The sequence below is a fragment of the Leptodactylus fuscus genome, chromosome 5, assembly GCF_031893055.1.
Source record: "Leptodactylus fuscus isolate aLepFus1 chromosome 5, aLepFus1.hap2, whole genome shotgun sequence".
Classification (NCBI taxonomy): Eukaryota; Metazoa; Chordata; class Amphibia; order Anura; family Leptodactylidae; genus Leptodactylus; species Leptodactylus fuscus.
This window is the reverse complement of record NC_134269.1, coordinates 95,513,610-95,573,743: the sequence shown is the minus strand read 5'-3', so window position 1 is coordinate 95,573,743 and position 60,134 is coordinate 95,513,610. Positions and strand designations below refer to the sequence as shown.

The 60,134-nt window shown below is 40.9% G+C and overlaps 2 protein-coding genes across 3 annotated transcripts in view; both read right to left on the bottom strand.

Annotated features, from left to right (window-relative positions):
* Window positions 1-22,917, bottom strand: part of SEC11A (SEC11 homolog A, signal peptidase complex subunit) — a 24,051-nt gene extending 1,134 nt beyond the window's left edge. Inside the window, exons 1-6 of the mRNA XM_075273760.1 lie at window positions 22,809-22,917; window positions 14,133-14,242; window positions 10,646-10,795; window positions 8,492-8,611; window positions 1,270-1,327; window positions 1-998 (exon numbers count right to left, since the gene is read on the bottom strand). The exon at window positions 1-998 is cut by the window's left edge and continues 1,134 nt beyond it. Coding sequence (XP_075129861.1) covers window positions 948-998; window positions 1,270-1,327; window positions 8,492-8,611; window positions 10,646-10,795; window positions 14,133-14,242; window positions 22,809-22,859 — 540 coding nt within the window. The 5' untranslated portion in view covers window positions 22,860-22,917 and the 3' untranslated portion in view covers window positions 1-947. The remainder of the gene's footprint in view (window positions 999-1,269; window positions 1,328-8,491; window positions 8,612-10,645; window positions 10,796-14,132; window positions 14,243-22,808) is intronic.
* Window positions 22,918-37,180: 14,263 nt separating this feature from the next.
* On the bottom strand, window positions 37,181-59,705 carry ZNF592 (zinc finger protein 592). Of its 2 annotated transcripts, none has more exons than XM_075273758.1 (10): window positions 59,572-59,705; window positions 53,462-53,512; window positions 49,676-51,993; window positions 47,241-47,419; window positions 44,724-44,900; window positions 44,206-44,365; window positions 41,006-41,269; window positions 39,427-39,536; window positions 38,212-38,359; window positions 37,181-37,718 (listed from the first exon to the last, which is right to left on the bottom strand). In XM_075273758.1, exons 3-10 carry the CDS (start codon window positions 51,971-51,973, stop codon window positions 37,269-37,271), a joined length of 3,786 nt encoding a protein of 1,261 aa, XP_075129859.1. In that variant the 5' UTR covers window positions 51,974-51,993; window positions 53,462-53,512; window positions 59,572-59,705; the 3' UTR covers window positions 37,181-37,268. The 2 variants fall into 2 exon arrangements, with proteins under 2 accessions (XP_075129859.1, XP_075129860.1); XM_075273759.1 differs by lacking the exon at window positions 59,572-59,705 and adding an exon at window positions 55,811-55,845.
* Window positions 59,706-60,134: the final 429 nt, after the last annotated feature.

Below are 60,134 nucleotides of genomic sequence, written 5' to 3'. Positions count from 1 at the left end.
GCGCTACTTTTGCTGATGGTCAGTCTGGTATTGTAGATCAGATCCACTCTTGACTGAAGTGTAACATCACATACTGCCTGTGGACACTTGTGGTAACATTTCAGGAGAGGGAAATAAAACAGGCTGACCTTTTCAATTCTACGTACGATGTGGGTGCATTTTCTCACTGGCTTAACCTGGCTCCCATGTGCACCAAATTGCTAACTTTTTTGCGCCATTCTCACACAAGGCCAGTGACAACTACGGGGGATGAATTTTCACACTCCATTTATATGCTATTTTTTTATGTTGTATTTTACCACAACAACTCTCAAGTAGAAGAAAACTAAAAAGGTCAACTTACACCAATTGTATAACAGATTTTACAGACTGAAACAATACATCAAGAAGATTCTATGCAGAGAAAAATAGCATATAATTCGTCATTTTCCTGACTGTAAGACAATAAGCAAAAATTAAAGTGCGATCTTACAGTCAGTAAAATTAGCTGTATTATTTTATGATGATCAGACTATTCAGGGCTGAGTACTGCACATACACAGATTCATAGGCACTTCTGATTAAAAGTGAGAGGCTTCACAAGTTAAACAATAAAAGGACTTTGGTTTGAAATAGTACACAAAATAAAAAAAAATAAAAAAACAAAAACAAAAAAAAAGGTAACCAGTGCAGCAGAATCTCATGACATGAGAGGCCCACAAAAGAGATCACGGAGGTAGAGAAGCCGTGGCAGAGGTTGGGCCCAAACTTACATGCTCCATTGCATCCCTGCATTAACAAAGAGTGAGCACATAGACACATGTAAAAAAAAAAGAAATACTGGTTTCAAATGTAAAACTTTACACTGCTAGATGAGGTCTGTCCTTTCATAACTCTTGCTCAAATAGGTTACAGCTGGTTAACCATACTGAATCTGTAACAGTAGATTATTCCCAAAGTCAACTGTGTTACTCTCGATGGACGAGGACAAACAGTCCTAGCAGGAACAAGACGGCATACTAGAAAAAAACAAAACAAAAGGAAATCAATGAATTAAAATGAATAAGAGGAAACTCATCTATGGAATTACAAAAAGCCCATTCATGTGTATTAAAGTGCTGATCATCTTTGAATCCAAGGTTAAGTGTACATCTACACTGGAGACTCTGGTGTACATGTAAACATAAAGCCTTGTGCTTCTTTGTTATAGCAAAGATCCACCATATTTATTGCAACATGTAACCCCCCCCCCCCCCCCCCCCCAAAAAAAAAAAAAAAAAAAAAGCTCACCTTAAACTTGGGATAGTCGTTCATTAGAATTGTGACAATTCCAATATACGGCACAAATCTGAAAAGAAAAAAAAAATCAATGTTACAAAAAAAAAAACCAAAAAAAAAAAAAACCCAAACCACTTCAGATTGGTACATAGTAGCAATGACAACAGTGAGATAACAGTTTATAATGACAACAGTGAGAATTGGTGTCATTGTGTAAAACTGTCCTAAAGGCAATAAACTGTCACTCTGCACAAAACATGGTCAAAAATCTAATAATACAATTGTAACAATGCAATAAAGAAATCCAGGAACTATCAATTGGTATAAATATCTTAAAGCAACATGAGCATCACATTAAAAAGCTATTCTATGGCCATTAAAAATGTATACCGACTCCAGGACAGCTCTTTTCCATCTGTCCTAGTAACACAGGGATTGCCATTTCTGGATAACCACCTTATTACAGAGTTGATGCCACTTTTTATATTACAACAGGCTGTCTTTCCAGATAGCTTGCCACTTTAATGAAAAGTTTACAGGGGTATGCAGGCCCTCTCTCTAGAATATGCTGGTACACACTGATCAGTGGGGTTTGACCAATCAAAATAAAGTGAATGAGGCTGTGTTGCAGCAGACGGATGACACCTAGACAACCATGGTGTTGTCCAGAGAAACATTTAGAAGCAGCTACAGTGCTCGATAAAGCACCAGACCCTTTTATCTTAGCCATCTATGGGTGTCCTGCAGACTTAATACTCCTTTAGGGTAAGTTCAGACTCAGATTCCAGTTCAAAATACAAGTAGCCGCGACTGAATGCCGATGTACTGCACTGGCATCAAGTTGCGCACTCCGCTCCACATTAGGCCAATGCTCACCGGCGCTCATGGCCGGACATGGTCTGACAGGTTTCCGTCTTCTGCCAGCAGAAGACGGAAACCTGAGAACGGAGACACGAACGCTGGTGTGAACCCAGTGTATGTTGGGGCAACCCATTATTCAATGCCACAAATCTGGAAAAGCAGCAACGCATTTCAGGCAACTTGTAAGTTGGTGTGGGTTTGCGGAGATTGGTACTGCATTGAAGTGGTACAAAAGCTCATGGATACAGATCAAACAGAGGCTGTGTCCACATATTTTCCCCATGTATTGTATTTAGAAATAACAGACAGTTTTAACTTATTGCTTGTATTTCAATACATAATTTATTTTAAACTATATATATTTACTTAATATAGTGTTTCATATATCCAGTATTTATAGTTCGAGTGGTCGAACAGGGGTTAAATAAGGACAAGCTTGCAATGTCGCACTAGATGCTTCTTGAAGGTAGCATGAGGAATATCTACTAAGGCTGCGGAAGCATTACAGAAGAATACTAAAATATAACAATACATTCTGAGCTGTCGACAGGACCCAGGGGATCGGCAAATGCTTTGTATTCAAGCATTCACCTCAGCAGATGATGCAAGAAGGAAACGTTCTGGTGTTTATGTGAGAATTATTCATGGCGTGTTAATGATGTGAGTCAGAGTCAGTGACAGTGACCTATGGATGTATCATTGCAAAAGTGCTAATAATTCTCCATCTCCCTCAATATATATAGCATGCGTCTCCTGCACAATGACGGAATTCCAAGTAGCAGATTGTTGAGTTAACATTAGGGGGTTAAGAGGTAGCAAATCAACTGGATTGACATAATACTTTGCTTCTGCGTAACAGGCTCAAAACATAAGTCTATGTTCAGACTTATTTGCATCATTGACCCACTCAAAACTGATAGATTTGTATTGCAACACATGAAACTTTCTGAAATGTTAAGATGGCATCACTATGCAGTACACATATATCTGGGAGAACCTTGTATTAAAGGAAATGCACAAATACTATATAAGTCAGTGTAAGACTAGGAGCAAGATATTCTTAAATTGTATAAAATGAACCCCATGAGCAGCAAGATAATGTGTTATTATATGGCAAGAGAGTCACAGTCCATGTTTAGAAGAGGTTCTGTAATTGGGGACAGATCTTAGAACTATCAAATGCTGAATACTCAGCAAGTAAACTGAATAGAAGATAGATGGCAATAAGAAACAACCGGAGAGCAAGCAGAAGGAGCATAGAATGTATCTGACCCATTGGATAGTCAATATTGGGATGATGCTTAATAGCTTCTAAGCTTTTACACCATATTAAATTTTGTAATCTTCAAAGTCTATCCAAACTCCAATTTTTCTCATTTCTCTTATGAATCGAAAAAAACTTCACAAATCGTCTTAACCCCTTAACAGCCAACCGTTGTCCATTGGCAATTTCATCAGAGGGCATTTAATGATCTAAGAAAGAACTTGTTCTGATCCAAGCCTGTTAAACCTTTGACTGCTTTGGTCAGTGGAAACAACATGATCAAAATGGAACTTCCCCTTTGATTGGCCCCGAGACCAGAATGAAGAATATAGAAAATCCATCTACAGTCAGACTTTGAGTCACATAGTACAAAGTCACATAGTAGATATGGTTAGATCAAGACTAGTCCAATCTATAAACCTACCAAGTTGATCCAGGGGATCACAAGCCTGTGGGTTTGACAAGCCTGGTGTAAGGAAACACTAAATCCTTGAAAAATGGCCATGTGATGTCTGTTTTTGCAAGGTCCATCACACAGCTGTTTTGACAAAGCATTGAATTCATTGGAAAATGTTTGTTCTCGTACCGTGTTAGCCAGTGGGTAGGAAATATAAAAAAACAACAAAAAACTTGATAGTCTTCAGTAGTTGATACCTTTTTAATGGCTAACTAATAATGATGTCAGATTACAACGTTTCGGAATTCTAGGCTCCTTTCTCAAGTAAATTTCTTAAGGATGCATATTTATGTACAAAAGGGCACATAGGGATAGAATTCCAGGAGGAAGGGGGGGGGGGAAGAGGGTTATTAGTAATTGGTAGAAACAATGTAAACAACTGAGAACTGATAAGAACCTGGAATTGTTTACATTGTTTCTACCAATTACTAATAACCCTCTTCCCCCCTTCCTCCTAGAATTCTATCCCTATGTGTCCTTTTGTATATAGATATTCAGCCTTCAGAAATGGTTTTTAAATTTACTTGAGAAAGGAGCCTAGAGATCCGAAACGTTGTAATCTGTCATCATTATTAGTTAGCCATTAAAAAGGTATCAACTACTAAAGACTATCAAGTTTTTTGTTTGAATTCATTGGGGTTATTTATCAATTGTACCTTTTCTTGGTGAAATTTTGCCCAGTTGCGTCCCCTTTCATTTTCTGACGTGATTTACAAATCAGGAGCAAGCTGTTGATATATTCCAGGCACAGGTCGTCGCCATATGCCTTGTGTTTTTTTTTTTATTTTAGTTGGTTTTTTTTTTTTAATATACAGATGGGAGTTTTTCACCAAGTAAGAGTATGAAGTTTTCAGTAATGAAAATAAATGATATGTAGGATAATAATGATAAGAGGTCACTATTTGAGCAGGGAAGCGATAGCTATAGTCTTCCATGTATAAATAGCAAATTTAGAGTTCTGGTTTTTACATTGTTCACAGTATGGTAAAGATGATCTGTTCCTTATATTCTTTGGGTAGACACAATCACAGTGTAACCAAATTTATATAGTTTTTTTTCATGTTTAAATGCCTTTACAAAAATTCAAAACTTTGAAAAAAATTTCAATTTTCTGACACACAAAACTTTCTGTGTAAGATTTTTTTTTTTTAAAAAAAAATTATACCTTTTTATGAAAACATCCAACATTGGATATTAACATTAGTAATTTAACAGATGCGGACAGAGCCCCCTGCATCTGTCCCCATGAACTATAATGTAAAATAACATGACAGACACGTCTTCTGTGACATTTGATTGACACATTCTGTATGCAATGCAATGAAAGCATCCGTAGCCCTCAGGCTGTGATGGATGATGGCAATAGACATTAAATAACAGTAGTTTGAACGCACCCTAACTGCTAAAGAATATAAGGGGTAACTATTCATATTTTGGGTATTTTTGGACACAGGGATGGCAGATATGCTTGTGATCTAGGGAAGGGGGTGTGGGATGATATATTTATTTTAATTTTTAGCTCCAGCAGGGAGCTGGAACATGCAATCATTAGATTGCTTGTCCCCCAGAGTGCAACATAACCGTATTGCAGTCTATGGTAGAATCACTGTATAGTTAAGTGGTTAGCACTGTAGTCTTACAGTCCTAGGTTCAAATGGGACCAAGGACAACATGTTTGTGTGGGTTTACTCCGGGTACTCTGATTTCCTCCTACACTCCAAACACACAGAAAACCTAGATTGTGAAGCCTATATCGGAATGTAAAGCACTGCAAATACTTTGGCACTATACAAGGCAGTATAGATTCAAACTAGTTTTCAGGTTTCCATTCTCCATGTCTGCTCTGGGAACCCAAAAATTGGTAACCCTATCTGCTTAAAAAGCAGTTATCCCTGGAAACCTGCGGAGTCCATAGACTATAATGGGGTCTGTGTCCAAAATTGGCCCATATCTCTGCCTATTTTAAGCAGAATGGGTATCACGAAGTCCGCAAATGCTAGTGTGAACCTATATTAATAGAAATAAAAGAATTAAAAGCAATGAATTGGGTATAACACTTTGATTAGCTTTAGTATGAATAAGATCCTGGAGATGGGAAGACCCTATAAAAGACCTTTACACACTGAACTAGAATTTTGGTCCTAGAAGCATTTTGGACCAGACCGACTCTCCTAAAAGTGTGCCTTCTATTAAAGGGGTTTTCCATAATTACATTTATAGAGAATTAGAAGTTAAACTATACAAAAATAATCAAATAAGAAGAGAAAAGACAGCAGCAACATCTTGTAACAACAAATAAATACAAGGTTGCTTATTTTTTGTTTCTCATTGCAATCTGCCTCACTGAATTTTAATAGACAATATAATCGATTTGTGTATTTGTCATGGCATTATATATAGAGACATTACATACAGTTGGCTTTAGTAGATATATACAGTATAGCAAAAACAGATCAATACAAGGTTTACTTTATCAGTGCAACCTTACTGATCTATTGAATCAATAGACTGTCAATGAGTCATGACATTATGATAGGATCTGGGTTACAGAGAGCCCTGCCCCTAGAAGAACCTGGTCATAGTGACCGCTAAACACGTGTAAGGTCAGTTGCTATTTGCTCCAAGGATAGTTTAGTCACCTTGACATAGTATCCCAAATCAATTGTGCCTAGTCTTGAGCAGGTATATGCAATGTGCTCTTCACTTTTATTGCAGACCAAAGTCACTCGTTGCATATAAGAGCTGAGCTAGTTACTGCAGTAGACTATTATTACTATTAGCTGATAGCACCATAGGGTTGTATACAGACAGAAGCAATATATATCACTTATTTTTATCAACTGAATACATAGGGGATTACAATATTACTGTTATCTTGTCTGCAATAACATACCGATATTTGCAGGCAGAGGTGATTTCATCACTGAGCTATGTAAAACTCAAGGTCCCCTGGATTTATAGGGAAATGCATTAGTGCCAATCGCCAGCTCGTCTTCCAGAATATTCCAATAGACTTTGGCTGTGTTCACATACTTACGTTCTCTGATCACATCGTAACGTCGTGAGAGTTAGCAGCTACTGAATACACATTGCCGTGGCTCAGAGCTGCTCTGCTGCGACCACACATGTTATTTTTCTATTAGAATTAACAGCTATTGAGGTTTCAGTGCTACATTTACACAGGATCCCCATCTGTGCAATTTAGGAATTATAATATGTCATGTTACTCTGTTATACTGTAGTTCCACTGCTTGTAAATTGCACAACCATATATATATTACATTTGAGTAAAAATATATTTTATGGTCAGGCTGGCACAGAACTCTATTTAGCAGTGAGGGTTAGGGGACACCCCACCTTTTGTATCCCTGGATGCCAAATAGGTTTTTAATTATTATTTTATTTATATTTTTTATATACTTTGCTACCATAGCTAGAATAAAATGTAAGTTTTAATTTCCCTTATTTCACATTTTGCTGCTGTCTTTACCCTATTTGATACATATCTTATTCAACGTTGTACGTCACAGTAGCAGTAAAATCTGCAGGAACATATTATCGAAGGCATAGTATAGTAATCATACACTTTTTCATGTACAAACTTAATTACAGTTTCCTAGAATTTTAAAGAGTTTCTCTAATCATCTCAGTGGCAGCAGACTTATGTCTTGATAGGTTGCCAATGTAGGTCAAAAGCCTGGCACTAGTTAGAAATCCAGCAATGATTTCCTTACTATGGTTGGATTATCTTCTCATGCCTGTAGAGTACCTGCCTGATCTGTTCACAATAAGGAAACCATGGCTGGGGTGGGGTTATGCTCCAGAACACAGAAAATTCCTGCATTCGCGGCCGTATCCATTGGGAACCAATCAAACCAAAAGACTTTACCACTAAGATGGCACTGAAAAGTTTTTAAACTCCGTAAAATTTATATTTCCAAAATTGTTTAACTTTAAATTGTCTACAAATGTATATATAGTTATTTCCATGAGAAAACCCCAAAAGTCATACAAGTGCTATTTAACTTGTTTCCTGGAATACTGGCCAATCCCGCTTTTCATTATTTATGTAAATGAGGTGCCCAGAGAACGGATTCCCGGTCCAAACACCTGTGGCTCACTGAGCAGCTTCCCTTGCCCTGAACGCAAGCTCATATTACTGTCAGCATTCAGTGTAAGGTAAGCAGGGAAGGGAGACACAGTAATAGATGGTGCTTGCATTGGGAATCCAGGGCCATAATGCTCCATGCACATTATTTACAAATTATACAAAAGGATTTGTAATATTGTGGCCATCAAATCAGAGCACATATGTGCGCTTAATTTATCTGCAAGACATAATACCCACTTTCATAGCAACATAGTAGTGATATATTTATTAAAAAAAAAGTTATTGCTGCTGAAATGCAGAGGAGAAAAAAAACTTTTCTCTGGAACAGACTGGCAGCATAATATTAAGGAATCTGTAAAATTAATAGAAGCTTTTCATTTACAGCTGCTAGTCTTGGCCAAATGTGATACTCTTCTGCCCACATGTATTGAAGAGATGCTTGGATTGAACTTGAATTTCACAAACCTGATGAAATCAGACAGGGCTGTTGAGATGAAGAGGTTCTTTCCCAAGTATGTGACAATTGTGGAAAACTACTTACCCCCTTGCCCTACCAACAACATCCTTCTTTTCCAGCCAGTTTTGGCCCTGCTTGTAAAGTCCTCGATCATCCACAGCATTGTTGTCTCCCTTGGTTAAAAATTTGATGTCTCCATTTTCCCTTAATAAATTAATTGAAAATTGAATTAATCACAATTCAATCAATTATCAAAAAACAATCAGAGCATTTACAGTTTAAGATTAGCTGTTTTACCTACAAACTGCCTTCAAGAGGATTGTCCAGGATAACCACGTTTTAATATGAGGCTGAAGAAGGGGAAAAAAAAACAAAACACACAAACCCAGATATTCACCTTTTCCCAGTGTCTCCCAGTGCAGCCTGGTCTTTTAGGTAGGGCTGGACTGCACTGGGAGACACTGGGGCACAGGAGAGTATGTTTTTCCCCCTCGGGCCTAATTTAAAAAGAAAAAGAAAGAAAAAAAAAAAAATGGTTACCCTGGACAGCTCCTTTAAACAAAGAGGTTTTATGTGAATCAGATCATTTACACCAATATTTGTAAGTCAAAAATAAAGAAAGGAGCAGCTGCCGCTACGTAAAGTAGAACCTGGAGGCTTAAAGACCTTACATGTCCCCGGGCACATGCAGTTTTATATACTGCTAGAAAGCAGACAATGCACTGAAATTAAGCGCACTATCAGTTTTCCCGTTATGTGCCTTGGGGCAAGAGATATCAGTGCAGTTACTGATATCTCTTCACTGTCAGAAGGGCGTTCCTGACAGTGTAGCTGGGCTGTGAAGAACGCCCCCTCCGGAAGTACTGTCCATAGCTCTATACCGTCAGAGGGGGCATTTCCTTACCGCCCAGCCATGATGCTAAGCTGAGAGGAACGCACCCCCCCCCCTCCCCAGACAGTACTTGTCCATATATTAGTACTGGGGGACATGAAAGGTCCTCTTAAGGAATACTGATGTATACTGTAAATCCAATGTGACCTGTATAAATCCATCCACAGTCTGCTAACCTTTATCATGGAATCAGTGAATATGGAGCTTCTGTGTAATCCTGATGAAGACATATTATGATATCCCACTCTTCATCTTACAACTGCAGTCAGTTCTGCTCAGCAGAAAGACTCAACAATTTTTTGAAATTTCATAAAAGGGACTGGAGAGAGCAGTGCATTCACTGCAGCCATCAGATGGAGGTCATGGACCCCAATTTTCAAGATTAATAGTGGGACCCAGTTATACAGGACATTTCTGGCACATCCTATGGATATACCATAAATATCCCACATGAGATTTAAGCCCCTTGTACATGGCACAAATACGTGGAACCATTTATTAACCGAACAACTTGATAATTTGCAACATAACTTACAGAGTCTGCTTACTCACTCATAATAAAGTGATTAATCATTTTAAAATATATTATACAATTATTGATATAGTATAAACAGATGCATAGTTTCTTGCGCTTTATAAAAGTCATAGCAGAAGTCAAACTGTGAAAAAATAGAGATGTTTGAGTCTGTGTCTTTGGCCTACTGACTCCACAGTCTGATAAATATTTGAATAGTATGGCAGTCTATTCCTACATATTGGAACAGTGGACTGGCTTTCAGGCTACAAGTCTGTGTGTAGACCTAGAATCATTGTCAGTTATAACTGAAGATACATCTGAATTAGAATGTTAAATCAAGTTGATAACTACTAAATGCAAGGAAGTATGATTTAAAAAAAAACCAAAACACTCAAATAGTCACACCTTTCTGGTTCTTCAGTGAAGCTTAAGGGCGCTTAAGGTGAAGCCGAAATGTACACCTCTGGCTTCACTGAAGAACAGCGCAGATTCCAGGAGCACCAGGGATGAGATTGATGACATTCATTCGATTCATATTTAGGCAAGTAGAAAGCTTCAATATTTTTACTGTTGCCATGGATTGTGTTGGAACAGGGCAAATTGGGAAGCTAAATTCCTTGTTCATAAGGACCTGTGGTTGGTTTAGTTTCCTAAATTGACCTGACAATCTCCCTTTTTGCCAGATTTTAAATATTGATGCCTTATCCTTAGGAAAGGCTATAAATATTAGATGAGTGGGTGTCTAACTCTCAGGACTCCCTGAAATCATGTGAAATATATGACATGTAAATGTTACAGCACATATATGATCATATATATGATCACTCACTTTTCATGAATTTTCAGAACACGATGTACAATTGGTATTTCCCTTCCTTCTATTCTGAAGACGACAATTTCACCAACTCTGATGGGATCATCAACACGATTGGTCAAAAACAGCAGATCACCACGATGAAATGCTGGTTCCATGCTCCCACTGTAATTATAGAATAAAACATGTCATCCAAGTTCAGTACATAAGAAGCAGCATAATGAAACCACTAATGGTGCACTTGAGTTTCCCCCCAGTGCCAGCAATTCTTTGTGGTGCCACAATCTACTGTACAACCACAGAAAATTAAAAATATTAAAATTATAGGTCCACATTGACAAGAGCGAGCCCTCCCTAACATCCTATTTTACTATATGTCTGCAGCCACCTCCAAAGACCTAGATTGGTTCCACAACAGTGATTCCAAACTATGGGTCCAATTGGAACCCAGGCTAGCCTCTTCCCTGGCTCGCAAACAGTCACTGGACAACAGTGGTATTATCCAAACTTGCATATGTGACCCATCAAGTAATGGTATCCTGCAGGAGCTATTTAGCTTTCTCCTCTGAAGGGCCTTGTAACACTCTCACACAAGTCGGACTTCCCACCCGGCTCCCTTATTTTTGGCAACTTGTCCTCACATCATACACTCCCACTTTTCCCAAGAGCTCTCCTGAAGAGAATTGCTGTCATGCAAGGCGTTGGTCCCGACGCCCTCTCGCACAACTAAATTAAGATGGGACTATGTCTATCTACAACATCTATACTCTTACATGAAAGGAAAACTAAATCTACACTGCACTCCAACTCAGACTAAATAACTATGCTTGGCATCTGCCCCACATCTCCATACTCTACCGCCAGCTGAAAGACTATCCTCAGGACTCTCTTGCGGCCTCCACTTTAAGGTGGGAGAGAGAACTAGGGACCTCATTCCCTCCCAACAGATAGAAAATGGCCCTCTAGCTTTGCCATAAATTCTCATTTTTGCCTTCCTGTACAGACAGACGCTGATAATGCCTTCAGGCCAAAGGCACAATACTACTCATCTGCTAGGAGTGTCATCCTGTTAAACATTACTGGGCAAAGGTTACTGAAGTGATTCATAGAGTTGCGGGAGTCATCAGTGCTAATGATCCTACTCCCTTATTGCCATCTATCCCCCCCATAAATGTAAAAAAACCACACCGATCTGTGCTGGGCTCCTAAGTGTAAAAATAAAGAAGTTGTAAACGTTCCTTCATATTATGCTTAGGGGAAACACACCCCATTCTAGAATATAAAAGATTTGTTTTAGGACGGTCCGGCTGTCCTTTTGCTACGGCATTAGTATATAGTCTATTTACCTTTCCTATCCATGCTTAAGGAAAAATACATAAAACCTTTTGTTAGCCTTTTACAAGCTCCTTTCCTGATTGCTCTTCTAGACAGAACATGCTGCCACCTCCAATACATAGTTCTTGATATTTACACAAACATGGCATGAAGACCAATACAACACATCTGAGTGACCTTTAAAGGTAATCTCCACTAATTTGAGAGAGATGTCAGGTTCACCAAGTGTTTGCTTTATTAAGCTATCAATCAGAATAAATATATCTAAGCAGCAGACAGCGGAAAGAGAAAGAAAGAAATGGGCAATTGTGATAAGGAAAAGGGTAAGGCGATTAGCGGTGAAACCTCCAGGACAGGACTGGCTGATCGCACAGCAGGAAAATATTGTTATCTGAGAAATTTGCATAATTCTGATTAGCTGCCAGTTGATGAGGCAAAAATTGCTATATTAATAAAAACTAGGATTATTACCTTGAGAAGTACAGTGATAATTCGTGAGCACCTCTACACTAAATATCCCTCCCCCACAGCCTACAAAGACAAGTCGGTGATTAAACATTTCTGATCTGCCAACCCGTAACCCATTATTATCCCCATCTCACACATTAATGTAAGTGGAGAGAAAGTTCCCACAGACACATGAACATCCTGACAGTCATGCAGGGCCTACCATGCCACCAGATGTCCAAAGGTAACAGTGTTCAACATTTAGAGCGGTGTTAAAAGGGATAATCGGCCAGAACGCAAAATATCACCGTTGTGTCATTAGTTGGCCATACAATAACATCCCAGTAACAAGGGCAATAACCTGTGACAAATGTAGTCTATTGTAGCGGAACAAAGCTAAAAAGAGGCTTGTAAATGTCACCTAAAGGTCGTAAATTTGTGAGCACCACTGCTGTTGTGGATGAGGGGCTCATATCCCCTTTGTCAGCCAGATAAGAGTACATGAATGCGTGTCCCTCTCAGAGTTGAATAGAGAAGAATTTGGAGTTTCTTGTTCTTGGCAATAATGTAAGTCTGGGAAGATGGACATCCCCACCTAACTCCATGTTATGACCCATCTCATCATGAATATATGTTTGGTTTTTTTAAATTCATTTTTAATGTAATTGCAAGTTAATTTGCACTTTTTTTTTTTTTTTTTTACATACAACAATTTATCACATATACCTATTAAATGTACTAAAAAATTACTACTAGACAAGGAAGTGTTGCAGAATTATTAAAGAGGACCTGTTTTGGGAACATGCGGTTTATACACTGCTAGAAAGACAACAGTGTGCTGAATTCAGGTTTCCCTTTCTGTGCCCCCGGTGAAGAGCTATCGGTGCCGATACTGTAGCTCTTCACTGTCAGAAGGGCGTTTCTGACAGTCTGTCAGGAACGCCTGTCCTCACAGTAGAGCTTATTGCATTGTACTGTGAGAGCAGTGAGGAATGCCTCCTCCCTCTCCTCACAGTACTCGTCCATAGACATCACTGGGCGGTAAGCAATGCCCCCCTCTCACAGTACAGCGCTATAGGCGCTGTTGTGAGGAAAGGCATTCCTGACTGACTGTTAGAAACCACCTTCTGATGGTAGAGAGCTATGGTACCGGCACCGATAACTCTTCACCGGGGGCACAGAACGGGAAAGCCAATAGTGCGATGAATTCAGTGCACTGTCGGCTTTCTAGCGGTGTATTAAACCGAATGTCTCCAAAATGGTGAAAGGTCCTCTTTAAGAGTAGCCAACCTATTCATTATTTTTTGCACATCTTGGGTAGTCCAAAGTGCTAGAATTGACATTACGTCAATAATAATATTATTATTGATCATATATTACATTATATAAATATGTATGCAATATACATGTTATACACTGACCTGTGGTCTTCAGGTAGGTAACTTCATGCCTATAACCAATAGTAGTTATGTGCTATTAAAAGCAGATTGTTATGATGCTGACCAACAGGGCAAGGCTTATTCCCTACACACTAGATAGGAGATAAGCATTTGATGGCTTGATCTCCCATTAATTATGATAAAGGGGGTCCCTACTTGAATGAAGTGCTAGTCACATATGTCCACTGTTGTTTCAGTTAGCCCTATGGAACTGCTGATGATAGCAGAACCCTTAATCGGTTGCTTGATGGATAGGTTATGTGTGGGTGAGATTTCCATACCTTAGGACAACAACTATTGGACTCTCGCTGCCAGTAATCACCATCAGTCCTTTCCAGATCATCAATGCTGAGGACACGATCATACCAAAGTTTAACACTTGGTAGTAAAGCTGTGAAACACAAAAAAATGCTATTAGTTTCTGAATTATCATAATTTCCCCCAAAAATACAGAATTAGAGAAAAAAAAATAATGTTAATAAATACAATTTTTGAGGTATACAGAATGGGATAGATTTAACAATTCCTCTACAACAGTTTTCTGGTATATATGGAGGATTCTGCAGCGCATATTTGGCACAAATTCCCTTTCTTCTAGCAAACCATAACCTCTGTTCCACACCTCACCACATAGTATTAGAGATGAGCGAACAGTGTTCTATCGAACACATGTTCGATCGGATATCAGGGTGTTCGCCATGTTCGAATCGAATCGAACACCACGTGGTAAAGTGCGCCAAAATTCGATTCCCCTCCCACCTTCCCTGGCGCCTTTTTTGCACCAATAACAGCGCAGGGGAGGTGGGACAGGAACTACGACACTGGGGGCATTGAAAAAAATTGGAAAAAGTCATTGGCTGCCGAAATCAGGTGACCTCCATTTTAGACGAATAGTGGATTTCAAATCCGGGTCATATGAGAATGTGAACTTTGTGACTATGAGACAGGGATAGCTGTACAGGCAGGGATAGCTAGGGATAACCTTTATTTAGGGGGGAATGTTATTAAAAATAACTTTTTGGGGCTCTATCGGGTGTGTAATTGTGATTTTTGTGAGATAAACTTTTTCCCATAGGGATGCATTGGCCAGCGCTGATTGGCCGAATTCCGTACTCTGGCCAATCAGTGCTGGCCAATGCATTCTATTAGCTTGATGAAGCAGAGTGTGCACAAGGGTTCAAGCGCACCCTCGGCTCTGATGTAGCAGAGCCGAGGCTGCACAAGGGTTCAAGCGCACCCTCGGCTCTGATGTAGGAGAGCCGAGGGTGCACTTGAACCCTTGTGCACCCTCAGCTCTGCTACATCAGAGCCGAGGGTGCGCTTGAACCCTTGTGCACACTCTGCTTCATCAAGCTAATAGAATGCATTGGCCAGCGCTGATTGGCCAATGTATTCTATTAGCCTGATGAAGTAGAGCTGAATGTGTGTGCTAAGCACACACATTCAGCTCTACTTCATCGGGCTAATAGAATGCATTGGCCAGCGCTGATTGGCCAGAGTACGGAACTCGACCAATCAGCGCTGGCTCTGCTGGAGGAGGCGGAGTCTAAGATCGCTCCACACCAGTCTCCATTCAGGTCCGACCTTAGACTCCGCCTCCTCCGGCAGAGCCAGCGCTGATTGGCCGAAGGCTGGCCAATGCATTCCTATGCGAATGCAGAGACTTAGCAGTGCTGAGTCAGTTTTGCTCAACTACACATCTGATGCACACTCGGCACTGCTACATCAGATGTAGCAATCTGATGTAGCAGAGCCGAGGGTGCACTAGAACCCCTGTGCAAACTCAGTTCACGCTAATAGAATGCATTGGCCAGCGCTGATTGGCCAATGCATTCTATTAGCCCGATGAAGTAGAGCTGAATGTGTGTGCTAAGCACACACATTCAGCACTGCTTCATCACGCCAATACAATGCATTAGCCAGTGCTGATTGGCCAGAGTACGGAATTCGGCCAATCAGCGCTGGCTCTGCTGGAGGAGGCGGAGTCTAAGGTCGGACCTGAATGGAGACTGGTGTGGAGCGATCTTAGACTCCGCCTCCTCCAGCAGAGCCAGCGCTGATTGGTCGAGTTCCGTACTCTGGCCAATCAGCGCTGGCCAATGCATTCTATTAGCCCGATGAAGTAGAGCTGAATGTGTGTGCTTAGCACACACATTCAGCTCTACTTCATCAGGCTAATAGAATACATTGGCCAATCAGCGCTGGCCAATGCATTCTATTAGCTTGATGAAGCAGAGTGTGCACAAGGGTTCAAGCGCACCCTCGGCTCTGATGTAGCAGAGCTGAGGGTGCACAAGGGTTCAAGTGCACCCTCGGCTCTGCTACATCAGAGCCGAGGGTGCGCTTGAACCCTTGTGCAGCCTCGGCTCTGCTACATCAGAGCCGAGGGTGCGCTTGAACCCTTGTGCACACTCTGCTTCATCAAGCTAATAGAATGCATTGGCCAGCGCTGATTGGCCAATGCATTCTATTAGCCCGATGAAGTAGAGCTGAATGTGTGTGCTAAGCACACACATTCAGCACTGCTTCATCACGCCAATACAATGCATTAGCCAGTGCTGATTGGCCAGAGTACGGAATTCGGCCAATCAGCGCTGGCTCTGCTGGAGGAGGCGGAGTCTAAGATCGCTCCACACCAGTCTCCATTCAGGTCCGACCTTAGACTCCGCCTCCTCCAGCAGAGCCAGCGCTGATTGGCCGAATTCCGTACTCTGGCCAATCAGCACTGGCTAATGCATTGTATTGGCTTGATGAAGCAGTGCTGAATGTGTGTGCTTAGCACACACATTCAGCTCTACTTCATCGGGCTAATAGAATGCATTGGCCAATCAGCGCTGGCCAATGCATTCTATTAGCGTGAACTGAGTTTGCACAGGGGTTCTAGTGCACCCTCGGCTCTGCTACATCAGATTGCTACATCTGATGTAGCAGTGCCGAGTGTACATCAGATGTGTAGTTGAGCAAAACTGACTCAGCACTGCTAAGTCTGCATTCGCATAGGAATGCATTGGCCAGCCTTCGGCCAATCAGCGCTGGCTCTGCCGGAGGAGGCGGAGTCTAAGGTCGGACCTGAATGGAGACTGGTGTGGAGCGATCTTAGACTCCGCCTCCTCCAGCAGAGCCAGCGCTGATTGGCCGAATTCCGTACTCTGGCCAATCAGCACTGGCTAATGCATTGTATTGGCTTGATGAAGCAGTGCTGAATGTGTGTGCTTAGCACACACATTCAGCTCTACTTCATCGGGCTAATAGAATGCATTGGCCAGCGCTGATTGGCCGAATTCCGTACTCTGGCCAATCAGCACTGGCTAATGCATTGTATTGGCTTGATGAAGCAGTGCTGAATGTGTGTGCTTAGCACACACATTCAGCTCTACTTCATCGGGCTAATAGAATGCATTGGCCAGCGCTGATTGGCCGAATTCCGTACTCTGGCCAATCAGCACTGGCTAATGCATTGTATTGGCTTGATGAAGCAGTGCTGAATGTGTGTGCTTAGCACACACATTCAGCTCTACTTCATCGGGCTAATAGAATGCATTGGCCAATCAGCGCTGGCCAATGCATTCTATTAGCGTGAACTGAGTTTGCACAGGGGTTCTAGTGCACCCTCGGCTCTGCTACATCAGATTGCTACATCTGATGTAGCAGTGCCGAGTGTGCATCAGATGTGTAGTTGAGCAAAACTGACTCAGCACTGCTAAGTCTGCATTCGCATAGGAATGCATTGGCCAGCCTTCGGCCAATCAGCGCTGGCTCTGCCGGAGGAGGCGGAGTCTAAGGTCGGACCTGAATGGAGACTGGTGTGGAGCGATCTTAGACTCCGCCTCCTCCAGCAGAGCCAGCGCTGATTGGTCGAGTTCCGTACTCTGGCCAATCAGCACTGGCCAATGCATTTCTATGGGGAAAAGTTAGCTTGCGAAAATCGCAAACTGACAGGGATTTCCATGAAATAAAGTGACTTTTATGCCCCCAGACATGCTTCCCCTGCTGTCCCAGTGTCATTCCAGGGTGTTGGTATCATTTCCTGGGGTGTCATAGTGGACTTGGTGACCCTCCAGACACGAATTTGGGTTTCCCCCTTAACGAGTTTATGTTCCCCATAGACTATAATGGGGTTCGAAACCCATTCGAACACTCGAACAGTGAGCGGCTGTTCGAATCGAATTTCGAACCTCGAACATTTTAGTGTTCGCTCATCTCTACATAGTATGAATGTGGTTGCAGCCCAAGTAATACCCCTCTGAACAGATTATCACTAGAGACAAACATATAAATTACTACTGACAGGCAGAAGAGTTCTCTAAGATAACACATTTTCACCCATTGAATTTCACCATATTAGATGAGTATAATAGGGGAAACATCTGGACTTCCAGTAGGCCATCAGATGTGGAATTGTGGCCCTCTAACTGCAGTAATGATGAACCGCAGAAACATCAGAGGTTACGTCCATAATATATGAGCAATAAAATATGTCACGCCAATCTGAAATTAAGCCTAGTTATCACATTAGTTAGGTACAGAGATTATAATTAGAGATGAGCGAATATACTCGATCGAATACCTCCGCCGCATAGCTCCCGGGGCAAAAACACTTCCGGGGCATTTAATTTTTACTGCCCCTCCCACCTTCCCTGGCGCTGGGAGCTATGTGACGGAGGTATTCGATCGAGTATATTTGCTCATCTCTAATTATAATTAATCACTAATTACAATTTTTATAGGGGGATAGAAAATTATATTCTTATGCAAGCCGCTATTTAATTGGTTGGCACATTTCTGTGATTTTTGGCATTTGACACCTGTACCTGTAAATATAGAAATATATACTTATTTATTATGTATGAATTATACACATACTGAAGTTTTTTGGAAAGTCCATTTTGTTGGCAGAAAGGGGTTGGTTGCACATGCACTTTAGTGGCAAATTTGAATGTGAAATTTTAGCTTATAATCAGTTTGCTGCAAAATCGCATTAAGGTGGTTGTATATATATATGAAATAAGTTGTGTTTTTATATATGTTATGCTGTGCAATCTTAAAAAAGTTAGAATTTATCACAGTCACAGTTTGCTAGGTGCAATATAGACTTTCAAAATATTGAATGACTGCAAAATATTGCTTGTCTTCTGTATAAGTGTTTTTGGGAGCATGAGCGATTGTTGTAGTTGATTGTGGTATATATAAATTCTGCACACTTTGATCTATTATTTTATATGCATTTTGTGTGTGACTGTAATATTGAATAGGAGATTTAGGTGCAAATAAATGTTTTACTGCATTTCTCAAAAAAAATTATTTGTGTTAGTCACAACGTTACATGAAGGTGGATGTGGCTATTGATAACCCATAGAGACACGTAATGCTCAGGTTGTCTACTTTCAAGAAATATATAGGGCTTAGGGGTGTAATGTCCACATTAGGGGTGTAATGTCCACATTCTCAACAGTAACGTTATCAGAGATGTCATAAGGAAAGTTTAAGCCTTTGAAATGAAGCCTAGTTTGGGCGACAAGACTCAGCAGCTTTTTTTTTAGTTTTTTTTTTCTTATTAACCATTTCCACATTTCAAATTTCATTTTATTTCTTACTCTGTTGACATACTTATACTAAGGGCTTATTCTTTGCATTACATTTCTAGATGGTATAATTGTAAGGTACATATAGGGGAAAATTTTTCAAAACAGGTGTTTTCTATGTCAGTGTTGATCTGTCCCAATCTACAGTAAAGTGTGCCTGAGTTATAAACAGGAACACCTCTTAAGGCTAAATACATAGTAGTTTTCCCAATGTGCTTTTCACAGAATGTCCGCTAAGATTTCCTCTGCTGACTTTCTGCTTCAGTTACGCTTATAGGGAAACCACCAGCGTTTCTGTAGGTTTAATCTTCATGCTGCGATTTCCAAAAACATGACAGTTTTGTAAATCGCATTTCTGCTTTATGTATTTTTCTGCAATATATGGATGGGAATCGTAAACTACATGGGGCTCTGGTCTAAGGGAGTTATACAATTTCCAAGATTGATTGTCTATCCTTAGGCTAAATGATTTATAGGCGATTTGCAATGCTCCAACCCCCCTTCACAGCGAGGGTCCCAGTAATGAAGTCTAAGGGACAGTACTAAAGTCCACCTCTACAAATTGCATGGGAAATGAGCAGTGCAGCTTCCAGCATGTAAACATTCACTTAAAAGTGTACTTCCCCCAAACAGAAGAGTTTGTCTGGGGGTATCATCTTATAATACACATCTCCTTTGGTATTTTCTGGTTGGCAGAGCTATGCAAGGTATTTTCCCCATCAGCCTCATTCTTCCTCCTCCCCTCTCCATAGACCAATATGTAATAAACTCAGTGTCCTAAATGGAGAAGGAAACCTGTTTCTTAAATAAGATAAGAATCCTTTAATAGTCCCACAATGGGGAAATTTCAGTGATACAGTTTCATAGATGGTACAGTAGTATATAACAAGAGAGAAACTCATACAAGCTCATGGCATATAGATAGATAGTTGTTTTATAACTTGAGGCACAAATTAAACATTTCATTATCAGTCAGCATTAATATAACCTCTTAATGAAAAACAGGGATATATGAAATTTGTCAACTTTTAGTTAAACCTTGAACAAAAATGCAGATAAACCATCTGTACCTGTGACTTTACTCACCTACCTTTTTCAAGATCTGAACCCCAACAGCAATACTACATTTTCAGCTTGCAGTGACCAGAGTGGGTAGTCCTTACTATGAAGCTTGTGACTGTCTGCTTACTAGTGAAACCCAAAATTCCCAGGTGCACCTTGCTCTGTGGGCTTCCTAACTATCCATTCTTCTTAAGAGAAATCACTGATGCACAGCACATGCATGTAATGTCCTAACAGACAGCACACGGTTATGTAGCCCTTATCAGCTATGGTAGGTAACCTTGGCTCTCCAGCTTCTGTGAAACAACTCCCAACATGCTCCATTCACTTCCATGGAAGTTCCAAGAATAGCAGAGCCAGTATGCATGCTGGGAGTTGTAGTTTTACAACAGCTGGAGAGCCAAAAGTTCCCTATAGGGAAGTCAAATGCAAACTCAGCACCCTCATCCTGAATGAAGATGGACTACGGGACCTATCCATTGGCAACAGTGCTCAAGCAGCAGTAGTAGGGAAAGGTGGATTACAGTGAGCCTTTTCTAGTGACATATACACTTTTACTAACTGCTCTCAATAGGTGGCAGTGACATTCATTCTTTCATATGAAATAAGATTCATGTTGTGAAAATACTCCTTTAAGAAGAGAATAGATAGGACTGCAATTTACCAGAATATTGAAGTGATTTGTACTGGTGATATTGATCTATACCACAAAAGCATGGCTCCCTGGAGGTTTCCTCCTACTCTGCAAATACGTCATTCTATATCTTTATGATGTTTCCACTTGACTTTTCCCTCCATAAAGAGTGCAGAGTCCGACTGCCATGTTTAGAATATGAGAGAACTGCTCTCTCATCCTGGATCATCCAATGTCTTCTACTCCTGGGTTTAAACTCCTGTGTTCCCTCTAATTTCACAGCATACCAGTTTATAGTACCTCTAGCATGAGGCTTCAGAGCTGCGCACTCATTTCTTTTTATTATTACTAATAAAAAAACAAACAAACATTTGATATATATATTTTTTTTAACAGAGAACAGCAGAATGAGATAGCTGTTGGCTGAAAGAGTATCAGGACAACAGCCATCTGATATGTATAGCAACAACATATGTTTTTTTTTTTAAACCAGTACAGTTTACAATCTCATCATTTTGTGTAATAATGGTTTGGTAAAGAATAAAAAAAAAATAAAATAAAATAAAAAAAAAAGCTAGTGTCGCACAACAAACTGTCCACAACATTTTTCTGTTCCACTGAATTAACATTTTAATGATTACAGTAGGATTTCTAGGCTGTGGGTTTCTTATGTTCTGTCAAGCTCATGTTGTTTTGGTGGGCAGTACCCATAACCACCAATCCTAAGAATATGGAGAGTTAGCAGCAGTACAGTGCACAGCATGTAAACAGCTGATCTGCTCAGGTGCCAAAAACCAGGCCACCACTGTTGTAATGCTGCTGGCTATCCACTATATAAAAGGTTGACTGCAGGGTATTTCAATCCAGATTCTTGAAAGATCTCATGCTATGACTTTCTTAAAGCTAAAGAATGGCACATAAGAAACCTGTCATAAATTGCATCCAGTTTAGGCATCAAAAGGGGTTGTGCCTTTATGGACACGTATCCCCTATGCACAGGACAGGGTATAAGGGTTCTGTCGCTCGAGGACCAAATGCTGGGTTTGCAAGTGACCAGGAGGACGAGGGACCAATAGTCACCCATAAGCCTCCTTGGGAATGGAGCGCCAGTAATCTGTGGCAGCCCCAGTCATGTCAGCACACTGCCACTCCATTCACAAGGAGGCTATAGGACCAGTGTTATCACTGATAGCAGGCTGTGATGCCTGGCCAATACCCAGGACAGGTCCTAGTGTTGTCCTGTTTGACAGGTCAGGCTCACTGCAGTCCATAGAGACAGGGGTGACACTTTAATAACAGCCAGGTGCCATTTTCTCCAGGACTCACGTTTAGGCTTATAGCACATAGGTAACAACAGTGATTGGTCTTTAGAGACCGTCAGTTTATATCACAGGAGGAGATGATGGTGCTGCTTAATCCAAGCTTCATGTACACAATTATAGTGACGTTTATGGAGTCTCAGTCATTAATGGCGGTGATGAGGCAGAGCTCTCTCTCCTCACACTACACCACATATTACTAGATGTTACGCAGCCTCCATAGTGGCCGCTCTCCTTCAGCCAGACTCTGCCGGATTTCCAGCGCGCGCCTCCAGCAGCCTCGTTCAAGTCTTCAGCGTTACTGAGGCCCTTCTCTCAGCTGCCATCTTGTGTACAAAGCGGGCGGGCGGCGCGCCTTACCTGTCTCTTGTTCATCCGCCGCACATCATCTAGAAAGTCCATAGACAACATTTTCCACTCTTTAGTATCACCGGCACCAACCGGAGACACTGTGACTCCGGAAGTTATCGTGACCCGAGTCAATACGTAGCACTTCCGCTACTCGGAGGAAGAAGATTCGCGGCCATATTCTCTGAGGGCAACCCATAGGCTGCATGCTAGTAGAGCAATGAGATAGGAAGAGAGCGTGTATATGTGGTGTGTGTTCTTTGTCAGCTATCAGTCCAGGCGGGAGAGGATTTCTTCTGCTTTTCTACTAAAAGAATTCCACAATATCACTTTACCTCATAAGTTCTTTAGTCCACAAAAGTAATGCAGTAGTCAGAGTACTGAATAACTGGGAATGACTGGAATTTGTGAGGCCGCAGACTCCTCCAATGGACCTTTACCCCCTATTAGGGTGCCATCACACGGAGTTACGCTCTGTGCATTTTGGCCATTTTTTACACCAATACACATGTAAAATGTAGTTAAATGTAGCCATTGCGTTCAATGGCTATTTTTTTTTAACGCGCGTCTTTTTGCATGCGCACACTGTCCTATGTAGCTGGGAGGCAGGGACTCCTTGCTGCATGAATAACTGCTAGGAGCCCCATCTCCAGTACCATGTTTATGGGTGAAACAGTCGTGTGGACCTGGCCTAAGGCTACATGCACAATTTGTCAGTGTTCTCTACACAGATCTTCTGCATTCGGATGTTAGACTGGATTTACAGGCCATGTTATGTCTATATTATGCAGACCATATTACAGCTGCAAATTCTGTCCCCACCGCACATCTATGATTGTTTCTGTCCTGGGTTTAGTAGTCTGCTGTCTGGCTCTTGCTTTAAACCAGGGCCCTCTAAGCTCTGTGACCCAATGATACGTCCTTTCATAACATCAGAAACATTCTGCAAGATTAATTACTGGGGCCCCTGCAGTGTGAGACGACGGGACCCATGGAGGAAGGACACTGGTTGACCTGACTCTGCATCTAGATGTCAACTCAACTGCCCAGTATCTCTACAGTTTATAAAGTTAAACTGGGTAAAAATCCAGAATATTTTACTGACGTATAGCCATATTGAAATGCTGCAAAACAAATATCTATAAAAGGTAGAATAAGTGTACTGGGCCGTGACAGAGTGAGATTGGGCCAACGGGAATTCACAAGTAGGCCAGTCCAAGCCTGCAGATATATTACGGCGATACGAATCAATCCTTAGGCTCTGTTATTTTGTTTCAGTAGAACTGTAGGGGTTCAGGTACATTCAGAATACAAACAGTTAAAAATGAGTATGTAATGTTCTGAATCTGAATGGAGTTATTTATTCACAGATGACAGTTCACATAGTTGAAAAAGATGCAGCTTGTAAAACTGCACCATGTCTATGGTTATCCATATTGACTCCAACTTCTGTAACACACCTGCCAACTGCATCCCCAATGGTTTCAATCCAGAGACCCAACTCAGACAGATGGCAGTTAACCCTAATCTATATCTGTGATTCCCTGAGCCCATTCAACTAATGAAGAGCCCATGTGTCCCTCACAGATAAGTAACCATAAGGGTGGGTTCATGCTACCATTGGATATCCATTATGATAGTATCTGTTAAGAAAATAAATAAATAAAAAAATGGACACCTATCATAACAGACACTAACATCCATTTAATGGATCAGTTAGAGTAAAACTGATACATTAGCATCAGTTAGGGCGGGTTCACACCTGTGAGCGCCATGAGCATTTTGTGCTCTCCGTGGCGACACCGTTTTTTTTTTTTTTAAATCGGATGCAAAGTCCTGCATGTTCGACTCTGTTTCCAGTTAAATAAAACCGTTTTGACGCAGAGAGCACAAAATTCTCACGGCCGGACACTTTTCAAACCCATTCAAATGAAAAATACCTGCCGGGTTCCGTCTCTTGCCCGGTTTCTTGGGCAGGAAACGGAAATATGCATAACGGAGTTCAGGCGCAGGTGTGAACCCGTCCTTAGTGTCTCTTTTTATACTGTCCATTTTTTGATTTTTTTGTTTCTGCTTTCTGAGCATGCGCAGGAGAAAAACGGACAGTATAACGGACACCTGTCCATAGAATTTGGTATTAAAAAATAATGGATGCTCGATGTCTGTCACAAAGTCAATTTTTTCACGGACACAAAAGTCCTGCATGTCCGATTTTTTGTCCTTGAAAAAAACGGACCTGTGACAGATTTGGTGTAAAATGGACACTAATGGACACAAAATAAAATCCTATTGAAATGAATGGAAATTTAATGGATTTGTGATAGTTCAGCTAGTGTCCCTTGCCAAAATCTTGCAACGTACACTACTGACAGTCACCAGCGGCAGTGTGATCAACCCCTAAGATTGTGGTTTGCTTACTGTGTGCCATAAATATTGACTCCTTGGATAAAAAACATAAAATAGGGCTGGGTGCTTGTGTGCTGCTTCTGGCTGTATGTTCACAAAACAAAACTTATATGACTATTAGCCAAGTTATATATATATATATATATATATATATATTTTTATTTTTTTTTGCCACACTTCAAACCTTACTTTGCTGTCATTCTGTCACACATTCTTTTACTTTTTCATTACCAAGGATATTTGAACATTTCTGGCAACTATAACATTTTTCACACTTGACATCTACAAATAAAGCCTAAATTATTAAAGGGGTTTTACAGGCTGAGCAACTGTTTGAAGAAAATACAAAATTCTGATGAGCAAAGTGACCTCATCACAAAAATCAAGAACAAAGAGCAAAGTGGGCAAGGGATTTGCTTGAATCCCATCTACTTTGCCTGTACTGTAAAACGCCATGATTTTTCACGGGCAGATCGCGGCATTTCTGGCCCATGTGGCCCCGGCCTAAATTTCACAATCCTGGACAGCTCCTTTAAGGCTGAGGCCCCACATTGCGGAAACACAGCTGTTTTTGTTGCAGATTTTCTTGCGTTTTTTTTCAGCCAAAGCCAGGAGTAGATTGAGCAGAAGGCAGAAGTATAAGAGCTTTTTACATAATTCCGATTCCTTTTGTAGCCATTCTTGGCTTTGGCTCAAAAAACTGCAACAAAATCTGCAACCAAAAAAGCTGCATTTCCGCAACGTGGGGCCTCAGCTTCTGTTGTTAATATTATTATTGTGGTAGTATATTGTGTGGAATACATTATGTAGCATTGTAATTTAGAAAACTGTATGGACGTGTCTTTGGCCAAAATATGGTACTTTTATCTAATCATTGTATGGTGCGGTTACCTACATGCTGCATGACAGAACACCAAGTGAAGGGGAAGGGACATCAGAAAATGCCACATAAGGCATCATCTGACATAAGGCTTTTTAGGGGAAAAAAAAGATGTAACAAGATTTATTTTTTATATGTGTTTTCTAGTGTGTAGAGCATCTGCTATATGGTACTTGATCAGTGGATCATGGAGTACCTGGAAGATACATTGAGAAGGACTTTTTTTTAATCCTCCATGACACAGATAAAATCTTGATCTTCAAATTGAAAAGTGCTATTTTGGCAGGTGTGAAAAAAAATTCTGCAAAAGTAGTTACCGTATATACTCGAATATAAGCCGAATTTTTCAGCACAGTTTTTGTCCTGAAAAAGCCCCCCTCGGCTCATACTTGAGTCAGCAAAAAAAAAATAAATATATTTTTTTTTTAAGAAGGGGGGGGGGGGGTCTATGACCAGCCGCAATATCAATGTATAGAATGTCCCATAAAATAGTGGGGGGAAAAATAAGTGCTTGGTCTACTGAATATAGGGTATCTGCAGTTCTCCTGTTCCGTCCAGAAGGGGTTAATAGGAGCACTGCAGATACCCTATATTCAGCCAGGCTGAATTCCAAGTGGGGGGGGGAAAAACTCAGTCCTCAGGGAAGGGGCAGACAGACAACCAAAACACCCTCTCCCTTTCCCCTTTCCCAGCATCTACTGCACCCAAAAACTCCGACCATTTTAAGTTTTAAAATTTTCCAGTAGTTGCTGCATTTCCCCCCTAGGCTTATACTCGAGTCAATAAGTTTTCCCAGTTTTTTGTGGTAAAAGTAGGGGCCTCGGCTTATATTCTGGTTGGCTTATACTCGAGTATATACGGTAATAGTATATTTTGTCAGTTTAAACAATGCAAAGTAATGAACAAGGGAGAAATCTAAATCAAGTCAATACATGGTGTGCCCATCATTTGCTTTTAAAACTGCATCAGTTTTTCTAGGTACACTTGCACAAAGTCAGAGAATTTGCAGGATTATACTCAGTGTATAACTGTCCAAATATAACAAACTGGAGATAATGATAATTTTCATATGTAGGTTGAAATACAGTAATTAAAGAGGACCTCTCATGGGCTTGGGCACAGGCAGTTTTATATACTGCTGGAAAGCCGACAGTGTGCTGAATTCAGCGCACTGTCAGCTTTCCAGCAGTGTATAAACCTGCCTGTGCCCAAACCCATGAAAGGTCCTCTTTAAAGGGGTTTTCCCATCTCAGTGTTTCAGCCAGGCTGCCTGCAGTGTCTGCTTCTCACTTCCTGTATTTCTCCTCCCTCCCCCCCTGAACAGGACACACAATCCTGCACATCACATAATATGCAAATGCTTGTACCATATGGACTCAGTGTTATCTGTGTGTTTACATAGAGAAATAACAGACTTGGCTTTATCAGCAAACTGCAATTAGCTGAACGGATTGCCCTGCTGACACTGAGTAAGTGATGTCACTTGTCCTATCTCCCAGGTCTGTGGTTATAGCAACGCTGTGTAAACAATGCAAAGAATAAGGTCACATTGCAGGCAAATAAAGCAGAATTTCTAAAGCAATGTATTTAGGAAAAGTCTTCAATTTACATAAGCTACCAGTATAGATAGGATCCTTGAGATGGGACAACCCGTGTAACTGGAACACAAACAGCTTTGTAGGAGGCTTAAGGCCTAGTTCACATGGGGCAAGGGGGGAGTATTTTGGTCCTGATTTTGACACGGGAAGCTGCGTCAGAATAAGACCAAAATACGCCTGCCGCGACTTCCGACAGTCATGGCACTCAGCTCTGGAGTAGGCCCAAATGAAAGATAGGGCAGCTTGCTTCTTTTTGTCCGTGAGCGGCAACATGCCGCTCACGGTAAAAAGAGCACTAGCAGTCTAAATAGACTGCTATTGTGAGGGGGCAGATTATGACGTAGATTCAGCTCCAAAATCCGCCTCCTCTTGCCCTGTGTGAACGGGGCCTAAAACTGGTTGAGGAACAGCCAACCTCTGTTACAAAGGTGATGTTATGGAAGAAAATTTGAAGTCACAGGTCACACACCATGGCAAAACTAAGCAATGCAAGAAGACATAAGAGAGTTGAAATGGAAAGATGTCTATTAGTGAGTGCCATCAGCTCAGAACTGGCAGAAACCAGTGGGGCCCAGGTACACCCATCTACTCTACGGAAATGTCTGGCTAGAAGTGGTCTTCATGGAAGAATCTAAGCCAAAAAAAGATGCCTTCAACATGGAAACAAGGTCAAGCAGCTGAACTATGCAGGAAAATATAGGAACTAGAGTGAAGCAAAATGGCAGCAGGTGATCTGTCTTGATGAGTCAAACTTTCAAGGGCTCGTTCACACAGGGCAAGAGGGGGTGGATTTTGGCGCCGAATCTACCTCAGAATCCTCCCCCTCACAATAAAGATCAATCAGCACTACTTCAGTTATATTATGATCTGTGTATTGGAGTTGCTGTGGTGGAAAAGATTGCCAACATAAGAGTGGAAGTGGTGCTACACAACAGTGGATTTTACTGAATGGATTTACCCCACACCAAAAAGCAGTGCTCTCTTACTAGACAATGTCCATTTTGACCAGTTGTATAATTCTTACTCCAATAAGCGTCAAAGGGAGAGGAATATTTACAGTGGCTTGCAAAAGGATTTATTCCCTTTGAACATTTTCACATTTTGAGACCTTACTACCACAAACTTAAATATATTTTATTGAGATTTTAAGTGCTAGGCCAACACAAAGTAGCAGATAATGGTGAAGTGGAAGGAAAATGATGCATGGTTTTCAAAATTTTAATCATATAAGAATCTGAAAAGTGTGATGTGCAATAATTTCAGCCTCCCTATATCAATACTTTGTAGAGCCACCTTTCACTGCATTCATAGCTACAAGTCTTTTGGGGGTCTGTCTTTACCAGCTTTGCACATCTAGAGACTGAGATTTTTTTTTTTACCAAATTTTTCTTTTCAAAATAGCTCAAGCTCAGTCAGATTGGATGGAGAGCATCTGAGAACAGCAATTTTCATGTCTTGCCACAGATGCTCAATGGGATTTAGGTCTGGACCTTGACTGGGCCATTCTAACACATGAATATTCTTTGATCTAAACAATTCTGCTGTAGCTCTGGCTGTATGTTAAGGGTCATTATCTTGATGGAAGGAGAATCTCCATTCCACTCTCAAGTCTTTTGCAGCCTCCATCAGGTTTTCTTCCAGAACTGCCCCGTATCTAGCGCCATCCAAATTCTCATCCAATCTGACCAGCTTCCCTGTACTTACTGAAGAAAAGCCTCCCCACAGCGTGATGCTGCCACCACCATGTTTCACATTGGGGATGGTGTGTTCAGGGTGATGAGCAGTGTTACTTTTCTGCCACCATGTTTCACATTGGGGATGGTGTGTTCAGGGTGATGAGCAGTGTTACTTTTCTGCCACACATAGCGATTTGCATTTAGGCCAAAAAGTTCAACTTTGCTCTCATCTGACCAGAACACCTCCTTCCACATGTTTGCTGTGACCTCTATATATCTTCTGGCAAAATATGGCTGAGCTTGCGCAAACTGCAAACGGCACTTCTTATGTCTTTCTTTCAACAATGGTTTTCTTCTTGCCACTCTTCTATAAATGCCAGATTTGTGGAGTTCACAACTTATAGTTGTCCTGTGGACAGATTCTCCCAACTGAGCTGTGGATTTCTGCAGCTTCCCACGGGCCTCATGTCTGCTTCTCTGACCAGTGCTCTTTTTGCCTGATCTGTCAGTTTAGGAGAACAGTCGTGTCTTGGTAGGTTTGCAGTTGTAGAATAATTTTTCCATGTTTGTATGCGTGTGTGATATGTGAGGTGAGAGCAGGGAAGCAGGGGTGAACCATGGCTTTCTGCCGCCTGAAGCGGACATCAGAAAGCCGCCCCCCCCCCAGCAGAGGGGGCGGGGCCGAACGGAGCTTTAGCAGGCAGGGAGATGACCTGCTCTCTGCCTGAGCGTGAGGGACGGCCACTGGAGCAGCGCTGCTCCAGTGGCCTCCCCAATCCACCACTCAGTGACGGTGACCCTAAGCCAGTCCAGGACAGCTGGTCCTGGACTGGCTTAGGTCAGCAAAAATGCCGCCCTCCCCATGGCCCTGGCATAGCGCTGCCTGAAGTGGTCGCTTCAGGTCGCCTCATGGGAGGTGCGGCACTGTAGGGAAGGCTGATGCTGCTGACGATGATGATGACTCATCAGCCTTCCCTGCTCTCACCTCCCCCCTGTTTACACATATCACACAAGCAGTGCTGAGAGAGTCTCACAGACACTTCCGGGTGCACTGTGGAGGCTAATTAGCATATGAATAAAAGCAGGCTAATTCAAAAACGGCTGGGAGGATTACAGAATAAAAGGTATCTGTGGAATAACCTTTATAAAGGCTATGCAAATATATGCTTAGTTAAAAATCACTGTAGCCAATGATAGAATCCTTTTAAGTTTGTAGTTGTAAGATGACAAAATGTGAAAGTTCAAGGGGTATGAATACTTTTGTAAGGCACTCTACTGTTGATTTGTATTGCCTACTTGCACCACATAGCAATTTCTCTAGCCTAAGGGTTCTGCGTGCAACTATAATTGGGATCCACGTGACACAGATCTAGAATATGGTGGTAATGTATTCTTATGGAGGCATGCATCTGTATTAAAGGACACTTTATGTTAGTAGAGTCCACATAAAAATAAATAAAAGTAAAAAACTGCAGCATGCTCAATTTGCCCCAATACTGTGCCCAGTACAGTTCTATATTGTGCACACAGTCCTATGTATGAGGACTTATAGAGCGCTATTCACAACTATACCTATGCCGTATCTGAGTGCGCTTCGATTCAAACACTGACCACTCAGCCTGTTTCAATCTTTTATTTGAAATATTCTGAAGCAAACATACATATAATCCTCAGAAGGTCCAACAAATGTAAAAGGATGTTCTCATAACAGAAACCTACGGACAGGTTGCTATGTACATTACTCTAGTCTGCACATTGTTAGAAAAGAGGGTAGAAATACTCAAGGTTTGGCTGTATCAAAACACAGGTAGACAAAATCCTTATCTTTAGAGGCAACATGATAAATAGCAATTATTTCTCTTTTTTTTCATTAAATTATATGACATATGAAAATTTGGCTCAGCAAGAATCAAATCATACTACAGGTAATACATAGTGATATAGAAGAAGGTGGAGCGCCACTTAGCAGCATGTCATAGACGACAGCATAGGGAATACTGACACGTTCACAAATACATGTATCCAAACTATCATGACACAAGCAGTGTGAACATCACAGATGTGATTCCTAGATCAGGTAAAGGGAACTTTTCACTATTAAAGGCTCCTGCATAATATTTCAAAGGGGTCAGGAAGATTCGTTAAATTCACAAGTTAAAATTTTGATAACATGACACAAAAGTGCTGTGGTCTAAAGGGTTCAGGCCATAGGTATCCTAAAATCAGGCAGATACACGGACGTGTGGATTTGACCACCTTTACCAATAGGATTATTGGAAAGCATAACTAAGCAATTCACAGCTTTATCTCAAATATACGGTATATGTCATTATTTCTATTATGGATCCCTTGAAGTAGTTTGTGTTTGAATGATCTGACAAACTGTTCACAATAAAAGATCTATCAATTTCTAGTGATGGGAACCTCCAAGCAGCACACACAGGTCAGAAGATACATTCCAGTTTAGGTTTTAATACATTGAAAGGGTCTTATGTTATATGGAGCATTGAGATACATTGGGGCTTTTCATATACTGTGTCTGCAATGTGTTTACCTATATACTGCTAAAGCTCCCAAGACATACAGTACATTAACAGACCCATAGGCTGCTACTACACTGACACAAGGGCGAAAGAATGTTCTGTATACTTAAATTTTTTTTTAAAGGTATTTCTGTTAGTGGTCATTTATGTCATTAAATGTCCATGTCTTAGAAAATCCACCATCCTTCACATGGAAAATTTGGATGAGTGCAGTACAACACAGTGTAAAAAGAGCCTTACAGATCAGAATGGCTTCCTTTATGATACATGCAAGGTTCTTTTACTTGCTACTAGTTGACTTCCCTGAATATAACATTCAACAAAAACAGTAACACATAAGGCTGAGTTCATAGCACTGTTGTGGCTCCCAGTTATAACGGAAGACACACACTTCTGCAGGATCTGTCATGCATAGAATACCATCAGTGCCCAAAATACTTCATTGGGGCAGATAACTGGGGTACAAGGCATAAAAAAAATATTTTACATGTTATCTGCCAAGCTTGCCTCACCTGGCGTAGATTTTCCTGCAGGCACACGGCCTGGTGAACATATATGAAGTGGCGCACCCTCCACTGGCGATGGAGTCATGAAGGTTGGCATTAATAAAGCCAGTCTTAATAAATCTCCCCCATTGATTTTTAGGGCCCATTCGTACTTTGGAAAATGAGAAATTTAAGATTTCTCAAATTCCTTTTTACTTTCCTTCCCATGATGGACTGTTGAAGTAGATGAATGGAGATGATCAGTGGAAGGCCTCAAGTCACACATCATGTGGCCGAATCAACTGTGGAATCGGTGGCAAGATCGAGCAGGATGCTTTGGTTTTTGTTTTGGTTTTTATAAAAGCGTCCTGCTATGATCTCTGCCTCCTGTTGAATACAATGGGAGGCAAAATCAGGGTGGAATCTGCTGCTGATTTTGGAATGGAATTCATTTCAAAACCAGCAGCAAATTCGCTGTGTGAATGGGCGCTTAATGGTGCCCATTAGATTCTGCTGAGGTGTCCTCACTTTGAGGGAAAGAATAGATGCATGCAGCGCTAATCTGTGTCAAATTGGCCGAGACAGCCCACAGAAGCATCAAATGGAGCCTCTGATGGCAACAGAGACTAAAAAGAATCTTACAACTGTAGGCGTATCTGTTTGCTTTGTTGAGCGGACTTTACATGGGTCATGAATGGATCTTAGACAATGCCTAAGAAGGCACAGCATCTTAATGTATCTGACTTATTTTAGCAGCCACACAGAAGTCAAACTAAGAATATCTTGCAAATATCACATCATGTAATTTAAGTTTGCTGAATGCTGCATGAGGAGTTTATTATATAGTAATATATATGGAAATTGTGCAGGTTTACATGAACATGGCATATGGAAAAAGTAAAGGCATTTTATGGATAGGTGAAATGATTGCGCATATATATATGTATATATACACGCACAAATACATTTACTATTGTATTCTATATACATAGTCATGCACATATGTACATATAAAACTTAATGAATATAGTATTATAATGTGTATATGCTAAGCAAAACAGCACCTTAAAATCAAAAAGGAAATAAAAATGTGAAAGTATATATATATATATATTTATATTTATTTATATTTATATATGTATACATAGTCAATATGACTACATTTAAATACAATAAAAACAATCTTCAATAAGTCATAACATTGAAAACTGGGTGATATAAGCTAGTCTAGAACGTGGGCAGAATACTTTTAGAAATTTCTTTCTGAAGGGGACAAGGTAGAGTCAGCAGCACATTGCAGACAATAACATGGAAAGTAATGTTACATATACTGGCTTAGGATATACACGGACAAGCTGTGCAATGTCTAGGTTCAGATTTTTCACATTTAAATGATACAGAAAAGAGGTAAATGAAAAATTCTCGGTATGAACATATGCGCTTTTATTCTGCCATCAGTCAGCACTCAGGAAGTCCAGAGAAGACTGAGCCAGCTCTGTTACATGGTACGTGGCCACCAATGGCAACAAGTGTTTGTCACATAAATGGAGAGAGCTTAGAGACCTGGGATTCAGCCATTCTAGATATTAATTGGAGGCAAAGTCTCTTGACACTAAATGAAGGTTGATAAGATGCTGTTATGATGGGATGTGTTATGCCTTCATTTTGTAAGGGGACGCTGTATACATGCAGACTGAATGAAAGACTTTTGGTTATGAACACTTTGTCTAAAAATAAGAACAAGGTGAATCAGAAACCTAGTCTTACTGAATAGGAACTCCCAAACAAAAAGCAAATAGGATGCATAATCTACATAATAAATATAAAGGGAAATGTACACCGATTACTTCTTTCATCCAGAGCATCACAAATCACAAGCAGCAGTATTTTTAATTTTTGAGGAAATACAGTTACCTAGGCAGCCTAGAATTTCCCTTGAACCGTGACCTCAGAAAATGTCATTTTCCAAGTGTGGACAACACCATTGTGAAGATTACAGTCTATCAATTTACAGCATCATACTTCTGAAAGTCATCCATACACTGAGCCTCAAGCATAACAACCAGTCATGTCAGAATGTGGAACAATAACCAATACTGACTTTCTATACATAAGGCCCAATATATTTTATCCCTCAACCGTTAGAACAGAGCCTATGATACAATGGACAGCACATTACTGATGAGTAAGGCTGGGGTCACACTACCACCGCTGTCCGCCCTGGAGTGTCTGCCGTAAACCCCGGGGAAACTGGACAGGGGATGGCTTGCCAGTGATCAGCTTTAAAACCCATTCATTTGAATAGGTTTTTAAAGGTGCCTGTATGTATCTGTTTTGTTTTAGCCAAACAAAACATGCAGTTTAGTTTAAAAAAAAAAAAAAAAAAAGTCCTTATACAATGAATGGAAATGTAGACACTTGGAATAATCCTTGATTATCATCAAAGCTGACTGACAAGATCTGGTAATGGGTCTGTAGGCTTCAAGCTAGTGTCATGTTGGCAGCCAAACTACACAATTGTTCAGGTGAAGGTTTCAAACTGAGGAGCACTGTAGTATGAGATTAGGTTTATAAGGAATATGTGATGGCAGATCTCACCAACTATTGAGGGATCTAAAACAATCCAATGTCTATGGGCCTTGCATGCAGCCTTTTAACAATTTCTTTCATAGCTAGCTGAATGCCATTAAAATGCTTAAAATTATTGGGAATTTTTTTTTAACCAAGTGTTTTAAAATACTAAAAATAAAGTATGTGTGATAAAACCCTTTATCTGTTAGCAACTCTACCAAAATTGTTAGGATCTACCAACAACTAATCAAGGTCCATGGAAACCATTAGATATTCTTCTTGGAGTTGTGTAGATGAACAGAAACATCTCCAAGAGCAGAATTTAAAGCCAGAAGAAAAATGTGTAGTCATGGTCTGCAAACAATTGCATTTCAGTCAAACCATGGCATAGATGCTGGCAAACGGCTATTCTAATATCATACTACCTGGCTATGGTCATAACTATGTATTTTACCCTCTGCTGTAAACCCTGTGCTGAACTTAGTGGAACGTATTTGACAATCCAGCATATATTCCTTGGCTCAAGTGTATTTGAAGTCCACCTAGGAACATGACTGCACAGCTTACATAAAGAAGGATAGATAGTGTTATGGTGAGAATGCATTAATAATATATACTCTCTTCTAAAGTCCTAGACTACTTTTCTCCCAAAGCCTGCTTAAAACTTTCTCGGGCATTGTAAACACATCTAGACACCTGTAGATAGGTTTTAGTAGCATTCAGCCAAATTGTCAATGTAGTTCTGGACGATAATGCTGCAAAACATGACTGGTATAAAATAAGTCATAAGTATTTATAAAGTTACTCAACCTTTAATGTAGATTATATCAATTTCTAAAATGTAATATGGTGTTCAAAGGTGAATATACCCTTACAATGTGGATACTTTAGTGGCCTCTGTTGTCAGTTTGATAAAGAAGTACTTTTTCCAAAACCACTTTTCCCAGCAGTGGGTGGGACAAGGGCCAAATTCTCTGCTACAATTTGCTGGTTTTCAGCCACTAACTATATAACATACTAGTCTAATGATTCCCGGCTGCACACTATCACATCATATCTCTCATTTTTCCTGGTGCCATGAAATATAAACAAGTATATAAATTAAATTAAGCAATTCATTTTGTATGACTCTTCTTTCTAGGTAAAGCAAATTGACTCCTGGACAATGCTTTATAGTTATTGCATGACAATATCAATTAAACATTTTTCATAACCCGGTTAGTGCTTTACTGTGGTCTGGGCCTAGGAAAGCAATTATATCTCCTACTGAAATGTAATGCAAATATATACATTTCTTCTTGCTATTTACTGTGTCAAACAAGTCAGTACCAGAATAAAAAGCCGGTTTTATAATCCGATTTTAAAATTACGTGAACAAATTTGGACATTCCCTGCAGAGTCCTATGAAAGGCACCTTTGTCATTTAGTGGCAAGGTCTTTATTTTCAGAAGAGGGCAACTTCAGGAATGAAATGCTACTTAAAATGAACTGTTACTAGGTACTGAAAGGTGTTCAATGTATAATGTAAAAGAAGAAGAACAGGTGTTAGAATTGGGATGTTGGATAATGCAAAATAAGAGATCAATACCTCAATGCTGAGTTCTATGCAAAGTTATAATAGTATGGTGATATTAGGGACAATACAGCAGAACGGACAGGTCCTCTGTAGAGTTACTTAGAAAAATCCACCATAAGACCCAAAATAATAATTTCACCTAACCGTGCCTTAATACAAATCAATATTTTCTGGGAATCTCCTTCTACTATGCTCTCTAAGGTGTTATAGTTGCTGGCCTTTTAGATTGTTTGTTAGTTTGCAAATGACTGCACAGTTTCTCTGAAATATACATACCCACATAGAAATTACTGCATCATTTAAGTGGATAAAATATGATCGCAACGGGAAAGATGAAAACAACCATTTACCTCTTTCATTTAAGTACAAGTCTCTCTAAAAAGACAGACTGAGCCTACGCTGATGATGAATACTGTGATAGTGGAATACAGATGAGCAGACACTCTGTTAAATAACTGGAAAAATAAACTTACATTTCTCACTTTCCCTTTTTGTCTTTCTGCTGTCCCCCTCATATTGTTGGGCTTTGTTGTTCCGTGTAAAAGAGCTAACGTGTCCTAAATGAATGCTTAACAGTCCACATAAACAAATACAGTACCTTAACTCTTATTTACTAGTATTTTTAAGTTAAATGAACATCCCTCTCAGATTCTCAGTAAAAATATTTTAATTTCTCTCTTTTTAGTCATTAACATATGCTTTTGCTTCACACATGTTCTTTTGAAGTCCAGTATGTATTACGCTTTAGGGGATCCTGTTTTCTGTCTGCTATCAGGGGTCTCTTTGTGAGTCCGTACATGAGCAGCATGCGCACTTTGAAGATCAAAGGTTAAATTACATTGTGTGCATTCCCACGACTGATCCAACTTTGAACTTAGAATCTGCTTTTCTGTGTCAGGGTTTGCTTGGCTATCATCCTCCTCCTCTTCCTCCTTGACCTTGTGCACAATGAAGAGGTGTCTGTTGAGTGATATTTGGGAAGTGTAACACAAGCCACAGTGCACACACTGGCACGTTGAGTTGTCACTCTTGTGTTGTGGTATGTGCTCTAGAAACTCTTTGCTGCTGTCTGCAGTGAAGCCACACTTTGCACATTTATACGCTGCTTTTAACTTCTTAGCATCTGGCCCATAATTTGCATCTGAGTCCTCAAGTTCCTTTTTCACAGCTTTCTTTGGACCGGCAGTCTAGAGAGCAGAGACAATTTCAGTCAAGCAAACAATATATTGTGCTACTTATTGTACATTAAACAATATAAGATGGAGCAATGGCCATTTTCATGTTTTGTTGTGGATAGTCAACATAAATTGCAGTCATATTGGTTGTCGCTTCCAATTTAGCAATAAAGTAACATTTTATAAGAAGTTGAGAGAAGATTCTGACCTCTTTTGTTAAACTAATTCATAAGCTATGCATAATAAGACAAGCCATGATCACAAGACAGAAATGCAATCCAATTTCAATATTTTTGGCAAAAAGTCGTACTATCACAAGGTTTCTCAAGGTGAAAAAATCGTATTATCTTTATTTAAACAGGTATATCCATAAAGTGCAACATTTCAGCAAACACAACTGCATTTATCAAACATAAAACAGGTTGTGTATTATAAAACATACAGCAAACTTGGAAAAGTAATGTCAAAGTAGCTAACCCCATTACAATGTTCAAAAGAATTGTACCTGCTCTTGGCCTCCAGATTCTGCAGGCGAATTTGTTGACTTTGAAGAGGGAAGCTGCGGAAGTTCAGGATTTTTGATGCCGTGCATTAAAATTATGTGATTGGCCAGCATGGACGGCTTGGCAAAAGTAGGCTTCTCGGTGCAATAGCTGAAGACACAAAATGATGATATAATATTTGTCATTTATTTCAACCTTCATCAAACAATTCTCTTGTCCCAAACAGAAAAATATCCAAAAACATGTTCATGGAATATTAGTTTGAAGAAATGTGAAAAACAACCAATTTGAGTGAAGTACCAAGAGAACAAAAAGTGAGGTCATTATCTATAAGTTCCATGCTACTTTTTTTTTTTTTTTTTTAATTAAGTGAATGAGTAAAAAAAATAAAAATTTAAATTGTATTTCAATGTGTAAGTATAGATAATTCTAAAAGGCTAGAGCTTACTATGAATAAAATTATGTATAATTAAATAGAACATACACTGTAGATTCATTGGCCAGGACCAGTGCTACACATTCTAAATGTTATACACCATATACATAACTGTAAAGGCATGCTGAGATAAAAACTTGCTACTCTTCAATTACCTTACCTGTATACACTTTGCCACAGCATCACTATAGTACCCTAACTGCTAATATTTGGTGCTCAATAAATAAAAAATATTTTCCTTATAATATAAACTTTTATCTAAATTGTCCACCAGATGACTTATGTGTTTATTATATAGGAATTCAAGACATTTTTAAAATGACAGTAAAAATGCCCTTTTAATACATATTCATTTCGTCAAGAATCTTCTGAAGGTTAGTGGTATGAGCCAAATACAAAATAAATCATTAATACTTTTTCTTTATCCAGATTCTTGTTTTTGGATACTAGCAGAATAAGTCGAAGTTAAAACATGTGTGTTAAAGATCTGATGTATAGGGCCTGGCTCACATCTGCATTCGGGGAGTCCACTTTCAGGACTATCTGTTCAATTGTTTTGTGCAGAAACCGCATGTAAAATACACGGACCCCATTATAGTCTATGGGGTCCTCAGGTTTCCTTAGATAGCCACGTTTTTATGCATATAGGTTTCCATTTGGGGGAGCCCCGAAGGCAGATAAATAATAGATTATTCTTGATGCAAGCCAGTGATGTATAGAATTAATAAGTAAAGGGACTGAAAGGCTGATACCATAAAGGAAATGTAACTTTAAAACTTACCAACAGGCATACTCCTTTTTTGTATCATGGTTGTTTCTAGCATGCCGTCGTAAGCTGGTAGTAGAGTTAAAGGACCGCTCACATTGCCGGCATGGGTACCTCTTCATGCTCTACAAAAAAAAAAGCACATAATAAGACGATGATCTAGTTTCTGAAAATGTAATTCAACGAACATAAAGCTTTATGTTGCCTCTTACACTGGATATTATACTGAAACAAACATTATTTCTCATTTTTATTACAAGGTCCATAACTTATTCCTCTTTTATAGTTCTGAAGGGGGAATAAAAAAAGCTTTTTCCCTTGACAAAGCCTTAGTCAGGTGAAACGCGCGTCGGGTTGTGGTACGGTCCTATATGGCGGTATGGGTAAAGCTGTTGTGGGTCTTTGTGAGCTATTTACATGTTGGTTCCTATGTGCAGGGTATTGATGTGAGTTTTTGGTGATGCCTATTCTCCGTACAATTGCTATCTGGATATTAACTCCTGCACATGTATGGTTTTCCTATATAGCATAAGTGACCCCACTAACAATATACACTGATACATGTTTACCTCCTTAGTACCGTACCTTTTTGGGTTTATCTGTTCCCCTGTATATGTAAATTTTATGTCACCTTGTTATTTTTTCATATATGTATTTTTATATTAATAAAATTTATACTTTGTTATACATTTTTTCCTGTTTTTTCTTCTGCATCCTATACCCCTACCCTTAGTATTGAGAACCTGAGGTGACAACAAAAGATGATCACTAGAGATGAGCGAGTACTATTCGAAACTCCCGTTTCGAATAGTATGCACCCATAGGAATGAATGGATGCAGCCGGTACGCAGACCTTTAATGTAACTAGCCCTTCTTTCAAACAGTATGCAAGTATGCACAATTTAGCACTAAGGCTTTATTCACATCTGTGTGAAACTCCATTCAGAATCCCACCAGAAATCTTTGGATGAAAAAGTGCTTTCGTCCAACAATTTCAGTTAAAAGAAACAGACATCAGAAAGACCCCATTCTAGTTAACTGTAAGTTAATTTATTTATGAATTGCCAGGAGGAATAACAAAGTGTCACAATTTCGTTAATGATAAAAGATCTAGGAGAAGATTTACTAATAGGGTCTGAGTAGACCGTGCTAAACTGTGCTAGATTTATCAAGGTGTCTGTTCTTGTTTGATAAACCTGGCATATTGTTAGACTACCTAGTCTAACATTAAACCACTTATCTGGCTTAAAAGGTCCTGGTGCAGGTCTGGCGTATGGAGTTGCAATTTTCCATTCAGGCCACATCTCTTTATCAATTTGCCAGAGACGGAAATATGAACAAATACACTCATAGAAGTCACCTGTAAGTCAATACTTTTTTCACCTAAATGGTCTACAGAGCCCCATGTAGAGCTGTTATCTACCACTATCCGGTGATCGTACAGTGATAATATTGGTAAACCTGAGTTAAGGGCCTACAGATGTGTTTGTTCCCCCCACACTGAACCTCTAGTTTCGTCAGTAGAGTTGCAAAACAGCAAGCTTCGTTGTGTAATTCAATGAGGTTATGCTGAAAAAACTTCCTATTAACTTACCCTGCCATGACTTTTCTTCATGTGGAAAACATACGTCTCCCTGTCAAGAATCCACTCGGAGCACTCTCCACATGTGTAGCCAGCTAGTTTTTGCTTGTGTTGTGACTCTGAAGACTCACTGTCTCTCTTGTTGGTAGATGAGGTGCCCTCACCCCTGCTAGAGGATTTTGATGCCGAAGTGGAGTCATCATTTTTCTCTGAAGTGGTATCTGACTTTTTCTGAGAACTTGAATCCTCTGGGATTTTAGGAAGGCCATGGACACTCTACACCGAAAGAAAAAAAAACACACTTGAAATACTGATTACTTCAAGACATTAGTAATAATGAATATGTATTTTCCTTTATTATGCATTGCTAGGACTCTAGTCATGCTGGCACATGGGAGAGCCGCTGTCACATCCATCATTAGTCACAAATCCCAAACTCCACAGAGAAAAAAATCATGTTCAAACTCTCCTCCCCCCATCCCAAAACAGGGCTACATTCCCAGTATTCATAAATGACGACAGATTGAAAAATGAATCTACCTAAAGCGAGTGGGAATTTCCCATTAGAAGATATGGATATGTTGTAATAATCTAAAATATTATAGTTTCGGAGTGCCCTTGCTTCAGGCGTGAAAGGGTTTGAATTTTACCTAGAATATATACTTTAACCACGATACATGCAAGCACATTTCAAATTCAGTGTACCGCCATGTAGTGCTATGTACAATGCTAATTCTTTTATGGCCTCTTCTTAGGCTAAGTTATCTGCCTCCTGCACCAGCAGCAAGCTCACACAGCTGACTGGTATGAGGACTAGGCGACAGCCCCCCCATAGAATAGATACTGATGGCCTATTCTAAAAAGAGGGGCCACCGAGAAAACAAAACAAAAAACAGACAGAAAACCCATTTAATATCAGGCAGTCACACAATTAAAGGGAGTCTGTATCCAGAGTGAAGCATATTAAACCAGCAACACAGTTAGATAGGTCAGGATGTCGGCATTGTAATGCTTTCCCCCCAGGAAAACCTATGCCTCCATTGCAGAGATAGTCATTTATTTCAGAATGCACTGATGGCGGCTCTGTTCCATCTTTCACCCAACATTGCTTCGAAATGCCCTCCTTTTCCTCTTCCTTCTTTGAATAACAGGGCCAGAAAGCCAAGCTGAAATGGGGTGCTGGACAGTGTGGCCTGGGCTTGTTACATTCATGGCTGATTTGTAGTTTATATTTGAGTTTAGTGTTTTGGTTTTTTTTGTAGTGATTTTGGTATATTTCGAAACAGATTATCTTTTTTTTTTTTTTTTTTTATTCTTGCCTGGCCTGGTCAGAGAAGTGTGGGGTGTAGCAGCTTGGATGAGCCCCTGGTGTTCCACACTGCTCAATTGCATATTGTGTAGATTAATATCCCAAGCAAGTGAGGCATACATTTTTATGGGAAAAAAGGCATTACAATCAGGTGAGCTCCAACCACCTAACCATGTCACCAGTTCACTATGTTTCACCCTGATGACAGGCTCCCTTTACATTTCAATAAAGTATGACAAGGTATAAAGCATACAACCAATGGCATATATAGTGCATATAAGAACATTTCATTTACCTATTTATTGATCTGAAATGAAGACTATGAATTATTTTCCTCTGGGGACTGTGCTATTGCGTATTCATTAGTCATTTTAGATTGTACATCTTAGCATTGACTTGACTTATATGAACTCTGTGGGACCCAGTTATTATTCCTTCCTTCCAAACTGGGTAGAGCTTATTTCAGACGTCTGCTTTTAAGAATATCTTTGTTGTTGAATTATTTATGGATTTAGGATTGCTGTCAATGTATAAATTGTACTGACATACTTCCATAAATAATAGGAGTCTGTGATTAATTTAAGATGTACAAGATATCCAAATAAATGGCTTACTATTTAAAGGGGTGCAATTCTTCTTATTAATAAAATCTATTGGACCTGTGAGCGCCGTCCTGCCCTATTCCTCTATTTAAAGGGGATGTCTGAGTAACTAGGCATAGAGAAAAAACTTCTCAGAGATTTCAATGGATAAAAAACCCCAGGTTAAATAGAAGTTTTTTTCCCCACAAAACTGTCCATGACTCTGCTGCTTCATACGTTGTGCATATAGAGTTTTCCATATGCTCCTATAGGGACAGCAGGGACAATCTTTCTAAATCTTTGAAAAAAGACCTGTAATGATCAGCACAAAATATAATGCTGTTTACACAAGATTCACACTCGCGTTTGGGTTTCCCCAAGTGGATCCCAAGAACAGACACCTAATCCACTTAAAAAAGCGGTTAACTGCGGAAACCCAGGGACCCCATAAACTATCATAAGGTCTGCTGGATTTCTGCCTACTTTCCACCAGAAAAGGGCGGAAAAATACGGAGAGAAAAGTGTATTCATTAGTCCTGCTTGCACGACTTTTCGCTCTTCATTTTTAAAGTGGAATAGGGACCAGAAACCCCGAGTGGAGACAGAACGCAGGTGTGAACCCAGGCTTATTCATCTTAACAAGTAATTTTGTAATAATGGGGCAAACTTTACACTGGACTTCTACCAGAATTCTGTTATAAAAGCAGTGCAACTTTTGGAGCACCACACTTGCACCAGTTTGGAGAGAGTGGAATTTAGTCAGGGAGGTCCACCATGACCCAATTAAAGGGATTTCCAGGATATGAAGCAATCAGCAAATGCAGCCACAGGAAGACATATGGTAAGTATACGGCAAGAAGCTGCAGTACTCTTATTCAAGTGAATGGGAAGAGGTTAGAAAGGACCTGCCTGAATGGACACAATCAATATTTATTAGATACTCTAAAAAGCCGCTAGATTACCTGAAGTAAATTCCCTATCTTAACCAGTTAGATCATTAAAAGCCAATTAGGCTACTGTGTGTCTAAACGTATCAGTGCAGGTATAGACAGTAGTGGGACTAGAAATGAATATTAGCACCTCTGATGAACCTCTGATGTCCTATATTTAGGGGTGAAAAGCATCAGGTGTGATATTATTCAATGTTGCAAAACTACAACTCCCATATATTAAATATTTTACAATTTTTTTGCTTCAAAATTTTTTCTCCCTATTTTCCTCCTCTAAAACCTAGGGGCGTCTTATAGTCCAAAAAATATGGTATTTAATAAATTGAGATTTTTAATAATGTTCATTGATCAGTGATGTAAATGTTGTCTCACCTTAAGATGCTGCACCAGTAGCTGTTTCTGCATGTATGCAAGCTGGCATTCTGGACACTTGAAGACACTAACTAGCAGAGTGTTTGTATTCTGGTAAAAATGCTGGTGCAATAGTCTCTTCTTATTGAAGACGGTCTCACACGAACATTTATAGATTATCCTGCAATGCAGAAACAAATACCTTAAATAAAACTTCAATAGAAATGCCTAAGGCTAAGGCCCCACATTGTGGAAACAAAGGCTTTTTTGTTGCAGATTTTACTGCAGTTTTTTGAGCCAAAGCTAGGAGTGGATTGAGAAGAAGGTACAACTATAACTACTTCCTATATATTTCCCATTCCTTTTGTAACCATTCTTGGCTTTGGTTAAAAAAAACGCCTTTTAGTTTATTTCTTGAATAGTGAATTGTATTCTAAATCTTTATTTAAACACATACTATAGCTACTATATAAATCATATGGAAACACAAGACTATTAAGATAGTTTGAATGGTTTTATGAGTTGTGAAAGCCACTTACTGTGCATTCTTGTGGCTTGCAGTGGGATGTTGGGCAGTGATATGAGCAGCCGTACTTTCCGTGCTCTTGAAGGCCATGGGGCAGAAGGAGCACTTGTGGAACACCTCGCAATGCTTGTCCTGGATATGAACTTTCAGCAAACCCAATGACATGAACACCACCCCACAGTGAATGCACCTGATGGAATTATAAAAAAAAAAAAATATTAATACAGCTACTAGCTAGACCACATTAATAATGTATAGTAACTAAAACAATGATACAGAAAATATAAAAATGTAGTTCTATAGGATCTTGTGCTCAGAAAAGAGATGTCCAATGCATATTATTTGTTCTTGAGCAGTCAGTCATTTCATGGAAAGATACACCGCAAATAAGCTGTACGGCATTGAGTGGACAACTACAGACAGGACTTCCTATCTACGGTTGCTCTCCAATGGGACTTCCTATTGATGGCTGCTGTGAAAGTGGCTTACAAAAGTACACAAAAGTTACAACATTACTCTACACTGACTTCTTTTTCCCCATTAGCAGGAAGAATTATGTAACCTATCAAATTGACCTGATACAGTGTAACTAAGCACCATAACGTTCCAGAATTATAAGACTAGTTCTCTGAAAAGGGTTTCCCCATAATGGAAAGGATAGATAATAAACGTCGGATTGATGTGAAACGTTTTCTTCACCAGAGGGAACAGAAAGGATTCAACACGTCAGTTCCTCCCCGTTTCAGTTTCAATGGCAACATGTGCAGTGCTTCTCTGTTTACTGTCTGCAGGGCTGAGAGGAACAGTTTCAGTCAGCCCTATAGATTCTAAATGGGACCAGCAAGCACCACCCCTGCTCACTTGGTACACCAATCAAATTCCTCCTTCTTAGTGCACCAACGGGGCATGAAACCCCAATGTCCATTTTAGGAACAACATTTAGTTACCCAAAACGACTGTCTAAATAGTAAAAAAAAAAACAAGCAAGTTCATAGGTTTAGTCTACAAAGTATCAAAAACACATAAACAATAACCAATATGTAGCACTAGACAGAATTTCACCCATATGTTAATGGCTGAAAATGAAGACGTGCAGGGATAAATAGCATGGTATATGCTATATAGATAATTCTGCCACCCTCCAATCCCACATTTAGGCGGTGTTCGCATGTAGAAATTTGCTGCTTCATTTATTAAGCAGAAAATTTCTGCTCCAGGAATTTGAAGCAGAATTTTTTCTGCTTGACAAATCAGACGTAGATTTTGAGGCCACTCTTTTGCAATAATTGGGAAGGCCCAAATTCTGGGAGTGGATTTTAACAAATTGCGCACCGATGGAAAAGATGTATTTTCTGCCTCCCATGCATTTCAATTTGAGTTTTCAAATGGAATCTGCCTGAGGAATGAGCAGGACGCTTATTTTTTCTGCTGGATGGAAGAAATCAGCTAGCAGAAAAAGCAAACAAACAAAGACAAAAAAACAGCTACAATCTTCCATTGAAATGAATTGGAGGTAGATTTCAGGTGAGGAATTCAGTGTCAAATTCCTACATGTGAACACCCCCTTAGAGAAGCAGTACTGTCCAGATAAAGTTTTCACTCCAGGAACAGTGCATCCTTGGTTTTATTACTTCATCTGTGGGATCTTGATTCATTCATTTTGACATTGTATTTAGGCTAGGTTCACACCTGCAATGAGCGCTCTGCCATTCAAGTCCGCCAGGGGACCTGAACAACGGAGAACCTGTCCGCTAAAACAGCGGTTACCTGTGGACACCCATAAACCCCATAGACTATAATGGGGTCTGCTGTTTTTATACTGAAATCAGCAGAGAGAAAAGTCCTCCTTGCAAGACTTTTCTCTCCGTCAATTTTTCCAACGGCGACTCCGACACGGATGTAAACCTAGCCTTAGCAATACAGTATTTTTCTGAGTCTCATCCATAAGTTTACATAAAAACTAGAGCAGAACAGAAAAAAGTTATGGTGTCAGCTAGATCAAATACATTTTCCATATTTTATTTAGCTGCTCTTGACACTATTCAGCTACAGAATTTCATACATGACTTCCCTTGTATCATGTACTAGGCCATCTTAGTCAGCCATTAAAATCATATTCTGTACTAAAATCAAAATAAAATCCAGATCCCATGCATAAGTTTCCATAACCCTGTTCATGGGTAATGTATGTGCTGATTTCCAGTGGTAACAAATATACCACAGAAATGAGTAGTCCGTCACTTATTTTAGGTGGAATTTAGACCCATAGAGTGACAATTGGGCTAATTCTTAGGTGAATCTGCATTAAGGCAAACTGCAAAAACATCCTTAGTAACAATCCAAGGTTCACTTCTGTTTCTGCCACAAAAAAATACACCTCAGAAATGAACTTGTTGTGTGAACCAGGTCTAATCCAGGTCACTAGCTTGCAGCATGACGTTGACATGTAAATTCATGAGGAGATTATGTTTTTATCTATTTTGTTCTGCAACACAGTAAAATTGGGACAATAGTGAAAAATGGCCATTACCGGAATGCTACTTTGCGGGTATAGTGCAGGCAGTTCTCCTTAACATGGGTTTGGAAATACGCAGATCTACACAGGACACCGCATTCTGGGCAGCAGTATGGAGACTTGTGGGTATGAATGCGCTGGTGAGCCCCATAACTACATTTATTAGGGAGCATCATCTGGCAAACCTGGCAGGTCTATGGAGAAAAATGACATACAAATCATCATACATAAACAAGCAATAGGTGGCGGTCTACAAATTAGGACACTGTTACAAAAATTAAACAAAGTACAACAAAACGCTCACCGGTGCTCACGGCCAGACACTTTTCAAACCCATTCATTTGAATAGGTTTGAAAAATGCCTGCAGGTTTCCGTTTCCTGCCCAGTTTCGGCAGGAAACGGAAACCTGCATAACGGAGACCAGCCCTAAGAGGTCGCATCGTGGAGCTTGAGTCTATGCGTCATAATTGTAATTGGGCCTCAGCAATTCCTGACTATTGATGGGAATTTCAGCTATTTTTAGCAAGCTGGATCATTTGGATCCACTAACTAAAAAGAGCCGACTCTTTTAGCTCACAAATGGCTCTTTAGATAATAGTACTATACGAAAAATAGGGAGTCACAGTGCAGCCCAGGAAAAGGGGAGTAACACTGTTTTTTACGTTTGATACTCTTCTAGGACTAGGCTTATTATATTATGGGGTCTGAAAACTGCAGGTAGAACATAGCAGATATATTTAAAAAAATAAAAAATCAGTCTGCACAAAATCACAATGGTTATGTGGGTTGATATGGGTTTAAGTTATTTTACAATTACTTGCCCAGCCCTAAATTATACCAAGAAAACTATTTTTTGTTGTTCACTACAGATCCTATAATTGGCTTAATATATCAGTTAGAGGTACAGGCACATTAAAAAAAAATGTCTAGAAGAGAACAATTTGATGTAAAACACTCACCTTGGAGGGAAGGTAAATTACCAGCACCCAGCCAGGTCCAGAACTTAGGGCTTCTGGTCCATTTCTGAGGCAGGGTCATGTGTTTGGCACCCAGCCCGCTCCTCCTCATCGCTTGGTGTGATGTATGTAATGGGGAGTAGCTGACTGGATTATTGTACTAGTAAAACTCCCTTCTCAAGGATTGCGGAGTCAGAAAAAGAATTAGGTAGCAAACCCTGATGATGATTGTATCATACAATTATTGGTATTGTATGCTTAGACTCTTGTATATTTAATTCTATCAATAGCTTTTTTCATGAATTAGAGGATCTTTACAGCTTCTGTCTGACCATGGCTTTCAGAGCAGGAGTGAAAAAAATAGAAGATTTGGAGATGGTGGTGTGGCCTACTGACTCTGCAGCCTTATCCTTCTAAGTTGTGCATCAGAGATGGCATTGCTATAACAAATCGCTAGTAAGCTAGTCTCAATCATATGCTTCACACCAAGTAACAGGGAAAAGGGTACCAAACACGTAACACTGTGCTAGAAGTAGACTTAGAAGCCGCAATTTCTGAACCTGCAGAACATGCCCAAGATATTGCTCTTTTACTAAACTCAAATGTTCATCTGCAGCTCATTCCGATTTCTATTTAAAACCCTTGGTCTTGACTTCCTGGTCCTCTCTCAAGATACAGAAAACACCTACTCAGCCAGTCACCGGCCATAGTAGTGCCTGCATCAACTGCTGATTGGAGAGTTTCCTGTGGATCAACATGAGACCAGGGAGTAGATACCCGTGAGGATCTGATAAGTATCAAAATGAGAGCAGAAAGGGATTGAAAAGGTACTTCTTTTATGTTTAAAAACCATTGTGAGCTTGTTTTAAAACATTGATTCCTTGGCAGATAACCCTGTAACACCAAATCAGTTCAGGTTCACCAAACTAAGTATTTGAAATAGTTGGTAGTCTGAGTTAAAAAGTTGAAAGTAGTTCAGGGGTGAGAGTAGATAAAGTAATTCTCTTACTAGTGGTATCTTTAAACAGCATAAGACACGTCGGGAAAATTGGATGTGTGCTTTTGCTGTAGTACCCTCTGCAGACATCCAAGTCCAAGTCTTGGGTTTCTGCAATGGGTCTGCATAATAACTAGCCCCTATGTGGCTGGCCACCTTGGTTTAATAGCAATTTCAGATAGCGGGCATTCATGCGGAACCCATTGAAGTCAATGGGAGTCTTTGTATGAGCGCTGATTCTGCCGCGAGTTATCATGGTAGAATTGGCGCCACTTTACTCCATGTAAATGCCCCCATGCACTGAAAAAATTGCTTACTTCTATTGAAAACAAATGGGAGGGATATTGGAGGACTTTTTCATACTCTTGCCTTGTCTTTACAAAAAGGCAAGGCTACACATAAAAATACAAAATTTACATTAAAAAAACCCCAGTTCTAAAAATTAACAACACTGAATTTGAGATCCGCTCATAAATATGAGTAATGTCTCACTTACAAGTCCATCTTTTTCCTCTGCCACTCGCTGATAATGTCCTGCTAGACAGGTATAGTCCTCAACCTGCTTGCTACACTCCAAACACTTGAACCCATGACGTATAAGTCCATAAGGATCTGCATAAAGTGGCATAGCTGGTGGTGCATAGGAGGAAGTGCCAGACCATACTCCAAGTGAAGCTGTTGGTGCAACTGTTCGTTGGTTGGAAGATGAAGGCTGAGTTGCCAGGGCAGAGGCAACTAAAGGAGGAGGCGTCAGCATCTGTTCTGTAGAAATGGGCTTCATCATCAGCTGTGAACACTGCATGATCAGTCCTTTACTCTTGTGTTCCCTGGCATGGCCTAGCAAACTACATTTGTTATAGAACTGGACCATTTTAGTACACTGAGTGCACATTACTTCAATATGGATACTTCGTCTACTATGATGCTGTGCAAGGCTCTTCTCCAAGGCAAAGGAATCTCCACACTCCAGACAAGTGTAACCTGTAGGTGGCAGTGTAATATTGCTGTCAGGAGGGGGATTCAAATTAGGAGTATATGTTGGGACAGGATTAGCACTGTGCAGGAGTTTATTGAAAGCATCTACAATAACAGGAGCTGCCATTTTAACTTGGTGTACCAAAGGTACTGCCATAGGTGTTCCTTGTCCTTGTGTTTGCCGTACCGTTGTAGTTTTCACTGCAACAGTGGATGTGACACTATTGGGGACCAAGTTAAGGTTGGCAAGGTGTACAGCTTTGGGAAGCAAGGTAGTTGAGTTAGGTGCAGTCTTTGTGGAAGTTGCTGACTGCTTCTTGTTCTGAGCGCTGTTGGAGGACTTTGCGGAGCCACTGCCAGGATTCTGGGGGCCTGACCCCTGCACTGCTTTTTTCTTCTCACCCTTAGAATTTGATACTTGAGTGCCAGCAGCATTTTGTCCTTGGACACTAATAGTGGTTGTACTTTTTACAGAATTCTTTGTTTTTTCCTTTTCGGAGTCAGTCACTTCTTCCAAGGGCACAGGTTTGACATCTTCCCCAGGTGAATTTTCCCCCAGAAAGTCCTCAGGGGATTTTACCAAATCATCTGGTTCAACCTCTGGCAAAATCCTAGTTACAGTCCTTTTGATCTCACCTGATGACATTTTTATAGTTTTTATCCTCACTTTAGGGATTGCAGGAGGGGAGCCAGCACAAACTGATGGAGAGTCTTTACTACTGGTGTCACTGCAGACACTCATGGGGCTGTCTGGGTTTTTAATAATCTTCTTTACCACTTCCAGAGGACTCCTTGGACTTTTAGGAGACTTTGGCATCTTAGGACTCCCCTTAATTGTTTCCTTTAATGGGATACTACAGTCTTTAGAAATATTCAAAGGTTCTTCCTTAGGGACCACTGCAACTTTTTTCGCCTGCAAGGCCACCAAAGCAGCTACACAAGATGATAATTTTGAATGTGCAGGTTTAATACGCTGCCGAGGTGGCACAGAAGAGGGACAAAGAGTTGATGTACCAGCCGCATTACCGAAAGAATCTCCTGGACTTGAAAATGCTTTCTCCTGAGAATTGCTGCTCTCCTGAGCCTCCCTAAACGACAAGGATGACCCAAGGAAACTGCTGTTTTTCTCTACACTTCTGGTTTGCTCAGATCTCTCTTTCTCTGCTTCCATACAGTCTGATTTTTGCTCCTTTTTACAGTATTCATCAAACATACTTAGCTCTGGTTCTGAGGATTTTCTTAGTGAATCTACTATACATCCTTCTTCAGGAACATACATAGAAGGCTGTGGGAAATATGGAGACTCCACTCCCTTTTGTTTGCCCAGGACCCCATTGTCTTTAGAATCTTCTGGCTCAGGACTAGAAATGGGGCTGAACTGGCTAAAAGTTGGTAATGGTTCAGCCTTTTGTGGGTCTATCTTATCGGTGTAACCCTGTGAGTTGTCCCCATTGATAAATCCTGGCTCAAATTTCCCATAGCCGGGTCCAACTGCATGAGGATCAGTGCCCACTTCAGGACCACGAAATCCATTCTGTAGTAAAGTTGGACCCATATGATTTCCTTCTTTCTCAGATGCCTCAAACGATTCCTGTCGGCTGGTGTTTTTCACAATCACACTAACAGCTGGAACATCAGGGGCAGGCACAGACTGAGCCAAAGACAGATTTTCATCCAAACACATTCCTGATGGTTTTAGATGGTTTTCTTGCTCATCACTTGTAGCCTGTATAGCTTCCTTGGCATCCAAACTTGTAGCATCAGGGATATCGAAAGCAGCAAGAAGATCGTCAAAGTCTGGAGTCTTCATGTCCCCCATGACTGGAAATGTAACGGTATCTGTAATTAAAGCAAAGAAAATCAGACTAAGATATTTTACAACATAATTCACATTTTATTACCCTACGTAGCCTTAAATTAATTATTTATCTACCGTAAATCAATAATAATGCTGAAGTTGGATATTGTGAACACTACATATAGAAAATGCTCAAATCAACAGATCTCATCATGGTCAGTTGGTTTATTAGGAGATATATATATGTTCAATGGCATTATCCTGTGTTTTTTGCACAGTATGAAGGTTTATATTATCCTATGTTGCTATGGCATTAAGCTGTGTTCTCCTTTTGTATGTAGCTAATAAATAAAGATTGTCTTTTTAATGCTGTTGCTGTGCATCTCCTTTTTGGGTTGTTATTCATATAGAAAATGCTGTAAAACCCCTAAAACTGGTGTAACAAATTCTGGGATAATATTCCATACACTTTGATAATGGAAGCCCCGTCAGATTGGACAGAGGCCATAGAACACTATTTTAGTCTCCTTTGGTATCCTATACTGTGCTAGTGGCCATTTTCTTGTGGCCGGCGGGCAAGCGCAGTCGGCTTTGCCCTAGGCCCAAGGCCTAGAAGTTTGAAGCCAACCCCCGGAAGAAGACCCGTTCCTGAAGAAGATGGAGGCGGCGCTGGAGAGTTCTACGCAGCATTGGGGACGCCTCCAGTGCTGTTTGAGCACTGGGGCCAGCCCCCAGTGCTGCAAGAGAACTCATTTGCATACCGACGAAAAACGGATTATATACCGAACGGCGGCCCAGGGAAGACTTCTAAAGGTAGGAGACGAATAGCTTTTCTTAAGGCTATTCCTACGTATTAGGGACAAAAAAAATTACTTTTAATGATAGGATCCCTTTAAACAAATGGCATACTGCAGATAGAGTGTGAGATTACAGACAGGTTTACCGGTTTTACTTGTGCAATCTGAACATACATACCCATTCCAATGGGGATAAACTTTTTCTCTTCACCCATGTATCTGACTGCCTAAGTCAGGGGTCCTCAAACTTTTTAAACAGTGGGCCGGAGGCAGAGCAGGTCGCACAGACATCGGGAGCGGTGCCCTCCAATAGGTAAAGTGAAGTGCGCTCCATGGCCTGGCCCGATCTCCCCAGGAGCTTCATTATAAATGCACGGCTGCCGGCGTGGCCAGACAGAAGTGCTTGGCGGGCCGCAGTTTGAGGACCCCTGGCCTAAGTGTTCCCCATAATTTATCAATGTAGTTGTCTTGAATCACACACACAAAAATATTGGGCTTGTTTGCAAATGGAATGCATATAACACAATGCCACAAGGTAATTCACCAGAAACATTTCTTATAACATATTATTCCTACAGTCTCCAAAGGCAGACAGATCAAACGTTTCCTCTTCACGTCTTCCATGGAAGTTATAAAGGCGGTTAATTATTCACACTGAAATCATAACATATTAAACATTTACATGTAAAGTGAATGGAGACAGGAGACTTACCTGGTAGTTCTAATGCATGGCTCCACTTAATGTAGATGCCGCACACACAGCCTGGAACACATAAACAGACAAACACAGTGAAAACCAAGTGATGAAATCCCACCATGAGTATTAGTGCTTATTCACATGACTGTATTTCACGGCTGTGTGCTAGCGGTGTTATTATTGGCCAGCATGTGGCCCCATTGTAAATATAGGATCTATTCACGAGTGTTGTTCTGTCTATGTGACAAGACATTAAAATATAGCACTTGTCATCTATCGAGCCATTTTCACTGATCCCTTGATCGAAAACAATCTATGAGATATTCAAGAAAAGAGGTTACCCTCGGGTGTACACTTGGAAGAGAAAAAAAGTTCTTTTTCACCGCTGAGTGCATGGCACAGTCATGTGCATAAAGCTTTACAGCACCCACTAAAAATGCAACTTGGCGCAGTTCCCTTCAGTAAGTTAATACCACACCATATAATCCTAGATTACTAGAATCTGTTCACATTTGCTTTTGGAGTCTCCATTGCAGATAATGTCATATTTGCCAGAAATAAATTTGTTATAATTTTTTTTAAATAAAATGGCGCACACAATGACAGAACAAGACAGGCCCCATCAACAGTGAGCGGGGTCTGTTGGGTTTGTATCCATCATGTGATGGGTCTGCCGCAGCTTTGTGTTTTTTTACTCCTATGAAACAGAAAGATAAAGTTTGTAATGTAGATCTAATCTGAGTGATCACCAATAGATACACTGCAAACTATGGTCATTCAGTGGTCTTTAAGTGGTTGTTCTTTTGGACAACACACTCTCATAGGACATATGACTGTCTGAGGTAACCTAAGAGCAATGATGGACTTTACACCGAACAGATAATCTGCAAGATTCCGTTTATCGATCAGTAAATCAAAAAGTGTAGAAAGTAATTTGACCTGTAGAGTGAAATGTAGTGTAGTGTAACACTACTTCACTTGGCTGTTACCACACTTCCCTTGGCGCTACTCTGCTTCCTTCAACTACCTTTTCCTGGTATTCTACGGGCCACTTGTATCGGAGTGAGAGTCCGAGGAAGGTCTCTGACTAAAAAATGTTTCACTCTACTGTCCAATTACTTTGTACACTTTTTGATCTACTGATCAATAAAGGGAATCTTGCAGATTATCTGTTCAGTGTCAAGTCCATCATTGCTCTATGAAGATGGGTTGGGACCCTACTTTGCACACATATTGAAGTTGCTATCACCACACCCTATTAAACTTAAATAATATAAAGTGTAGACATATCATAACTCTAAAATCCAAATATTAGAAGGTAACAAAATGACGGACCTGGACTAAGCAGAGAACATAAAAACATAACACTTGTTCCCCGCAACCAATGAGGTCACTTTTTTTTCCCCCCACAGAAACGTAAAAGTTGGCATCAGGTTGGTTCTCATTTTCTTGGCCTTGACTAGAATGAGCCACAGATGAATACCAAGAACACAACAGTCAAAGAAGGGAGAGGCCATGACTACAAGGTAAATGTTGAGTAGCAGAAAGCAAATAAATTGTGAAGTTATTTCTCCTCAGCCTGCTCACATCTACATGCATACTTGGCTCAACTCCAGTGGTAGCAGCTTAGAGATCACAGGATGTGGGTATGCAACATGTCTGATACATGTCTCCATAAACATCAGATGGTCAGGCAGTTCTGCATCAATCTAACGGTTGGTTCACATCTGCGTTTGTATTCCATCCAGGGAAGTCCGCATGGGGTCCCCCCGAACGAAATACCAAACACAATTGCAAGCGCTGTGCAGTAAAAGCACACGGACCCCATAGACTATAGTGAGGTCCGTGTGCTTGCCACCAGATCTCCGCACTGAACATGTGGACAGGAAAGTAGTTCACAATCTACTTTTCTGTCCACATGATCTGTGCGGGCAGTGGGTGGCAAGCACACGGACCCCATTATAGTCTATGGGGTCCATGTGCTTTTACTGCACAGCGCTTGCAATTGTGTTTGGTACTCCGTTCAGGGGGTGGGGGTGGGCTGCCCATGCAGACTCCCCGGACGGAATACCAACGCAAATGTGAACCAGGGGTGATGTGTATGGTGAGCTTTACGTTCTTTACAGTGTTCAATCTTCTGTGACATGAGGGGAAAAAATCCTATATATAGTGTCATAGTCTTCATTATTCATTAGTGAAAAGGCAACTATAAACATTAAGTCAGAAGTCCGCAATCTTGTGCACTCCAGCCCTTGTGAATCTACAACTCCCAGCATGCATATTTTATCCTTTGGTCTGGAAACTCCTATAGAAATAAATGGGACATGTAGTTTTACTGAAGCTGGTATGATAAAGAGTACTTACCACCTTTTATGAAAGTGTCCTGACTCTCCCTTAACAGTAGATGCTGGGGACAACAACGACTGTGCTGATGGACTTCAACATGCCCAATCCTTTGTTTTATGGGACACAAGCCATCATGAGAGGTGTCAGGCAGTAACTTATTTCTCTCTCTTTATAACCAGAATGAAAATAACTTGGCTGAACGAGTATTTGCCTAACAACTATCTAAGGTGTATGGGAACCTTTTGGCACTGGGTATGTAACACAGCTGTATTGTGTCTCAGCGCAGGAGCTGTAACGTAGCGCCAACTTAGATTTGTCTCACAAAAGATCTCTCTAGAACTCCTATGAGGATCTACAGGTGCAGACCTCCAGACTCTCAAATGCGGAGGTACTTTTGACCAAAACCTCCTATGGACTATCCATCTCTGGTACCACTCTCTTCATCGGATTACTTATGCGGGACACGGGTGGGAGGGTTGTATATTGTTTGAAAGTTTCTTTTTTATATCTGAAAATAACAATAAAAACTATTTGATATGGGGAAAAAAAAGTCTGTCCAAAACTTTATCTTGGCTTTAAATATATAGCTTCTGCATAGAAGACATAAAACAGCCGAGTAGGTGAGCGCTGTTCTTTCAAGGTAAAAACTTTAAAGCTACAGAAGGAAGTTGGAGCTGGTTAATATGAATATTAACCATACTGTGGACACTCCACGGTATTAAAGGGGTTAAGTGGGGATACAACTTACCACCCTCTGTATTGGATAACCTTACTTACAAACATATATACAGGTCACCCCCATTCTTAGTTTACGGTAGCAGAAGTCTTTGGGGGTTATTTAGCAATTTCCCATTTTTTGGTCACATTTTTCATAGGTGTGCCTTTTTTCAGACTAGTTTGTGGTATCCATTTAAATGTTGCATACATGTGTTAGGTAATTTAGATGAATGCTTATAAGCAATGTGCACTTTCCCCCCATTTTGTTATAAAAGGCTCAATTACTCCTTGCCCCTCAGCCTCTTCTGCCGGTGCTCTGACTCTCTGTGACGCCAACTGTGTTCTACATTTGCATCTTGCACAAAGAATGGACTCTGAGGGTCCGAGCATCAGCGGAAGACCTCCAGGCCTTGCTGTGATCAGCAAAGCTAAGACCGAGGCAATGGGGGACCTGGATATATATTAGTAGACTGTACTGGTAAACCTTTTTTATAACCCTTTTAAAGAAGCATACATCAGTGGAGTGACAAGTAAGGGTTTGTTTTTTTTGTTTTTTTTTATTTTTGTTTGTTTTTCTACTTTTAGGCCTGGTTCACATCTGCGTTCAGTATTCCGTTCATGGAGTCAGCTTGGGGACACCCTGAACGGAATACCGAATGCATTAAAAAGAGGTTACCTAAGAAACCAAATGAACCCCATAGACTATAATGAGGCCTGTGTGGTTTCCATTCAGTTTCCGCATGAAACATGCAGAGAGAAAAGTGCTGCTTGCAGGACTTTTCTCTCCGCATGTTTCGTGCGGAAACCATATGGATGTCATTATAGTCTATGAGGTCAGTTTGGTTTCTTAGGTAACCGCTTTTTAATGCCTATAGGTTTGCATTTGGGGGGGTCCGCTGGACAGGGGATGGAAATCTGGCAGTCAACTTTAAAACCCATTCACTTGAATGGGTTTGTAAAGGTGACCACCGGTGTCCGCCTGCTACCTGTCCGCGAGGAAACCGCTTTTATTTTTAGCCGGACATACAGGACTTTGTGTCTGGCTAAAAAAAAACGGTTTCCCTGCGGACAGGCAGGAGGCGGACACCGGCGGTCACCTTTACAAACCCATTCAGGTGAATGAGTTTTAAAGCTGACTGCCGGGTTTCCGTCCCCTGTCCAATTTCACCAGGGCTGAAGACAGAAACCTGGAGGAATGCACACACTGCACATCAAGCGCAAGTGTGATCTAACCCTAAAAAGCAAAACTAAAACACTGGATGGAAATGTGGCGGATTTTTTTGTACATGGCCATTTCTTGCACCCCATTGTTACTTCTGTGCTCTGCTTCCCGTTTTTTACAAATGTGAACAGAGTGGATACCACCTGAATATCTTGATTTAATATAACTCTCGCCAGAAAGCTGGCATGAGTCCTACCTGAAATGTATGCCAGTTCATGACTGACGTAGGTTCCAACTCTGGCGCAGGTGTGTGTACTTGAATTATTAAGAGGTCGCAAAGACGCGGAGGGGGTGTTAGAGATGGCCCTGGCACCTTCATGAAGCCATCTGGGAGTTCCATAGACAAATCCCAGCAGCAGATATGTTACTTAAAGAGGACCTTTCATCAGATCGGGCACATGCAGTTTTATATACTGCTGGAAAGCTGACAGGCTTTCCCGATCTGTGCCCGGTGTAAAGCGCTATCGGTCCCGGTACCATAGCTCTTTACAGTCAGAAGGGCGTTTCTGACACTTAGCCAGGGACGCCCTTCAGCGCCTATCGCGCTGCACAGTGTGAGCGGGGAGGAACGCCCCCTCCGTCTGCTCACAGTACTCGTCTATGGACGAGTATTATCAGGAGTAGGAGGGGGGAGTTCCTTCCCGCTCCACAGTACAGCGCGATAGGCGCTGCTGCACAGAAGGGCGTCCCTGGCTAAGTGTCAGAAACGCCCTTCTGACTGTAAAGCCCTATGGTACCGGGACCGATAGCGCTTTACACCGGGCACAGATCGGGAAAGCTGATAGTGCGCTGAATTCAGCGCACTGTCAGCTTTCCAGCAGTATATAAAACTGCCTGTGCCCAATCTGATGAAAGGTCCTCTTTAAGATGTATGAAGGACGGTCTCAGAAGCATATGCGATACTGCATAGCATCTACAACCAAAATGTAGCACTTTTTGGTTACAGATTCATGAATGGTAACAGCAATGAGTGAAATGGTGAATTAGAAAGGCAAAAGGTTTGTGAAGAGCAGGATTTGCCATTATCTTGAGCTTTATTTATTACACTCTGTATGTGCCTGAAGCAGCAGGGGCGTATATTCATTTCTGTCCCAATTTACAATTCATTTTGGCCAATTGCTCTTAATGGGGTATGCCCACACTAAACATATTGATATCCTATTGTTACCTTTCTCTCTGGGAAAGCTGGGGTAAAACATTTCAGTAAATCTATGTAAGGATACACCCTCAGCTTTCATACCGCGTTGTAACTAGGTAGAGTCGCTATTCAGAAGTTGGCCAAAGCTGGGTGACAGTCGCTGTAAGACCTCTGATGACACTTCTACTGGTTGTCACCCAGCTTTCCCATTAATATAATGAAATAACTAGAAGGCTAGATACAGAAGCTTCTTATTTCACTCTGAGGTGATACAGCAGGACAGAAGGAGCCCAACTACTACTAGATGGCTGCCAGGGAGCACCCCCAATATGACAGGCCAGGCACACAACTATGACAGGGACTAGACCTGCAGCTTCCAGGCTAACAACATACAGCAGTGTGTACAGTGCCATGCTGGGTGCCAGCAGGATGCCATACAGCAGAGCCCATGTACCCACCAATCCTCATACAAACCTCAGGCTCCTACATACCTGGCTGCTGTGTTTGTAAACACACAGCACCTCCCCCCCCATAATACCGCGCTCTAATCGTGTCTGCTGCCTGTGCCTAGTACACACCTCCAAGAGAGACGCACACATAACGCAGGGTATACCCCAGTATATGTGTACATCTACACAAGTGCCTGTATATCGCCCGTGTGTACATGCTATATCCTGCACAGTGTCTCCGCTGCTCACTTACCCCTGCCCTGTGTCCGCCGATCACACGTACACCCACCGGGGACCTAGCCCAGCCTGGGAGCAAACGATCATACCAGGAATTGGCCTGATGAGTAGGCCGGGACCCGGAGAAACTAACATGGCGGAGAAAGACTGGGCCTGGGGAAGAGGAGGGGACTGGGCAGTAAAGGGAGGGGAGATGAGGCCTGCTGCTGGAGGAGGGGACTACAGCCTGAGCACGGCGGGAGCCACGAGCTACTGAGCCTGCGTCTGCCGCGCACTGCCAGGGAGGCTGAGGGGAGGTTGCGCTAGGCTGAGGGGAAAGATGGGGAGCTCGGAGAAGATACGGGGGAGCTCGGAGGAAATACGGGGGAAGGAAGCGAGAGACGGGGCAAAGCGAGAGACGGGGCATGGCGGGGTGAGGGAAGCGAGAGACGGGGCAAAGCGGGGTGAGGGAAGCGAGAGACGGGGAGACAGGACTGCAGAGCTGTCCAGTATGTGGGTACATAGGCCTGGAAATGGCGCATTGTGGGTGTTGGGTTGACGCACTGCTCCTATGGAGGCATCCCTGACACCTTGGTGGTC

What these genes read in the sequence shown, in the direction of transcription:
- ZNF592 (XM_075273758.1), bottom strand. Translation starts at nt 51,973, where the DNA reads ATGGGGGACATGAAGACTCCAGACTTTGACGATCTTCTTGCTGCTTTC. An exon ending in ACCCGCAAAGTAGCATTCCG is followed by an intron (nt 44,901 to 47,240) that starts GTAATGGCCATT and finishes TAATTCCATCAG; the next exon opens with GTGCATTCACTGTGGGGTGG. An exon ending in AAAAAGGAGTATGCCTGTTG is followed by an intron (nt 38,360 to 39,426) that starts GTAAGTTTTAAA and finishes TTGTGTCTTCAG; the next exon opens with CTATTGCACCGAGAAGCCTA.